We start from the raw sequence: 72,089 nt of genomic DNA, 5'->3' as shown, positions 1-72,089 counted from the left end.
CTCTGTGTCTATGAGTCTATTTCTGTTCTGTTTGTTCATTTATTTGGTTTTTTTTAAGATTCAGTTTTTGATAGATATGTACTTATTGCCCTTTTATTGTTCATATTATTAATTTTTTTCCTTTCTTCTTAAGGAAGACTCTTTAACATTTCATGTAATACTGGTTTGGTGGTGGATGATTATCTCATTTTGCCTTTTCTTGTTTGTGAAGCTTTTTATATGTCTTTTGGTTTTAATGATAGTTTTGATGGGTAGAATAATCTTGGTTGTAGGTTCTGGCTTTTCATCACTTTGAACATTTCTTGCCACTCCCTTATGATTTACAAGTTTCTGTTGAGAAATCGACTGACATGGCAGCTCTCTTGTAAAAAACTGCTTTTCTTTTGAGGCTTTTAAGATTCTCTCTTTATCTTTAAACTTTTGCATTTTAGTTATGACATTTCTTGGTGTGGGATTCTTTGGGTTTACCATGTTTGGGACTCTTTACACTTCTTCATCTTGTATGTCTATTTACTTCACTAGTTTAAAGAAGTTTTCTGTCATTATTTTTTCAGATATGTTTTAAATATCTTTCTTTTTCTCTTCTTTTTTTTGGCACCACTCAGATGTGCATATTGGTATGCTCAAACTTGTCTCAGAAGCTACTTATACTATTCTCATTTTTTTAAATTCACTTTTCTATTTTGTTGTTCCAATTGGGCTTTTTTTCTGTCTTTCTTTTATTCTAAATCACTAATCTGGTTCTTGGTTGTACTGTTGATTGCTTGTAAATTATTCTTCATTTTTGTTAGTATATCTTCTACTGCTGATTAGTTCTATTTTTATTTCCATGTATTTTTTTATGCTGTTGAAGTTTTTTCTAAATTCATCTATTCTTCTCCTAAGCTCATTGAGCATTCTTATAACTGTTTTAAATTTTCATCTAGTAAATTACTTGCCTCCATTTTGTTTAGTTCTTTGTGTAGAGTTTGGTTCTATTCTTTCATTTGGAACATGTTCTTTTGTCTCCTTATTTTGGCAGCTTCCTTGCTTTCTTTCTAAGCGTTAAGTAGAATTGTGACATCTAGTGGGCTTGGTAGATTGGCTTAACGTAATAGGTGTCCTGTAAGTTCCAGTGACATTGCCTTTTTTCTTTTTTTTCTTAAGCTGGAAATGGGGAGAGATAGTCAGAAAGACTCCCGCATGCGCCCGACCGGGATCCACCCGGCACGCCCACCAGGGGGCGATGCTCTGCCCCTCCGGGGCGTCGCTCTGCCGAGACCAGACCCACTCTAGCGCCTGGGGCAGAGGCCAAGGAGCCATCCCCAGTGCCCGGGCCATCTTTGCTCCAATGGAGCCTTGGCTGCGGGAGGGGAAGAGAGAGACAGAGAGGAAGGAGGGGGGGTGGAGAAGCAAATGGGTGCTTCTCCTATGTGCCCTGGCCGGAATCGAACCCGGGTCCCCTGCACGCCAGGCTGACACTCTACCGCTGAGCCAACTGGCCAGGGCCAACATTGCCTCTTCAATCACCTAAGCTGGGCACTTCAGATAAACCCCACCCTCGCAGGCTATGTACACCTTCTTGTTTTAGTTAAGCTTTGATTTTTATTGATACATAAGTGGGAGAGATTTATCCTCAGTCAATCTGTTGTAAGGACTGGCTGTGGCCACAACTGAGTATTTTCTGTACATAGACCCATTCCACTGAACAGAACATACTTTAGCAAGGTTCTGGTGTGCACTGAGTTTACTGTTTAAGCATGTCACTATGGGGGGGTTGTGTAATGTTCCAACATGGACTGAAGCACATCAGGTGTGCATTCTCTGCTACATATGCTGCGTTTGGAGGTGCCCAAGAGAGGCCATGCTGTGAACAGAAGCTGGCTCCAACTAGTGCTGGACTTGGGTCTCCTTAGTAAAAAGTATGGGACACATCAAAGCCAGATGCTTCTTATTTGAAATATTTTTGAAAAAATTTGAAACCTGAGTTTAGACAGGTCATTTATTTGAAAAAGCCACTGGAAACAGCTTGGATGGGCTCACCAGCTGGGTGGGACAAGGTCTAAAGGAATCACCAGGGCTGCCTTAACAGCAATAGCCAGGTTGATGGAGATTCAGATATGGTGCCCATCTATTGCCACTTTGGGAGATGCACTCAGAAAAGGAACAATGATCTCTGCTATCACTTTTGTCTGTTAGAAAGCTGTCCCTCCAGATCTTACTATACCATACACTTAAGTTCTTCCCATATGTCTCTGGAGACTTTTAAGCTGCTTCCCTAGTGCTGAAACTTAGAAGGAATAAGTCCAAGTAAGCCCATGCATGGGCCCTTTAAGAGGAACTGCCTGGGACTCTAACAGACTTCTGTCTCATTCAGCTATACTCAGCCAGGAAAAAAAAGAGAGTAGCCTACAAAAGAAAGCTCATTAGATGAACATCAGACTTCTCAGCAGAAATTCTGTAAGCCAGAAGAGACTGAAACCAAATATTCAAACTACTGAAAGAGGAATATTACCAGGCAAAAGCAGTATATCAAGTAATGGCATCCTTTAGATATGAAGGAAAAATAAAGACATTTCCAGATATATAGAAGCTGAAGGAATTTATCCCCCAGAGTACTGATTGTAGGAAATATTCAAGTTTCTTTTTTTTTTTTTTTTGTATTTTTCTGAAGCTGGAAACGGGGAAAGACAGTCAGACAGACTCCCGCATGCGCCCAACCGGGATCCACCCGGCACGCCCACCGGGGGCGACGCTCTGCCCACCAGGAGGCGATGCTCTGCCCCTCCCGGGCATCACTCTGTCGTGACCAAAGCCACTGTAGCACCTGGGGCAGAGGCCAAGGAGCCATCCCCAGCGCCCGGGCCATCTTTGCTCCAATGGAGCCTCAGCCGCGGGAAGGGAAGGGAGAGACAGAAAGGAAGGAAAGGGGAAGGGGTGGAGAAGCAGATGGGCGCCTCTCCTGTGTGCCCTGGCCGGGAATCAAACCCGGGACTTCTGCATGCCAGGCCGATGCTCTACCACCGAGCCAACCGGCCAGGGCTCAAGTTTCTTTTTCTAACTGAAACAAAGAGAAAAAGGTTGAAGAACTACAAGTAAGGTTACCAAAAAACTTCATCCTAAATAGAAATAAAATGTGACAACAAAAACATAAAAGGAGAGAAGGTGAAATCTGAGTTTGTGAAGGAGGATGGAGATTGGATGCATTCAAAAGAAAAAGAACGACTATGTATGTGAAACTTGCTTTTACATAAACCTAAAGGTAGCCATACACAAAAACCCAAAACTGGGACACATAAAAAAGGACACAGAGGGAAAAGTCATGGAATACCACCAAACAAAAACAGCAGAAAGAAACACAAAACAAAAGAATCAATGGAGTCACAAAGCTACCAGAAAACAAAAAATAAAATGTTTAAAGAAAATCCTCATACATAAATAATTGCCCTTAAAGTAAATGGACTGAACACCTTTTGTCATAAGAAACATGTAGGAGATTGGTATAAAAATTAAAAAATAAAAATAAAAAACAAACTTATATCCCCTTCAGGAGATACATGTTAACTGCAAAGACAAATTAAAGACTCAAAGTGAAAGGGTAAAAAATAATTTTCCAAGCAAATGACATCAACAGAAAAGAAGTTGTGGCCATACTTTCTTTCTGATAAAATAGAATTCAAGATAACAAAGTAAAAAAAAAAAGACAAAGATAGACATTTTATAAAGAAAAGAAATATTACATCAAGAAGACTTAACACTTCTCAGTATGTATGCACCAAATCTGGGAACACCAAAATGTATAAATCAACTAAATGGAGAAACTGACTAATACAATGGGATCTAAATAGCCCATTGACAATATAGATTGATAGTCCAAAAAGAAATCAATAAAGAAACATTGTTCTTAAATGACACATTAAACCAAATGGATAACTGAGCTTTTCATCTCCTTCTCCAGACCATTCAGGTCATAATCTCCCACCAGAGCAAGAGATTATAGAGCCAGCACTCATTGTTATTGTTATCATATTAATTGTTAACTATTGGATCTTTTATATCCACCTATGTAAAAGAAGTATTTGTCTGTTTGTTTTAGTTTTTATACAATCCAAGAGATTTCCCTGCTTTGCTTTCTCTCACCTCCTTAACCTTCACCAGTGAATTTCATGTAACCCACTTATGCCTCCTCTTTTGATTGTAATGTATAAAATAAGGTGCAAAACTGCCATTCTCTGGAGCATTTGCTCAATCCATTGAGATTTTGCTCCCTGGCAATTGTCGTCAGTTTGGCTCAAATAAACTCATAAAAATTCGTACAGATTTGGACTTTTCTTACATTGACCGTCTTAAGTATTTACTATTTGGCCATTTCCAGAAATAGTTTCCCAATTCCTAACTTAAAAAGGCATTCCTTTGCGTCAATAACCTTACCTAAGATGCAAGACAGTTAGAGGGTTGTGGGGGTATATAGTTTGTTTGACAAGATCCACATCTTGTTACAAATGATTTCAATCAGCAGCTCTGAGAGAATGGGAATTCCAATTTGGGGGCTAGCAGCTATGATCTGAGAAGTACCTAGGAATTCTGGGGAATTTAGAAAAGGGCTGAGAGAATGGAGGACTGAAGAAGAAAAATTTGACTAGTGAATTAGCAAAATGAAGATCTAAAGTATGAATGAAGTGATGTAAGAGAAGATTCACTTAAGCACTAAAAGTATGTTGAGAGGTAGCTGCACTTAAATTTCCTTTATGCAGTTTGAACCACTCCTGCTGTCTGACATTTATATTTTCCACATAATGCTTCCTGCCTGAAGCAATTTACAAGAAAATACACATTTTAATTATTTGAAACTGGTAAAAGATCAAACATTGAAGAGGCAAACATTTATTAACTTTTTTGAATTGCCCTTCATACCCAACCTTACAACCTTCTCCTCTGTAGTGCTTCAGGCACACAGAGGTCCACGTTTCCCATGCTCTGTTCACTGTTCCCAGGATAGGATACAGCTCTTGCAAATTCGGACCCAAAGCTGTGAAATTCCAAGCATGATCTGTAACTCTCCTGTTATCCCACAGCTGTGTGCTGCTGTTTCCCTTCTTATGGGAAGCTCTCTTGTCTTCTCCTAGGTATTTGATGTCTTCTTCGCACACAGGCACGCCTATGTCATTCACTTTTCAGTTTGTCCAGACAACTGAAAAATAGGGAAGCATATTTTGTAGATAAGCTATAAAACTGAAATCGGACAGTAGTCTTTTCTAATGAGAGTCTCCCTTTACTTGCGGAGTGCTTCTGCTCAGACTGCTGTTTTCTTGCTACCATGTTATAGCTGACATTGAAGTAGTGTAAATAAAAAGAACTACAGACAATGAGTACTGAGCTGGGTTCTTTCCCCAGCTCGCCTACTAAATTGGTCTGTACCCTAATTTACCCTTTCTTCCATCCACCTAAGCCTGTTTATTCTTCTACCAAAAAAAAAGCATTAAATTGCATGATTTCTAAGGCTACTTTCAACTCCACAAATTTATGAAATTTACTAAATCTTTGAGGGTTTTTTTTCCCCATCTCTCTCCTCTGGGTGAGTTTGGTTTGAAGGGCTTCCTACCTGGGTCCAAATTTTCCAGCAACATATAAAGCCCAAGTCATACATTCACTGAGCTCCTCTCCTATCACCCAGTTTGAGCCACAGTCTGCAAATTTGGCTCCAGAGCTGTGAAATTCCAATCTACATGCATAACCTTGCAGTTCTCCCACAGCTGTGTGCTACTTTCTTTTCCAGGCCCTTCCTTTCCACTTCAGGGTTTACACTTTTTGGAAACTGAATACCTACCATATACTTCTAAATCAGCGCCTTCTTCCTTCAACTGTATGGCAAGCATTCCTTTAAACCAAAGTATATGATTTTTGGGTCTTGCCTATTGAATGACTAAAGAAAATATTGATGATACATGCAAATTAATTCTAATATAAGTTTTATTTAAGATTCTATGAAAAAGGCTAAGCTCTTGAACTATGTGTAATAGTGTCAACTAGAACATATTTAGTTTTTGGAATTGAAAATATAAATGAGATTTTTCTGGACATTTTTTATCATCTGTCAGAGAAAACAACACCTGCTCTACTCTCACTCCTTAGTTATGTGTGTTCGCCTTAGCTAATGATGTGAATACAAATTTTAATATATTCAGTATTGTACTCTGTGTGTAGTAAGTACTTTCAACATGACTGTAAATGGTGATAAAATGGATTGTCGCTATTGTTAATAATATTTTTAAAAAATTGTCTTGACACATATCATATATGTAGGATAGCACAGATATGCTGGCCACCTCAAATTATTATTAATTGTGATGATGGAGAGAGGAATCTTTTTAACTGGAGAACCTCAGCCCACTTATTAATACAAACGAAGGATTTATCTTTTATCTCAACACATACTCATAATGAATGATGAGAGGAAAACCATAGTTCTCAGAAAAACAAATTTTAGATTTCAAACTCTCCAATGTTGATCTTTTTTCTTTTTTCTTGAAGTTATTGGAGTAACATTGACTAACAAATTATACAGGTTTCAGATGCACAATTCTATAACACATCATTTTAATAATGTTTTGTGTCTTTCCTACCCCAAGTCAAGTCTCTGTCATTCATCACCATTTATTCCTCCTATACCTTCTTTTACCCCCAAAACTCCCTCCCCCATGCAATCACCATACTATTTTCAGTGTCCATGACTTTTTCTTTCTTTTTCAATCCATCCACCCTTCCTTACCCACCCACCCACCCTTCATTTAAAGCCTTCATTCCAGCACAAATGAAGCAGAAGACCTTGCATACAATAGATGTTAAATAGAAAAAAAAAAAAACATTGTGCATGTGTCTGTATTGAAATGACAGTCTCATTCAAAGGGAAAGATGATCTTAGTGATTAGCATCTTAGGGGATAGTGTGGACCTGAAGTTAGAATGGGTGGGGTGGCAAGAGTAGCTTAATGGGAATAAAAATCTGAAACTTGGAGGAAAAATAAAACAAATTTTTGCATGCTTTTCTGGAGCAGTGACCAAATCAAAGATAAAAATGAAGCCCTGTAAAATCAAGCCTGTAGTAATTGTGAAAGTAATATGCCTCAAATGTCATGCATATTTCACCCAGGTGAAAGTACAGTTATTGTAAGTGCAAATTTTCTGAGAAGTTAAATTTTTTCTTTTGGAAAGGAGGTGGATCTCAGAGGAAGTACAGTGACATTTTTTTTTTCTAAAAACTCCTTCCTGTTTCATCATGGTGCATTGAAGGAAATAAAACTCTTGACAGAGTGACTGTAATCAGTAGGATAATTTTTTTGGATATCTTAAACTCAATTTTCAAGAATTTATAGAAAGTCCATTATCATGGACTTTACTTGGTTTTTCTTGGAGTTACTGCACTTGAAATCCTGAAATTTCAAGGTTTTAAAATTGATATGAAACCCACTTACTGGGTTTTATATTTTGGCCTGAAATCATATTCTTTCTGGGAGAGCTCAGTTGGTTGATTGCTTAGTTCTCTAATTGCAGACTTGAGCTTCTGGAAAACAGTTTGAAGTATTGCAGCTTCTCAAATTGCAATCAGGTCTCTCTGACTGCTCAATCTATTGCTAATTTTAAAATTAAAGTGGGAAAGTAACATGCACAATTCTTACTAAACTAATTTAAGGCCTATTGATAACTAAATGGCTGAACAAAACAATATGATAAAAATTGTTAAAAAGCATGAAGACTCATTTTGTGGGGTTACAGGCCCTAAATAACAGAGCACGTGTATATCCAAGTAACCAGCATGCCAACCTGCATATTTTAAGCTTTAATGTATATAGCGGGATTTGCTTTGCCTTCCTTGTTCACTTCCACTCTATAAAAAGTGAGGGCAAAGTCTTACTTTGAATAGGGCAGGGCAACCCAAGCAGGATAGACTGGATAGATTTGGGTTATCTCTTCATAATGTCATACCTCTCTGATAAATTCCCAAACCTTTATTTCTCTTCATTAATAGCTAAATATTGATTGTTAAGTGTCTGATCTCACCTATTCATTTTGATTGTACTAGTTACTTTTGTAGGGGATTTTTGTTTTAAACCCAAGGAAGTGATGTTACATCCTGTTTTTGCCAGTGGTTTATGAATAGCAACCAAAGTTTATTGCTCAGCCAAGTAATGATTCTGTAACCTGAAACCAGCAAGATGATTGATTCAAAATTTTTTCCATATAGCACTAGTGATTTAATTATAAGAAAGGCATAATACTTGTCATCCTGCATCCATGAGATATGAAATAATGCAAAATAAAATATTTCAGAGATTGGCTGTCATCCTAACAATGCTGTGCTGGCAAGAATTGTTAATAATTACATTCAGAATAATGTCAAGATACAAAAAAGTAAAAAAAGTCTTTGTTTCAAAACGTTTATAAAGTTTTATTAATATGTTAGAAATAGTTTTGGATTAGATGAGTCTTTATTGATAACTGAACTCTATAATAACTTTATTACAATGTATTAGTCCCTGTGTTCAACACATTGTAAGTATTATATCATTAAATCTATGAGGTAGATATATTATCATCACCATTTTAAAAATAAGAAAACAGTATTAGAAATGTTAAGTTTATATAATCAATAGGGATAGTAGCAACTCCCTTTGTGTACTTTTTCTCTTAACCTTATGTTCCATTCCCAACACTGCATCAAGGTCCAGGTAGAATTCAGAAAGCACAAGACATGACTCTTGCTCTATAGGAGTATGAAGACTATTTGGTGAGGCATACTTGTAGCCAGAAACATTTCATAGACACTATAACACGTATTCAGATGCAAGGATCTAGCTATAAGTGCTATAGGCAACCAGATAGTCTAACAGTCCAAGGCACTTCTCAAAAATCATGTTAATAGAATTTATCTATTTTAACTGCAATGAAGAGTCACATACAAATAAAAGAGACAAAGAGGAAAGCCACTGACATTTAATGCCTATTTAGTAGTGTAAAAAAAACACACAATTTCAGTTGAATCCACAGTTACCTTTGATAAAGAGTAGTTTACAACGAAGGAAATATGAATTTAGAGAACTTAATTCCCCAGGATATCCCAGCAGAAAGTGCTAAAGCTAAAGTTTGGATGCAAGTGCATCTAATTTTCAAATTTGTGATGGTATTTTATACTGTAAGAACATGGATATGGAGACCTAATATTCCCATTTGTAAGAGTGGGGTGATACCAACCACCTAATAGTTATTACAACATTTAATTACAGAGTTAGCATATCATACCTACTCAAATGTTCTTCAGACTTTCAGATACGGTTTTTATATAAAGTAAATGAAATGAAGTATGAAAAGTCTCTGGTATACATTAGGCAATTGATAAGTTATTCTTACTTTTATTAAATATATCAAGAGAATGTACCATGACACATTGATTTTGAAACATTTAGGTATGGATGCTTTTTGAATATTGAAGATGAAAACTGAAACAAAATTTAGGAAGATTCTTGGTTATGTAGGTACAGAGATAAATATTTTTAAAAATCAGGTTTATGGCCCTGGCCGGTTGGCTCAGCGGTAGAGCATTGGCCTGGCGTGCGGCGGACACGGTTTCGATTCCCGGCCAGGGCACATAGGAGAAGCGCCCATTTGCTTCTCCACCCCCACTCCTTCCTCTCTGTCTCTCTCTTCCCCTCCCGCAGCCAATGCTCCATTGGAGCAAAGATGGCCCAGGCGCTGGGGATGGCTCCTTGGCCTCTGCCCCAGGCGCTACAGTGGCTCTGGTCGCGGCAGAGCGACGCCCCGGAGGGGCAGAACATCGCCCCCTGGTGGGCAGAGCGTCGCCCCTGGTGGGCGTGCCGGGTGGATCCCGATCGGGCGCATGCGGGAGTCTGTCTGACTGTCTCTCCCCGTTTCCAGCTTCAGAAAAAAAAAAAAAATCAGGTTTATTTTTGCAGATTAAACTTAATTTCCCAGGATATCCCAGCAGAAAAAAAAAAATGGACTAGTCAAGCCTTGATTTAACAAGAATAACTCTCCTTGCAAACTGGCACTATTGATAGTGTTTGTATCCATTTTGTTCCATTAGTTATTATGTACTTGCTGTCTTAGGCCTCAAGTGCTTTACAACAGACAATATATCAAGCTTAATATAGAAACCCCATATAAGAAGGGATTTGTATAACCCTGTTCATGATTTTTTTGGTAGCAGTGGGACTACTTCTTACCTCAACTATAGTGTGCTTAGGTCTCAGAGAACAAATGTAATTCTCTACAGATCCTCTCTGCTACCACTGTCTCATAATACATGGGGATGATACTCTGGAGTTAGACTTAAGTTTCAGAACAAATTACAAGCGTCTTCACTAAAATGTAAAATTATCAGCCGTAACATAAACTCAGTATTAAGTATAGTAAATCTCAGAGTTAAGAAAATATTTCTTCCTCAGTTTTCTCTCTATAATTCTGATTGCATCAAAGATAAATATGGATTTAGTCTTTAGTGTCTATATAATTCTTGATAGTGAGGGGATGGAAGGATTGAACAAAAAAGAATAAAAAAGAAAGAAAAGAACTCATGGACACAGACAACAGTGTGGCAATTGCCAGGGGGAGTGGGGATGAGAGAAGGTGGAGGAGGATATGGGGGATGAATGGTGATGGACAGAGAGTTGACTTGGGGTAGAGAACAGACAATACAGCATGAAAATGATGTGTTGTAGATTTGTGCACTGAAACTTGTATAATTTTGGTAACCTATATACCTTAAAAATTCAATTAAAGAGTCTCTTGATATTTCTTATTGTATCATAAAGCATGCCTAAAACTCAGAGTCTTAAGCAGGAACTGTGTCTGAAACCAAAAAAAAATAATAATAATAATTTCAATGTTCGGATTTTACTGCAGTCACTGGCTTCAGTGCAGGCTCATCGGCTAGAGTGTGGACTCATCAGCTTGAGCACATGGTCAACAGCTTGAGCATGGGATTATAGACATAACCCCATGGTCACTGGCTTGAGCCCAAGGTCGCTGGCTTGAGTAAGGGGTCACTGGCTTGGCTGGAGCACCTGCAGTCAAGGCACATATGAGAAAGAAATCAATGAACAACTAAGGTGCCACAACTAAGGATTGATACTTCTCATCTCTCTCCGTTCCTGTCTGTCTGTCCCTGTCTGTCTCTCTCTCTGTCTCTCTCCCCTGCCTCAAAAAAGAATAAAAAGATGATGATGATGATGAAGAAGAAGGAGGAAGAGGAGGAGAAGGAGGAGGAGGAGGAGGAGGAGGAGGAGGAGGAGAAAAAGAAGAAAACCCAGGCTAAACCTTTATGCCTTTGGACTTAACAACAGATTCTAACATATGACATCAAAAGTACATAAAAAAAGAAAGTAGATAAATTGAATTTCATTAAAATTAAAATTTCTTGTGCAAAAAAGAACACTGTCAAAGAACACCTACAAAATGGAACAAAGTTCACAAATAATATCTAATAGGGAACTTGCTTGTAGATTACATAAAGAACTTGTACATTTCAGTCATAAACAAATAGTAAATTTTAATTAAAATGGTCAAATAATATGAATATATATTTCTCCAAAGAAGATTTATAAATATCTAATAAAGACACAGAATAACACACAACACCATTAGGCCTGCACAAACTCATTAGGCATAGGGAAAATGGAAACCAAAAGCATAATAAGAAGCTACTTGATAAGCACTAAGATGACTACATTTAAAAAATAACAAGTGTTGAGAAAGCTCTGGAGAATTTGAAACTCTTGTAGATTGCTGGTGGGGAAGTAAAGTGAATAGCTACTGTGGAAATTAGTTTAGCTGTTCCTCAAAAAAAGTTTAACATAGCATTTTATATGACCCAAAATTCCACTCTTGTTATATAACCCCCTAAAATTGAAAATTGGTGTTTAAACAAAAATTTATGTGTGAGTTTTTAATAGCAGCATATTTATAATAGCTCCAAAATGGAAACAACCCAAATGTCATTAATTGATAATAAATGATCTGGGGTGGTATATCCACACAATGGAATATTATTTGACCATTAAAAAGAATAAAATGCTACAACATAGATGATTATAGCAAACTTTATGGAAAATGAAGGCAACTAGACCCAAAAAGTCATGTACTATGTGATTTCATTGATACGACAAACCAGAAGAATTAAATCCATAGAAACAGAAAGTAGATTAAGTGGTTGAATACTGGGGAGTAGGAAGAATGGAAAGTGCCTGCTTAACAGGTATGTGTTTTTCTTTTAGGTGATAAAAATATTTTAGAACTATGGGTTGCCCAATACTGTGAATATACTAAATGCCTTCAAATTGTACATATTAAAATTGTAAATTTTATATTATGTAATATTTATATCAATTAAACCTTATCATTGGGCTCTACCCAAGGTTATTTAAACCAGAGCACCTGAGCTGGGGAGGCAAAACTTCAACTAAAAACAAAAATCACCAGGTAATTCTTTTTGTGTGTGTGTGTGTGTGTGTGTGTGTGTGTGTGTGTGTGTGTGTGTGTGTGTCAGAGACAGAGAGAGACAGACAGAGGGAAAAAGAGGGACAGACAGACAGGAAGGGAGAGATGAGAAGCATCAATTCTTCATTGCAGCTCTTTGTTGTAGCTCCTTAGTTTTTCAATGATTGCTTTCTCATATGTGCCTTGACCTGGGGGCTACAACAGAGTGAGTGAACCCTTGCACAAGCCAGCGACCTTGAGCTTCAAGCCAACGACCATGGGGTCAAGTTTATGATCCCACGCTCAAGCCAGCTACTCTGCGCTCAAGCCGGTGATCTCGGGGTTTCAAACCTGGATCCTCTGTGTCCCAGTCCTACACTCTATCCACTGCGCCACTGCCTGGTCAGGCTCACCAGATAATTCTAAAGTTATAGCCAGAGTTAATAACCACTTGACTAACAGAGAGCTGAAAAAAAAAACAACACATGGATCTTTAGATAACATCTATAGATTATTTTAAAGCTGACAAAAAATTAATCACCCAACCTCAAGATATTTTCACATGTGATATTACATCAAAACAAACATAGTGATAGGGAAATTAAAAACAGAATAACACTTTAAAATGTGTGTGCTTTTTTGCCTTGACCAGGCGGTGGCACAGTGGATAGAGCGTTGGACTGGGATGCGGAGGACCCAGATTTGAGACCCCGAGGTCGCCAGCTTGAGCGCGGGCTCATCTGGCTTAAGCAGAAAGTTCACCAGCTTGAACCCAAGGTCGCTGGCTCCAGCAAGGGGTTACTCGGTCTTCTGAAGGCCCATGGTCAAGGCACATATGAGAAAGCAATCAATGAACAACTAAGGTGTCACAACGAAAAACTGATGATTGATGCTTCTCATCTCTCTCCATTCCTGTCTGTCTGTCCCTATCTATCCCTCTCTCTGAATCTCTCTCTGTCCCTGAAAAAAAAAAAATGTGTGTGCTTTGGTAATGTTGAACTCATACTGTAATTCAAATACTACGAACATAAAATCTCCCTTAGTACTAGTTAATAAATCAACTTTTCTGGCAAATGCAGAGGAAGTTGCTATGTGCATTTTACATGACAGCTGGTTACAGAATGGGGAAAAATGCTATATTTTCCAAGAGACTATTTTGTCATATGTGCTGATATTAAAAATCCATTATTTCCACTTAGTTTTTCTGACAAAGATGGGTAGAGCAGGGTCCATATTCACTTTTTTTTCCCCCCTATGTACAAGTATTTATATTCATTCCTGTTTTGAAGACAGAAATGCACCAGATACATATGGAAACGGGGCTTTCATTGTCTGCTCACATCATGGCCAATGAGAAGCCCCTTTAACAGAATAATTTTTGGGGCCAAACATACAGGCTCTGAAGTCAGGAAAATTAATTTTATAATTTGGCTTTACCAACTCTTTTCTTATGAAAATGGGCAAGTTACTGTCTCTGATCCCCAGCTCCTTATCTTAAAACTTGTGTGGATAAGATAAAGTTAAACTTTTTAAATAACCTTAGAAACATGAGACAGACATTTCTAATCCTTCTCAAATATATCCTTCTTGTCATTTATACCTCAATTTTTTTTATCCCTATGACTCTGAAAGTACTGATCTATATTAAAATGGAAGTCCCTCCAAAGGAGGGTCACAGTTTAGCTGTGCAGAATTGCAAAACAAAAAGAAATGCTGTCAAAACATTACCTATTAGGATATTTTTTAGCGAAGGCCTGCCCTTCCCAGTGGTAGTGCTTCTTGTTTGGAAAATCTCAAAAAAATGGGAAGCAAGTGCCCTTACAAGGGTCACATAAACTGTCTTTCTCGTGGGTCACAGTAGCTCTTCTTTATGCAAGGGACACTTGATTGTGCATTTTAACTGTGTTAGCTTCAGATCTCTCAAATGATCACTTTTTACAGTGTGCCTCTGAGTTTTGAGAGCAAGGCAAATAAATTGTGGGACCTTGTGGATCTTCTTAAACAGTCTTCCCAGCACCGCCAACCTCTTTGACATTTGTCATAATAGAAAAAAATAATAATAATAAGCCTAGGTCAAAGGGTTCTTAACCTCATTTCTTCTTATTCAATTTATTCACTTTATCTGAAACCCAAGAAAACAGTGACTTATTCACTGATTAGTAAGGTATAATAAGTAGTTAGAATCAATTAATCCAGCAACAAGTCCACAAAAGATTGAGACAATGAGGATACACAAAAAGATAACAACTATACTATTAAAGAAGATGTGTTTTCTAGATTCAGTTCTTTGTCAGAAATGATTTTGTCCTTTATACTGGGGATAAAACCACATAGTACGCTAGAAAAATGGAATCCTCACCATACTTTCACTCTTCATTTTTCTTCTTACAAGAGTAATTCCCATTGATTCACTTAGTTATTTCTTCAAGGTACATTACTGAGCACCTAAAATGTTCCATGTATAGTGTTAAACACTGGACATAGAGTGGTGATCAAGAGAGACATGGTTCCTACCCTCAAGTAGCTTATAGATTAGTGGAGGATAAAGAAATAAAATAAATTTGTATCTAATATAATTATAAACTATGCAGAAGTTATATAGGAAGAGTGCAAGACACTGTGAAGAAGAACAAGTGAGAAACTGAAAAGATTAATTTGTCTGGGGTGGAGAAATGTATGTACGTGAGGTTGGATAAAGAGTCTGGGTTTTTATGCCATTTGCAGTGGATGCCAAAAAAGATATACTGAGGCAGGGAACTAAGAGGTGATAATAGAATGTAAGGAACATATGAAACCAGACTATAATCTAGTTATAAGCATTAACAGAGGTTGTTTCCTTGTATGGCCTTTCCTATTCCAGTTCTGGACTGATGTGGTCTTTAATGGCCTTCTCCTCCCTCCCCAGAGTTGCTCTTCTATTAACCCACTTTCAAAAACAGTCAAGGCATTAAATTGCATTGAGTTCCAGTTGGGACAAACCCACAGATGTACAATGAAAATCTAACTGAGAAGCACCACTGGCCAAGAATGGCTCAGAGAAAATGGAGTGACTACAGAATGCTAAGCTGAAGTAGTAGCAAGAATAGAAGCAGATTTATGGAACTATAAAAATTTGGATGAAGCTCACTATGTCTGACTTTATCAATGCTTTATTGAATCCATTGGAAATAAAATAAGGAATTGGGAATATAGATGAAAGAAAAGGTAAATGATCTTGTGACATATTATCATTTTTTGCACTTACTCCTTCATACCTTCAATTCCTTATTGAGAAAGGAAAGCATGAGTGATCTTTGTTAATAGCAACAACCACAGCATGGAGACAAAAAGGAGTAAAAATTCCAGAAATATTTTTATTGTTTTAATAAACAGATTGCAAACATATTTTAAAGCACTACAAAAGTCAGTTTACTGTAATATGATTGATTACCTAGTTAACTGAGAGACAGCCAGACACTGGACCCATTTGTATTAAAAAGAACTCAACTAATCTCCACTATATATGCCATATAGTCATTCTAGTGGCATATATGCATCAGATATGCATTTCAAATAATCATGTTGTATAATTTAGATATATACAATTATATTTACTTATTTATTAATAATGCTGAGAAAAATAATATCTTCTCAAGCCCTGATCTTTTCGTATTTATGATGGTAGTTAAAGACAGAAAGAATGAAGGCATAAATCTTGTGACATTTATTGATGTTAACTTTATAAAAAATATTTTTTCAATACTTAATTAGTCCCTATAAATTTTCTTTTCTTTTATTTTATTTTTATAAATTTTTATTAATGTTGATGGGATGACATCAATAACTCAGGGTACATATATTCAAAGAAAACATGTCTAGGTTATCTTGTCATTAAATTATGTTGCATACCCCTCACCCAGAGTCAGATTGTCCTCCATCACCCTCTGTCTAGTTTTCTCTGTGCCCCTCCCCCTCCCCCCTAACTCTCTCCCTCCCTCCCTCCTGCGTTCTCCCTCCCCCCACCCCTGGTAACCACCACTCTCTTGTCCATGTCTCTTAGTCTCGTTTTTATGTTCCACCAATGTATGGAATCATGTAGTTCTTCTTTTTTTCTGATTTACTTATTTCACTCCGTATAATGTTAACAAGATCCCACCATTTTGCTGTAAATGATCTGATGTCATCATTTCTTATGGTTGAGTAGTATTCCATAGTGTATATGTGCCACATCTTCTTTATCCAGTCTTCTATTGAAGGGTTTTTTGGTTGTTTCCATGTCTTGGCCACTGTGAACAGTGCTGCAATGAACATGGGGCTACATGTGTCTTTACGTATCAATGATTCTGAGGTTTTGGGGTATATACCCAGTAGAGGGATTGCTGGGTCATAAGGTAGTTCTATTTGCAGTTTTTTGAGGAACCACCATACTTTCCTCCATAATGGTTGTACTACTTTACATTCCCACCAACAGTGTATGAGGGTTCCTTTTTCTCCACAGCCTCTCCAACATTTGCTATTACCCGTCTTGTTGATAATAGCTAATCTAACAGGGGTGAGGTGGTATCTCATTGTAGTTTTGATTTGCAATAAATTTTCTTTTAAATCAGTCAACATATATTTATTGGGCACCTACAATTTGCATCGTGCTGATAGAATTAGATTAATTATATGATTACCGTATATCAATAAACTCTCTAGTTTATGTTCAAAATGTAGTTTCTCACAGAGAAACATGCAAGCCTTAATTAACCCAGCAACAGAAACTAACTACCAGAGTCTTAATATCCATATTAGAAATTAATTTTAATTAAGTTCAATTAATATCTTATAGAGTATAACATATTATACTGTCCTTAATGGGTACCCTCAGACTTGATTGTATAGAGGAGATGATATGGTTTTACAGTGAAGTAAGATTTAAGCAAAATATTAACTAATTTGTAAAGCTAGATAGACAAAAGAAGCAAAGACATACATGATAGAGAAACAGTGTGAGCAAAGGCAGAAGTGTGTATGTTTAATGATTTTTAGAAACTTTGAGATCTTATCCTATGTTTATGTAGCTTTGATTACCCCATATGTTTAATCAAATCAATTATCACATAACTGAAATGAAGTTATTTGAACCTTTAAATGCCCCACAACCAATATATCTATGTCCAAATAGTGAGTCTAGGTAATCTATTCCTTCCCTCAGTCCTCCTACCCCTTTACAACTGTTAAGTTTCTCTAGGTTTGTTTCCAATACATTCCTTCTCAAAGTTCTGGAGACCTTGCTTTTTAAAAAAAATTTATTTAAAAAGTTACATTTAAAGAGGTGACATTGATCAATAAAAGTACATAGATTTCAGGTAAACATTTCTACAGCATTTGAACCATTGATTACCCATCACCCAAAGTCGTCATTTTCCGACACCGTATATTTGTCCCTTTATTTCCTTCTACAGAATTCATTCATAAGAACACTGACTGTACCTACTTTTTCGGCATTGTTTTCCCATGGCTATTGTCAATCTCTGGTTATTTATTTATTCAGAGATCCTTAACCATAATTATAACTAACTTAACTGAAAGGCTGACATAACTGATAATAAGGGACAAGATAAATAGCTTCTGTTAGCCTTAGGGGACTCAGCCAACATTGCCTTAACCCTGGGAACTATTTCAAACCTTTAAGTTATCTATTCTAATAGGTTGTTCAAAATCTTTAATAGTAACCACTGTGTTGTTATGGGTTGAAGAGGACACTTTATCTCCCATCCTTGATTCTTTTCCAAATATTACTTCTCCTTGTGTCCTTATGTTTAAATAATCGTTATAGTTTTGAAATAAGTCTCATTAATATTTATTATTAGATTTTTACAAGAGTCTTATGAAGAAGAAAGGGTAAAAATTATTATCACCATACTGCTGATGAGCAAATAGCTTCAGAATGGTAAAATGTCTTGCACAAGGTCATGCAATTAAGAAAGGGTTAATTTCTTTTGTAGTACAATCCAAGACTACAACCCAAGACTATCCAATTATTATCAATCAGTTACAATTGTAGACTTAAAGTTGACATTCTTGAAACTCCAACACTCCAATATTTTGCGAGGACAGAGAGTAGAACGATGTAGTTGGACAATTGCCTGGCTCCAGAAATACTGGATCAATGTGACTACATGTAACCTCTCCACTTCACCTATAGACATAAAAGTAAATTGGAGCCATCCAGATAATTTTGGTAACTTCAAGAAAGTTGATAAACCAGTCTGTTATCTGTGCTTCTGCAAATATTTTGGGAAATTTTTATTATTCATGGTATCAATAGGCTAACTTCAAAAACAATTAACATATCTCAAATAAAACTTTCAATAATACATAGGCAATATCTACTAGAGTGAGCAGATATTTTATTAAGACATTTATAGGAAATATAAAATCTTCAAAACAAAAACAAGTAATGATTTTGGAATTATATATATATATATATGAACTTTATAAATATAAATGACTTTATATATCAATATATCTCTATATCTAGGTATAGATATAGATGATATAGGTATATGCTTGTGATATTTATATTCCAAAATTGTCTGATGTTATAAACAGCTTGTCACAAGTCAGCAAACTGGAATATCTGGCAACCTCCACTATTCAAACACTGCTGACAGAACCAAGAAGAAAGAAAAATAGTACTGCAAAGCAAAAATGCATGTCATGAAGTCCATAAAATAAAACCCATATACTTTGTTCCATAGGATATTTTCCCTTTTTCATGCATACCCTTTCCAAATAAAATAAAATAAGCAGGTTTTTATTCATTTTTGTTTACTTTAAACTCTGTTTTAACTAGCATGATTAGTGTATTTTTAAAGCCATAAAATATTAGAAAGTGCTAATTAAAATTATAAAGGCTATATTAGAGAATCTCATTGACAATGGCAACAAGTAAAAACAGCCTAAAATGGTGAAGAAATAAGCCTTCATAAAATAAAATATATAAAAACTAAAAATTCATAGAGCTAATTTAGTGTAGATACAAGCAATACTACAAATTTCAATAGCCCTGAGAGAAACAAATGTGTACAATACAATAACTGATGCTTATAATAGTTATCCTCAGTTATCCTGAAAAAATTACATTAAATGTTAATTTGAAGTTCTTCTTAAATAATAACAACAATTTTGATAACAAAAACAATCATTTGTTAAGTGCTTTGGGTTTTCAAAAGCATATTCTGCAAAGTATGTCTTATGTTTAAGATAATCTAGTCAGCTCCCTTCTGAAAAGTTAATAAATATGAAAACCAAAGAGAAAGAACTTGCTCAAAGTTGCGGAGTTAATCAATGGCAGACCTGAAACTAAGATCCTGACCCTCTGAAACTGGATGAATACTTCTTTCATACACCATGTCCTCTGGTTTAAAACAAATGGCATTAGTGGGTAGGAGAGAAAATAATTTAGAAACGTTTCCACCTAAAATGGTGTTTTTAATATTTAGGTACCTAAAGAGATTATTAGATCATTTATATAAGATACAATTGTGTAAAATACAGATCTTTCATTAATGAGTTTAGAGAACTTGAGTTTTCCCCTGTTAATTTTTCCTCCCCCTGTGGTAGATGTTATCTGATTTTGTTTTGATAGGCAATAACTATTACAAAAGAATTCACATACACACAAAACAACATTTTGTGAATTTCCAGTCATATAAAAATAAGATAATATTTGATAAACACATTAGACAATTTTATCATTGATGGAACAAAATAGAGTGCACTTACACAAATCTAAATGGTAGAGTCTGCTACAAACCTAGGCTATATGCTATAGCCTATTGCTCCTAGGCTAAAAACTTATATAGCATGTCACAACAAAACAGAGCAACACATGATTAAATCAAACACAAGATGAAGTAATGCAATCAAGAGACAAGGTAAACATGAAATGTGTAAGCTTGCTGCCAGTGTAGCACAACATATTATTTTACAACATACACTTTTTTTATAAGTAGAAAGAGTACACTCTAAAATAATAATAAAAATAGTATAGTGAATACATAAACCAGTAACAGTCATTTATTATCATTATTAAGTATTACATACCACAGATAATTATATGTTACTTACTTTTTTATGACTGGCAGAACATAAGTTTCTTTGCACTAGCATCACCACAAAAACTATGTTGTGTTATGATGGCTACAATTTTATTAGGCAATAATAATTTTTCAACCCCACTATAACCTTAAGGGACCGCCATAATACATGTGGTCAACCATTGACAGAAACATTGTTATTCAGTGCACAACTGTAATTTTATAAAACTAACCACCGCTTTTTTAAATATTATTTTAATACAACTGATATATGAAATTTTAAGCTTCAAATAGAAATAGTTTTCTATTGATAGTGATTTGTACTACAAAATGATTTAACTGCGGTGATTTTAAAAATAATAATTTTTCATTTTCCATTTTAATTCACCAATGTTTTATTTCCAAATATATTTACCTGTGAGAAATGAGGTCTACTGAAAATCGATATGCATATGTGTAAATCTTTGTTTTTTAAATCTGTCAAGGAAAATTTTGACTGAGGTTGTATGTGGATTTATTAATCTAAGTAGACCATGGTATAATTGATTTTAACAAACACATGAAATATTTTCTGAATGAGTGCCAATATATAAATGAATTATTTGTTTTCCCGAGAGGAGAAAGAAAAAGTCTCAGAGATATTTCAAATTAGAAGAATATCAATTCTCAAAACTTTTATTAATATTAATAAACCTTTCTTCTTTAGTGTATGTTATTCAAGTAGTGTGTTAGTTTCTAAACAAAACCAAGACCATAATGCTTTCATGTACATTTTTAAGCCTTTCAAAAATTCACCCTTACATCTATCTGTTTTCAATTTACATTTTTTTGTATGTAGGTTTTTGTTTTAGTTGGTGAGAAGGTAAAAAGACTGGACCCATTGCTGAAAAACAGTTTTGCATTTCTTTTTGTTGCTCATCACTTTCTGTAAAGAAAAATATTTTTTCATGCTCTCCATAGAACAATATGTTCCCATTTGAACAGAAAATATTGCATAGATACCTACTTGAAAGGAGTAATTTTGAGAATGAAGGAAAGGGGGCTATGTTTTATTTAGGCAACCAACAACACTGTTTTTAAGAAAATTCTTCAAAGTGACATAGTTAAATTGATAGAGTATACAGATCATTCTTGTTAATTATTTGTTTATGTTGTCTTGGAATCATCCAAAAACTCAAGAGAGATAGTTTGAAGATCCTCCTTCTTCTGGTGAATTTTCTTGCATCTCACACATGACTGAAAAACCAGGACACCGTGTTCTGAAAATCTGTCACGAAATTCTGAGGTCATAAAATAATATACAACAGGATCAAGACAGCAATTCAGATTTGCAAGACACAGGGAAATTATATGGAAACACAGAGTACTCTTAATAAAGGAGCAATTTGAAAACACATCTTGCTTCACCATCATAAAAAGTGGAAAGTTCAGGTGGTAAGGGGTAAAACACACAATGAACACCACTGCACAAATCAGGACCATCCACAAAGCCCTTTTTCTCTCTTTTGTATTCTGAGGGGGAACTTGGAATTCTTGTAAAGATTTTCTTGTTTTCCATGTGCAATAAGTAATAATTATCACAGGTAATACAAACCCTCCAAGTTCAGCTACAGTTACCATGACAATGGAGGAAGCCATGTTAATATGTTGAAGCCCTAAATCAGCAAAGCAGGATTCAGTGTTGTTGGTTAAACCAGTACTTCTCAGAATTGGAAGTGGCAAACAAGCAGTGCCCACGATGACCCAGATGGCAGCACTGATGCCCACATCGTACCTACGCTTCCAGTCTCTGGCCCTGAAGGGCTTGAGGAGAAAGAAGCACCTTTGAAGGCTGATGCAGGTTAGGAAGCAAATGCTGGCATACATATTGAGATACTTTAGATAGAAACACAGCAGACAGAGGGTCCTCTGGAAAGGCCACTGGTGACTGATGTAGTAGTAAATCCGGAGAGGTAAGGACAGCACATGAGCAAGGTCAGCCACAGAGAGGTTGATCATGAAAATGATGGCTTTATTTTTCTTGCTGATGAAGCGGCACAGAATCCACAAGGCTGCACTGTTGGCCAGAAGACCAGGGATGAATATGAGAATGTAGGTGGTTGCATAGAGGGTGTACTGAAATGGCATTTGAAGATCAGTGCATTTTGCTCTTGTACTGTTTGTGCTGTTACTTCCCATCTTGAGGATTTATGTTCCTTTCTTAAGGAAAGCATCAGAGTGATGATTTCTGCACAAAATATAGTAAAAATAACGTCAAGGGCATGTCAGTCCATATTTGGGTATATATTGTCAATGGACCAAAATATATCTGTTTCCTACCAAAGTAGTATTTAAGTGTAACCTTTCATACATTCAAAAAGTCTTTTCTATGTAAACTAAAGATATCATGCCAATCCACAAGTGGATAACAGTATTTTGGAAAATATACTGAGGAATCCACAGGATCAGTATTTTGGCAATAACTTCAGGCAGGGTTTCCTTGATAGTCAGAGGGAGTAATCATAATTGTAGTGATAACAAGCAAGCAAGACTTCACTAAAGAATACCCCCAAACATACATTCCAACACTTGTGAGGGTTCTACATTTTAGGTTTTTAGCTGTCTCCATCTGTGTTGTACCTTTGAAATTTGCCATCAACTCCGGAAGAATGAAAAAATTAATTCATTTTTAACTACAATTCTGTCAGGGATTCGGTGAGTGCTGAGGTGAGTCTATAAAATTTTGGGAATGAAACATGGTATAAGAGCCTGGGAAATGGCTGTCAGATCTCCAGGTTTGGAAGGATAGGGGCTTGGAAAGATGGTACAATTCAGATGACCTTTGCCTTTTTCAAAATTTGACCAAGGACAAAATTAGTTCTGCTTATGAGTCCTGACACTCTAGAAGCTTCTGTCACTTTAAAGATCTATGTTTACTTACAGAATTATAGTAGCTTCAGATATTTGCATGTGTTGAGACTATTCTTGCATGCAATCATTTCAAGAAACTTCCAGAGTATGTGAAGAACTAATAGGTATCTGTTGGTAGATACAACAAAAGAGGCTATTTCTATTTCAGGTCTCAGGGAAAGCTCAGTGAAAAGTTATTAATATAGATGGTTACACTTTAAAATATTTTAAAGCATATGTGACATACTACATTATATTACTTTCAGTTGTACAACATAGTGGATTAGATATTTATGTACCCTGATAATACTAGTACCCATCTGACACCATACATATTATTATATTATTGACTATATTCCTTATGCTATATTTCACATCCCCATGCCTACTGTTATTATAACTGGTATTTTGTATTTCTTAATCTCTTTCACTTTTTGATCCATCCACTCCCCAGCTCTTCTCCTATCTAGTGGCCTTCAGTTTATTTTCTGTATCTATGAGTTTCTGTTTTGTTCCTTTATTTCATTCTTTAGATTCCATATATAAATGAAATCAAATGGTATTTGACTTTCTCTGACTTATTTCACTTAGCATAATACTCTCTAGGTCCATCTGTAATGTTGCAAATGGCAAAATTTCATTCTTTTTATGGTTGAGTAGTATTCTATTATATATAATATTTTAATGATTATAATATATATAATTTTATCTATTCATCAATCAGTGGACACCAAGGCTACTTTCTTTTTTTTCTATTTTCAATAATGATAAACTAAACATCAAGTGCATATATCTTTCTGAATTAGTGCTCTTGCTTTCTTTGAATACATACCTAGAAATAAAATTACTGGGTTATATGGTATTTTTATTTTCAATATTTCGATGAACCTTCATACTTTTTTCAATAGTGACTGTCCCAACTTACAATCTGATCAACAGTGCATGAGGGTTCCCATTTCTCCACATCTTCACCAATGCTTGTGATTTGTTGAATTTTTAATTAATAAGCATTCTGAAAGTTGTGAGGTGATAGTTCATTGTGGTTTTGATTTACATTTTTGTATGATTAGTAATACTGAGCATCTTTTAATATGTCTGTTGGCTATCTGCACATGTTCCTTAGAGAAATGTCTATTTTTAACTACTGTAATTGTTAGAAAGTTCTTTCCTTTACTGAGTCAAAATCTGTATCCTTGTCATTTCGACCTAGTCCTATCTACCAAAGCTAAATAAAATCCTGTTTTATATAAAAACTCTGCAAATATCTGAAGACATAAATCCTGTCTTCTCTCAAATCTTCCCTTGTTCAGGTTAGACATTAATTTCTAAAATAGCATTGTCCTAGCCCTGGCTGGTTGGCTCAGTGGTAGAGTGTCGGCCTGGTGTGCAAGAGTCCTGGGTTCGATTCTCGGCCAAGAAACAGAGGAGAAGTGCCCATCGGCTTCTCCACCCCTCCCCCTCTCCTTCCTCTCTGTCTCTCTCTTCCCCTCCCACAGCCAGGGCTCCATTGGAGCAAAGTTGGCCCGGACGCTGGGGGTGGCTCTATGGCCTCTGCCCTAGGTGCTAGAATGGCTCTGGTTGCTACAGAGCAATGCCCCAGATGGGCAGAGCATCGCCCCTTGGTGGGCATGCTGGGTGGTTTCCAGTCGGGCGCATGCGGGAGTCTGTCTGACTGCCTCCCCGTTTCCAACTTCAGAAAAATACAAAAAAATAAAAATAAAAAATAAAAGAAAATAGCATTGCCCTTGTTTGGATTTTTTTTTTTTTGGTAGGTGATCAGAACATTATTACTTTTGGCAAAAACCACTATACTACTGCTTATTTTAACCTTTAAAATGGCAATTTAAGTACCCGAATGTTTGATACTTTTAGGAAATAAAATTTATGTGTCCATTGTAGAAAAAATAAAGGATAAATGAAATTTTAATGTTTTCTTGTAATTTTTATTGCTTGCAAAAGCAGTTAGTTGGCTTTATTTTTTATGTAATTAGAGAGAAAATGAGACACAATCAACCTTAACTATTTAAAGGAGCATAGGGTCTAAGAAAGTGCCTATACAACCCCAAACACAACCAGTTAAAACATTTTAATATTCAGTTAACCCACACAATTCACACAATACCAAACAGCCTATTTGGTGCTTTTGCACTGATTTACATGGGACTTTCAAATAGACTGTATTTACTAGCTGACACTTTGTTTCAGTCAAACAATCAGCTCATTCAAGTAAACAACTACTTTGAGTGTTGTTGCAACTGAGTTGACTATTTTGCTGAATTGACCAGTTTGTCTAGCAAGCTGTAAATATTGAAAACACTATCTTTTTGTAGTTTGTTTATCCACTGAACTAACTAAAATAATTTATCTCATGTTCTGCTAGTTAGAGTAAAGAAAAAAAATGTGTACTTGGACCTGAATTATTTTTAAAATAAAGTTTAGGGAATAATTCATATACATAAAGTCTTCCCTGATTTTCTTTGATTTTGTTATAATAACAGTTAATAAGCACTGAATGACTACTTCGGGAAAGATGTAATATTAAGTACCTTATGCACACTGTCAATCACTCTCAGAAATCCTATGAAATAGTAAAATATTACCACTATTTTATAGATGAGGAAACAAGCCCTAAGAAAGGCAAGGCTCACTTCCTCCACGAAACTTTCCTGGACATCTCCAAACCACAGGTCAATCTTATGAATTTATAAGATCTATAGTTCTGATTATTTTCTTTGGAAAGTGTGTACTTAATATACCTAACATGACTTTCCATAGAGCCTATTCTGTTGCCATAAATAGTGCAATCTCATATACACCTAAAATGAATTATTACTTCTTATTTTCCTCCTTAGTAAAGTGTCTTGACACAGTTTGTGTCCACTAAGTGTTCATTGTGTGAATGACTGGATGCAGGATGACGGGATAAATCGGGGGCTGAGCACGGGGAGGTGAATCCCATTAAGAAGAAGTGAATGAGTGTCTGGGGAATTAGAATTTGGCTGTGATGTTTGATTTCACCACCAGGTGTCATAAGTATACCAACGTTCAAATATCTTGCTAATTCACACATAATTTGTTTTAAAATTCAATTAAGAGAGAAACCATATAAAGGAGAGAAGTAGAAACAACTACTTGTGCAACTGCAGAAAAGGAATCCTTTAATACATATTTTAAAGAATTTGGATTATTTTCAGCCTCCATGCTTTCTCATATAGTTCTCTAAGGTTGGTTTCTAAATTTATTATAAATTCCTAGAATATTAGAGCTGTAAAACTCCATCAAGATCTTCTGATCTTGCTACTTTTATAGATGAGAAAACAAAGACCAAAAAACAGGGAAATTACAATTTCCAAATTCACACAGAGAATTACTGGCAAAGGCTGAACCATGAATCTCTTGCTTCTAACTACAGAACAATTTTTATTTTCCCAAGAAATTTTAATATTAAAACCATATTTCTTTAATTACATAATAATAACACAAACTTTCAAAAATAAATGTATGCTAGATTTTAGAATACTAACCTTGACAATGAACTGTTATAAAAGAGATTAGTTCTTTCCAAATCTTTCAGGACAAATACAAGTGTTTTTAAAAACAAAATGAGTGTCCTTAGTCCCTAATGATAACTTTGTGGAAAAATCTGCTTAAAAGTCTTTTATTAGGTTGTTTTTATGCTTTCATTATTTTTTACACAAGTAGAGAGTTTTACGTTAAAAAATAGAGATAAAAAACCCAAAATACATAATTATATATTATCAATATTTCCATTGCTAACATACTGGTGTATAATATTCTACTCCTTTTAAGCCTATAGAACTATAAATGAATGCATATATATATATATATATATATTAACAAAAATTTACCATATTAACATACTTTTTACTATTTTTCCATAATCATAATTTGTATTCAATCATATTATAATTATAAATATAGTGTCTGTCAGCAAGTAGGTATCTATGTAATCATTTTGATGCAGCCTTAGAATTTCACCAGAATTATGTACTATAATTTATTTATCTAGTTGATATTGAGCTTTATTCTCATTTTTACACTATTAGAAACAATAGCTTGATAAACATTCTTATGCACCCATTTTTGTACATTTGAATAACTATTTCCTTTGAATAAACTATTTAAAGTGGAATTTCTAAGATTTTGATGTATAATGCCTCCAGAAATACATCTTATATGGAATTCCAAAACTGGTATTCTTCACAATGTCAGATTTATTGGTATTCCATATATGTCATATTCTTTTTAGCTAGAGGAAGAAGTATGGTATACAAAATTCTGACCCATTCTTTGAGGTCTACCTCAAAGTAACTTTATCTGCCTAGTAACAAATCAATTCAGAGAGAATTTATTATTTCCACTTTAATACAATGATTTTCCAACTTCAGCATGTTTTAGAATTATCTGGAGGGTTATCCACGCACAGATTTTCTGCTTCAGTAGGTCTAGGTAAGGGCCCAAGAATTTACACTTCTAAAAGTTCCATGTGGTCCAAGGACCACATGTTGAAAACCATTTCCCTAAAAAACTATTTATATCAGCAAGGATCATGTGTTACCTGAGAAAGCATATATTAACTCCTCACAGAAAAATGTGAATCATTTAATTAATGCTATAGACTGAACGTTTGAATGTTTATGTGCCCATCAAATTCATATCTTGAGACCTAATCCCCAATGTGATGGTATTTGGAGTTAGGGCCTTTTGAAGGTGATTAGGTCATAACTCCTTGCTCTTTTCACCTGTGAGGAGGCCACTGTCTATGAGCCAGGAAGCTGATTCTCACCAAACACTAAAACTGATGGTGTTTTAATTTTGGACTTTTCAACATCCAGAAGTGTGAGAAGTAAATGTTTTTTAAACAACTCAGTTTATGATATTTTTGTTATAGCAGTCCAAACAGAATAAGACAATAATATGTTCTTTTCCACCTTGAAAGAAGATACATATGAAATTTTGTAACGTAATTTTCTTTTCTTTTTTTTTCTATTTTTTTTCCCAAAGTTAGAAGTGAGGAGGCAGTCAGACAGACTCCCACATGCACCCGACCAAGATCCACCTGGCATGCCCACCAGGTGGTGATGCTAGGCCCATCTGAGGCCTTGCTTCATTGCAGCCAGAGCCATTCTAGCGCCCAGGTCAACTTTGCTCCAGTGGAACCTTGGCCGCAGGAGGGGAAGAGAAAGATAGAAAGAGGAGGGGGAAGGGTGGGAAGCAGATGGGCACTTCTCCTGTGTGCCCTGACTGGGAATTGTACCTGGGACTTCCACACGACAGACCAACACTCTACCGCTGAGCCAACCGGAGGGCCGTGACATAATTTTCTTAACTGTGTAGTACAAGTTGGCCAATTTACCTTCATTCCATTATTTTTCTTGTCTTGGTTATGCGGAAGAAAAATGGTAGTAAAACAAAACAAAAATGATGATAAAAACATTGCATTGTGTTTGAGTTTTAGAAAACAATAAGGATTTCTTTGTTTAAAAAATCTGCAGTTCTCTTAATGCTGTGATAAAAAGTGAATTTTTAAATACTTATTTTTACCACAATTCATCGTTTGGAAAAAAACCTAATAAAATTATCTGAAACATTTATATCCAACTAATTTAAATTAAAAAGCATTATTAATTTTCAGAATAAGCACTTATTTATGGCTTATAAAATCTGTTTTTAAAATCTAAAACTCCTAAAAGATAAAATATGTATATAGATCAGTAAATTACCACCTCAGAATTTCTATATTTTTCTGCTTTGTTGTCAAAAGCAAAAAACAACTAAGATCAACCAAAGGAAAAATGCATTTGTTTCAAGATCTTTCATTAGCTTTTTAAGTTGGATTCATTCAGTAGTATTGGTTAATAAAATCATACAGTTTTCAACTTCATCAAAGTTATTTTTTAGATATGAATAAGAAATAACAACTTTTCCAGACATATAGAAGTTGAGGAAATGTATCACCAGAAAACCCCCATTGCAGGAAATACTCAAAGGGGTTATTTTACCTGATACAAAGAACAAAACAACACAAAATTACTAGTAAAAGCTTCAACAAGCTTAAAATATAAACAAGGATAATCTGTGGCAACAAAAACAAAAGAATAAGAGATAAAGTTCTGAATTAACAAAGGAGTACGGAGGGAAAGCACATTCATAAAATAAAGGACTATTGTATATATTAAAATTTTTTCCACAATAACCTAATGGTAACCACATACCCATACAATAAAACCCTGATATACATAGCTTAAAAAAAGAAGAAACAAAAGAAAGAAGTATGGAACACCACCAAAATAAAATATCTGAAAAACACAAAGGAATAAACCAAAAGACACATAAAGCTACCATTAAAAAACATAAAATGGCTATAGGAAATTTTCAGGCATTAATAATTACCATAAATGTAAATGGACTGAACTTACCAATAGAGATATAAAGTAGCAGATTGGATCAAAAACCAAAACGCAACCATAAGCTGCCTTCAAAAGACATATTTAAGCTGCAAGGACAAAAGTAGATTCAAAGTAAAAGGTTGGAAAACAATTCTCCAAGCAAATAATACCCAAAGCAAATAGCCATATATATATATATATATATATATATATATATATATATATATATATATATATATATATATATATCTGACAATATTGATTTTAAGACAACAAAGGTAACAAGAGACAAAGATGGATATTTTATGATGATGACGGGACACTACATCAAGAAGATAAAACATTTCTTAATATACATTCACTGAATCAGGGAGCACCAAAATACATGAAAAAACTACTAACAGAACTAATATTACATTTACAGCTCTAGATAGATCATCCAAACAGAGAATCAATAAAGAAATATTGGTCTTAAATGACACACTAGAGCAAATGAGCATAATAGACATTTATAGAACCTTTCATCCCAGAATGTCAGATTATACATTCTTCCCAGTGCACAAGGTTTCAAGTCTAGAACTCAAGAAAACATCATCTACACTGCAGGGGTCTCAAACTCAACTCAGCATGTGGGCCACAGAACAAGATCACAGCCGTTGGGCGGGCCGCAATAGGTCTACAAAAGGCAACTGTTACGCAACACTTTTCTCACTGCAGTTGAAAACAAAAAAAAAAAAAATCAGTACAACAAGCACAATCGTACATACAGTTTACTCAGTGTCACAAAACGACCAGAAACTGTAGTTCGCATCACAACTGCTGTTAACTAAGCTAATATCTAGCTAGGATGCTAGAGAAATGAAAAATACAAGTAGGCCCCTAGGCTTACTTAATTTTATCCAAAATATTTTGAACTTCGTGGATTAGTCTGCGGGCCGCGAGTTTGAGACCCCTGAACAGCCTGCATCCTGTGCTCACCACTTAAAATCAAGTCTCTTTTCATTGCCATTTATGTCACCTTTGCCCACATTCACCTCCCCCACCCCACTTTCCTTATGGTTATTACCATATTTTTGTCTGTGTTTATGTGTCATATATACACTTTTTTTTTCTTTTTTCTTCCCCTTTTCTCACCCAGCCCCCCTCCAAGTCCCCTCCCCCTATAACTACCAGCCTGTTCTAGATATTTAAGATTTTATATATATATATAAAATTTTATTTATTTATTTTTAAGTAAGAGGAAGGAGATAGACTCCCACATGCATCCCAACTGGGATCCACCTGGCAACTCCTTTCTGAGGATGATGCTCAAATCAAACAAGCTATACTCAGTACCTGAGTCCAATGCTCAGAACAATTGTACTACTGGCTGCAAGAGGGGAAGAGAGAGAGGGGGGAAGAGAGAGGGGAGAAGAGAATCAAATGGTCAGTTCTCATGTGTGCTTGACCAGGAATCAAATCCAGGACATCCAAACACCAGAATAATGCTCTATCCACTGAGCAAAACAGCCAGGAGTCAGGTATCTAAGTTTACGTTTTACTTGTTTAAACATTTTCTTGATTACATTCTACATATAAATGAGATCATGATATTTGTTTTTCTTTTTTAAATTTTTTAAAGATTTTATTTATTCAGTTTAGAAAAGAGAGAGAGCGAGAAGTGGAGGAACAGGAAGCATCAATTCTTATATGTGTCTTGACCAGGCAAACCCAGGGCTTTGAACCAGTAACTTCAGCATTCCAGGTCTATGCTTTATCCACTGCACCAGCACAGATCAGGCTTGTCTTTCTTTTAATGGCTTATTTCACTTAACATAATAATTTCCAGGTCTATCCATGCTGTCACAAAAGGTTATAGTTTCTTCCTTTTTTACAGCTGAGTAGTACTGCATTGGGTAAATGTATCACAGCATTATTATGCACTCATCCACTAATGGGCACTTGAGATATTTCCAGATGTTGGCTATTGTAAATAAGGCTGTCAGGAAAATAGGGGTGCATATATATACAGGGGATCTTTGAGTTATGGCAGTCTCAACATATGATGTTTCAAGTTTACAATGCTCACTACCATAAAAATTTTAAAAATCGAGACGTGAGTGTTTCAGGTTACTCCATTAGTATATTTATGGATTACCTGGGTGAACTAGTTTGGTTGAACATGGCAGAATAATATGCAGTAACATGGCATAAGAGTGAGGAAGTTGACGTCCCCCAGTATGATGCTGACCTACACCATTTTGGACTGTTAAAAGCACAAGTGTCCTGACCTGTGGTGGCGCAGTGGATCAAGCGTTGACCTGGAATGCTGATGTCACCGGTTCAAAAGCTTGGGCTTGCCTGGTCAAGGCACATATGGGAGTTGATGCTTCCTGCTCCTCTCCCCTTTCTCTCTCTCTCTCTCTGTCTCTCTTCTCTAAAAAAATGAATAAATAAAAAATAAAAATAATTTAAAAATTACTATTTTAAAAAAAAGCGCAAGTGTTCTGTTTCTGTTAAGCTAGGTTATGTTTCGACTTACACTAAAATTTGGGTTACGTCACAGTCATAGGAATGAAACTGTGTTGTAAGCCAAGGACTCCCTGTCTATATAAATATATATATTTATATATATATATAACTTTTTAAATTATTTTTCAGGTTTCTCTAAATACATTCCAAGAAGTAAGATCACTGGATCAAAAGGCATTTTCATTTTTAATGTTTTGACATAAAACTATACTGTTTTCCTCAGTGGTTGCAAGAGTCTTCATTAGCACCAACAGTGTACTTTTCTTCACATCCTCAGCAGCATTTGTTTGTTGACTTATTAATGATAGTCCTGCTGATAGGGGTGAGGTAACATCTCATTGTGGTTTTAATTTGCATCTTTGATAATTAGAGGCATTGAGCATTTTTATGTCTATTTGTCATCGGTATGTTCTCTTTGGAGCACTGTTTATTCATATCCTTTGCCTATTTTTTAAATTGGGTTGTTTGTCTTCTTGATGTTGAGTTTTATAAGTTCTTTATAAATTTTGTCTATTAACTACTTATCAGATGTATAACTGGCAGATATGATCTCCCGTTCGGTGAGTTGCTTTTTAATATTTTGTTAGTTTCTTTCACTGTGCAAAAACTTTTAGTTTGATGTAGTCACATTTATTTTTTTTCCCTTTATTTCCCTTGCCAAAAGAGACATATTGGCAAAAATATTGCTACAAGAGATGCCTGATATTACTGCCTTTGATTTCTTCGAGAATTTTTATGGTTTTGTAACTTACATTTAAATCTTTTATCAATTTTGAGTTTATTTTTGTAAGTGGTGTAAATTGGTAATCTAGTTTCAGTTTTTGCAGGTACCTGTCCAATTTTCCTAACACTATTTATTGATGAGATGGTCTTTATTATATTGTATGTCTTTGCCTTCTTTATCAAATAATAATTGACTGTAAAATGTTGATTTTTATTGGGCTCTCTGGTCTATTCCATTGACGTTTATGTCTATTTTTTTGTTTGTTTCTTTGTTTTTGCCAGTACCATGCTGTTTTTATTACTGTGGCCTTGTAGGATTATTTTCTATCAAGTAGTGTCATACCTCCAAATTTGTTCTTTCTCAAGATTCCTGAAGCTGTTCAAGGTCTTTTGAGGTTCTGCATAAATTTTTGGAATATTTGTTTTAAATCTGTGAAATATGCAGTTGATATCTAATAGGAATTATATTGAATTTATAGATTGCTTTCAGTGGTACTGACTTTTTTAAAGATTGTATTTATTCATTTTAGAGAGAGGAGAAAGAGGGACGAGAGAGAGAGAGAAGGAGGTGAGGAGCAGAAAGCATCAACTCCCATTTGTACCTTGACCGGGCAAGCCCAGGGTTTCAAACCGGTGACCTCAGTGTTTCAGGTCAATGTTTTATCCTGGTCAGATAAGTAGTACTGACATTTTAATGATTTAAATTTTTCCAATCCATGAACACTGTATATGTTGCCACTTATTTGTATCTCCCTCAATTTCTTTCTTCAGTGTCTTATAATATTCTGATTACAGGTCTTTTACCTCCTTGGTTACATTTATTCTTAAGTATTGTATTTTTTATGCAATAGTAAATGAGATTATCTTCTTAATTTCTCTTTCTGATAGTTCTTTATTGGTGTATAAAAATCTCACCAATTTCTTAATATAGATATTAATTTTGCATTCTGCTACTTTACTGAATTCATTTGTCAGTTTTATTTATTTATTTTTTTGGTGGAGTCTTTAAGGTTTCTATGTACAGTATCATTTCATCTGTCACTAATGACAGTTTTAGTTCTTTTTATCCAATTTGAATGCCTTTTACTCCTTCTTCTTGTATGATTGCTGTGGCTAGAACTTTCAGTACTATGTTGAATAAGAGTGGTCAAAATGGACATCTTGATCTTGTTCCTATTCTTAAGGAAAACATTTTCAGTTTTTACACATTGACAAAATCTTACACTTTGTTGAGCTACATCTGATTTCATTTTCAAAAGGAAAAATAGTTGTTTTACCCCAGAAATTGGAGAAGCTTATACTCCTTTTCCCACATTTACCTATTTAAAATTATTTTTTATGTGATTATGATATGTTTTTAATTCATTTTTTTATCTTTTTCTTAAGAGACACACAGTGTAGTAGCTCAGGCTTTGAAGTCAGACAGACTAGAGTTTGAATCTAAGTTTCTCTGTTTATAAGTTGCATTTCTTAATATATCTGATCCATAGTTCCCTCCACTGTAAAATGTTTCTGTGTTCTTTCAAAGAAATAAGATAATATATACAATGTACCCATTGGGTGCACAGTAATATTGCAACAACTGCTTTATTATTCTAATGTGTTTTGTATATTTTCTCAAATTTGTGAAATAAAGTGAAATACAAATACAGTTTAATACTCAGTTCTAGTACTGTATACCCCAGGAAGCTGAATTTTTTTAGTTTTAGTTAACTTCAATTTTCTTGGCATTTCTGAAGTATCTAGCAAATTATCCTACATGACATCAATATTTAATAACAATTAAATCAATTGAACATGTAATATGTGACAACCACTTCACATATATTCTATCATATAATCCTCATGGCAATCTCATAAGAAAGGTATGTACTTTCATTATGCCTATTTGACCATTAATAAATAGTCAAAATTTTACTTATACATTATTACCTCCTACTAATGCATTATTTGTTATTGTGTCTGAAGCATGGATAATGAGTTGCAAGTCCTTTGGCAAACATCTTTTATTTCCACTGAAACACAGACTACATAGTAGTAGACAGAGAAACTTACTGGGGAAATCCCTCTTCAAGCATCCTTGGCTTGATCACTAGCATTTCCAGGATTTTCCTAGTTTTCCTTCATAATCATATACACTGCTCAAAAAATTAGAGGATCAAAGAATGTGCAGATACTTCAGTACTTTCAACCTTTTGTATAGTGCATTTTCAGCAATGAAATAAAAATTGGTTTTGTATCTTATTTACATACTCGAACAACTTTCTTTGACATGTCCCTTGCTTTTACGATGTTCTTGTTTAATATAAAAAAAATCAAATGCTTCTTTTTTATCGCTTCATATTCATTTTGAAATATCTCCTAATTTCTGTGAGCAATATAGTTAAACTATATTCTCTGGAGACTCTGATTTTAAAAATTGCTTTAAAAGTCCAGAGCTACATTTATATTATTTAAAGTGTTCTGCTTTTCATGAAATACTGCCTCTGTAAATGGATTTTAGATAGATTGTAATCCATGTAGGCTAGAGACCACATCCTCTTTCCTGCAACTGCAAGACAATGAATATTTCCCACCTCTGCCTGTCAATGCTTGCTAGAGACAGCTGCATGTTTCAGATAACAAAAAGCTTAGGAACAGAATAGTCTCACCACCATGGTTCCTCTTATGCTGTGTCTGAGTTTCATGTTTCTTCCTGGGGAATGAGCCAACAGAGGTGGTTGGTTTCAGAGCACTAATTCTTCAGAAGGTTAGCAACAACAGCTGTAGTAAGTTGCCAGCTTAAGTATGGCATCACTCATTGACCCAAGTTATGAAAGATTCTACTCACAAAAAAAAAAATTTTAAACCTCTTGAATCTTCACATTCATGATCTCATTTGGGAAGGCACAAACACATATTGTTGAAGCAACTTGCTTGGGAATAAATAACCCCATTATTATTTGACTTTGAAATAAAGCTAAATTATCAGACTTTCACTCTCATATTCTTTCTACTTCACTTAGCTGCCTCCCTGATAGAAAAGTGCTATGTGACCCTCCCACAAACAGGTTCACTGATGGTAGAGGAAGAAATTGAACTGATGACTTGTGGTACAAGAAGAAGAGGGATAGATATTGATAGGAATTTTCAAATAAAATGGATTTAGGTAATGGAAACATAACATAAGCAACCATTCAAATGCCATAGAAATGTTTACTTGTAATTTATTTACTTTTATTGATCAATGCCACCCCATTAAATATAATTTTCTAAATAAAATTATAAATAAAAAATTAAAATAGCATTCTCAATCCTTCTCCACTTATAGCAGTCATTCTTTGGAGTAAACACTGGATTTAGGGCCCTTTGCCTAGTTATCTACTGTCATGTGCCTTCAAGTGCAAATCCTTATTTTAACCATAGACCAAAAGTTTCCCTTGAAATATAATGAGTATTAATTAATTAATGAATACTATAACAAGAGACAAAGAAGCTCATTATATAATCAAAAGGATTTAACAATTGTAAACATATAAGCATACAACATTAGAGCACTTAACTATTTTAACCAAATACTAACATGTCTAAATAGAGAAATGGAAACCAATGCGATAATAATAAGAGAATACAATATTTCACTTTAACAATGAGTGCCTCAAACAGACAGAAAACCAATGAGGAAATGTTGGTCTTGAACTGTTAGCATGGGTAAATAGTATTACTAAAGAAGGGGAGCAAATGGAATCAGAAATTAAACTTAATAAACTAGGGAGCTGAGTTGGACATTAAGCCTGATGATTTACTAAGAAGCTTTAACCACAGCATCAGCTGCCTATGACTTAAACTCCAAAGTGGGCTCCCTGGGTGACAAGTAGCCATTATCCAAGATTACTGAGGGAGAGACAAAACAATAAAGGGAAAACTGAGCACATGAGCAGTAGAAACCAGGATGGCACAGGGCAGGTGTTTCTACTTTGATATATGTGTAGTAGGAACTAAGATGGCCACCTAAAGAGGAGGAGCTTAGCTTGGGAAAGGATCAAATTGGATAAAGTAAACAGAATCCTGAAAAATCTAGAGAAAAGATTGTTTAGATGGAGGACCCAGCACAATCAGCTAAGAAACAGGAGAGAGATTGGTTAATTATAAGAAAGCTTACCCTTTCCTAAGCTGGACATACAATAATCAAAATTTACAAAAGCCTATTTTGGTAACACACATCAACTGTTGGTTCTCTTGTGTTTTTCTCTCTCTTGCAGTGCAGTGGGCTTGCAGCTGGGTGTAGGGTCAAGGGTGAGCAGGCTCCAAGTGTGGGCCTGGCTGCCACAGCACAGAACTAACAAACCACAGCCAAGGACAGAGACTAAACTAGCCAGATGTGGAAAGACACTTGAGCTGGACTAAACTTTGGCATGGACTAAACGGAACTATGAAATTTTGAATGCCCTAGTGATGCTGGGCTCATGGCACTGAATCTCTGGACCCCAGTCTTTTTTATGTGTTTGGTGAAAATAAAGCTATACGATTGTAATTCCACACTGAGATGGAGCTTGAGCCACCTAGTCATAGATGAGACACTGTACACCTGGTGATAGTTTTTTATTTCTACTCCAATAAATCTTACCACTACAGCTCATCATCCCATGTGTGAGTCCCCAAAATGCTTTTCTTGCAACTCCATAGAAGAACGCCATTTCCACTGACAATGAAACTATATCTTACAGCAAATGAATCTAAAATGTATAGGGAGAGAACATTTCAGCTTGACAGCAGCAAAATAGAATATTCATTAGTGCATATGGAACATTCTCCAGGATAGATGATATGTTAGGTCACAAAACAAGCCTTAGCAAATACAAAATGATTGAAATCATGCCAAGTATATATATATATATATTCTATGTTATATATATATTAATTCTATGTTATATATTATATATATTGATTATATCAAAACATATAGAATGCAACATAAGCAGAAAAGTGAATAATTATTATAGTGATAAACTCTTACACTAAGAAAGAAAAAGGATCTTAAACAACCTAACATTCCTCAAGAATCTAAAAATAAGAAGTTAAACCCAAACTTAATAAAAGAAAGGAAATAACAAAGGTCAGAGAAAAATAAATTAAATACAAATTACAAAAACAATAAAATAGATCAAAGAAGTTAAGTGCTGTTTATTTTTTTTAGAACACAAAATTGACATTTATCTAGAATAAGGGAAAAGGAGATGAGTCTCAGGTAAATATAATAAAATAATAGAGGAAACATTACAACTAATATCACAGAAATAAACATAAAAGAAAATAATGCATAATCATATGCCAAAAAATTATAAAACTAAGAAGAAACAAATGTATTTCTTGATACAACCAATCAAAACAGAAGTGTGAAGGAATAAAAAGTCTGAACAGATCAATAATAAGTAAAGAGAATCAGTAATCAAAAATTTGCCAACACAGAAAAGCCCAAGATCAGATGGTTTTACTGGTGAATTCTACCAAACATTTAGAAACAAATTAATGAAAATTATTCTAAAACTCTTCCAAGAAATTAAAGAAAAGAAAATACTCACAAATTCATTGTATGAAACCAGAATTTTCCAATACCAAAGCAGGTAAGGATATCAAAAGAAAAGAAAACTATAGACCAACATTCCAGATGAATATACATTCAAAATTTCTGAACAATATAGTAGGAAACTAACTTCAATAGCACATTAAAAGATCATACACTCTATTGAAGAGAATTTTATCCCTGAGATGAAAGGAAGATTTAAGATATGAAAATTAATAAATGTGATGTATCACATTACTACAGTAAAAGGTAAAAATAATATGATTATCTTAATTGATACAGAAACAGCATTGGAAAAAAGTCAACATCCATTAATAAAAACAATTTTTTCTCAACAAGTTAGTAAAGTAAGAATATATCTCAACATAAGGAATATACCTGCCCATACCTTATTTCCCCATGTATAAGATGCACTTTTTAAGAAAAATGTGGGGTCTAAAAACTGGATGCATCTTATACAGTAGTTGTAGATTTTTTACTTCTATTTCCCGCTTTTTTGCACTTGTTTTTGTGCTCATTGTTGAAGACAGTGATTCATCATCAGACACAGATGAAGACAAGCTAGTGGATAGGATTTTTGACAGTGATGTGGAGTTGTATGAATTTTATGATGAATAAAACTTAGTTTGATAACTTTATGTAATACATTTTTTTTTCAAATTTCAGGCTCCAAAATTAAGGTGTGTCTTATACATGGGAGCATCTCATACATGAGTAAATATGGTACATGACAAATCCACAGCTAAAATCATAGTCAGTGGTGAAAGATTCACAGTTTTCTTCTAAAATCAGGAACAAAGGAAGAGGGCCCACTCTCACAATTTCTATTCATTTTAGTAAGGAGGTTCTAGACAGAGCAATAAGGCAAGAAAAAGAAATAAAAGGCAAGCAAACAAGAATATAAAGTGGGAAATTTTCTCTGGTTGCAGAACACATAACCTTATATATAGAATATTATAAAGAGTTCTCCAAAACAGTATTAGAATTAACAAATTTAGTAAAGTTTACAACACAAATCAGCATACAAAACATTGTGTTTCTATGTACTAACAAAAAACTACTTGAAACAGAAATAAAGAAGACAATCCTTTTTACAATAGCACCAAAAAATATTGAAAACTTAGGGATAAACAATGAAGGAAGTGAAAGATCTATGTAATCAAACTATAAGACTTTGATAAAAGAAAGTGAAGAAAACACAAAATGGATATATCACATGTTCATAAATGATAAGAATTAATATAATTAAGTTTACTAAAATATCTATAATTACCAAGGTGATCTATATACCAAAGCAACCTCTATCAGAATTCCAAAAGTATGCCCTGGCTGCATAGCTCAGTTGGTTAGAGCGTAATCCCAACATGCTAAACTTGTGGGTTCAATCCCCAGTCAAGACACTACAAGAATGAACTGGTGAATGCACAAATAAGTAGAACAACTTGTTTCTATCTCTTTCTCTCTCTCTCTCTCAAATCAATCAATCAATAAATTCTTTTAATTTCAAAATCATTTATAACTGAAATTAAAAAAAATTTTTTTGAAAAGTCATGCAGAACACTGAACAGCCAAAACAATCGTAAGAAAGAACAAAGCTAGAAGCATTATACTTTTTGATTTAAAACTATATTATAATTCAATATTACTCAAATAACATGTTACTAGCATAAAGACTGATATATATACCAATGAATAAAATCAAGAGCCAGGTAAAAATTCTACATACTTACATTCACCTAATAATCGAGAAGGGACCAAGAATACCAATTAAATAAAAGAATCTTTTCAACAAATGGTGCTAAGAAAATTGGGTATTTATTTCATGCATAAAAACTAAAGTTGGTCTTTATTTCTGTCACATAAATTAAGTCAAAATAGATTAAATACTTAAATGTAAGACCTGAAATCATAAAACTTCTAAACAAACTTGAAATAAACTGTTTGACACTGGTCTTGACAATAATTTTATGGATATGAAACAAAACACAAGTAACTAGGGCAAAAATGAACAAGTAGAATTACATCAAACTAAAAACTTTTTGCAAAGCAAAATAAATAATCAACAAAATCAAAAGACCTGTACTCTCTGGTTACTGTGCCTAATCTCCACAGTGTAGGGTGAGAGGGACTCCAGAAAGTGGATCAATGAATTGAACACCTGAAACCTTTTTAATTATATGAACCAGTGTCACCCTAATAAATTCAATTTATAAATCAAAAGGCAACTTTCAGAATGAGAGGAAATATTTGCAAGCCATACATATGATAAAGGATTAATATCAACAATAAATAATAAATTCATACACTTAAATAACAAAAAAATAAACAATTAAATCAGGGGTAGTCAACCTGGTCCCTACCGCCCACTAGTGGGCGTTCCAGCTTTCATAGTGGGTGGTAGCAGAGCAACCAAAGTATAAATAAAAAGATAGATTTAACTATAGTAAGTTGTTTTATAAAGATTTATTCTACCAAACTTAGCGAAAATCCAACATAAAGTACTTGGTAAGTAATTATTATTATATACTTTAACTTGCTGTAACTCTGCTTTATAAATTTTATAAAGTAAAATTACTTCCCTACTTTATAAATCACCATTACTGTGGAACCGGTTGGCGGTTAGAAAATTTTACTACTAACAGAGATACAAAAGTGGGCGGTATGTATAAAAAGGTTAATTACCCCTGAATTAAATTTAAAAATTGGCAAAATGAGTTCAGTAAATATTTTTCAAAGAGGACATACAATGGCCAATATGTATATGAAACATTTTTAACATCACTAGTTAGCAGGGAAATGTAAATCAGAACTGCAATGAGCTGTTATCTCACAACTGTTCGAATGACTATTATCAAAAGCCAAGAGATAATAAATGTTCATAAAAATATACAGAGCAAAGAATCCTTGTGCACTGTTGATGCAAATGTAAATCAGTACAACCACTGTGAAAAATTAAAAATTAAAAACAGAAATACCATGAAATAATTAGGCAGACAAAGAAAAACATAATAATATATCAATGACAGGGTACGTTCTGAGAAATGCATCATTATGATATTTGGTTGTTGGATGAACATTATAAAGTATATTTACCAAAACCAAAATGGTATAGCCTATTACTATAACTGTATATGCTATACTTAATACACCAGAATCACCACAAACACATGAGTAATACATTATGCTACCAAGTTATGATGGCTTTCACATCACTAAGCAACAAGAAATAATCAGCTCCATTATCATCTTATGGGACACCATCATATACATGGTTCCTTGTTGACCAAAATATTTTTATGCAGCACATGACAGTATTGTCTGATTTCACATACCGGTATATGTTAAATCTAAAAAAATAAACAAAAAACAGGCTCATAGATACCAAACATTAATTTTTGTCTTCCAAAGGTGTTGTGGTGTGGGAAGAATGGGTAAAGGCAGTCAAAAGATATTATTTCCAGTTATAAAATAAATAAATCATTGGAATATAATTTACAGCATGGTGACTATAGTGAATAATGATTTATGGTATATTTGTAAGTTTCTTAGAGAGTGAATCTTAAAATTTTCATCACAAGAAAATAAATGCACTATGTATAATAAAGAATGTTGACTAGACTTATAGTGTTGATCATTTGGAAATATACACAAATACTGAATCATTATTTGAACACAGAGAACTAGTATATGATTCCACAAACCTTATGGGTATATAGCTAAAGAAAATAAAATCTCTGTCTCAAAGAGATATCTGCACATCCATGTTTATTGAAGCGTTATTTACATTATCAATACATGGAAACAATTGTCCATTGGATAAAGTGCAATATATATATATTTATACACACACACATACATACACTATATATATGTACATATGATATATATACACCCACACAACACATGTACTGATTATATATGCTATATATACATATAGAAATATATATGCAATATACATATATATACATACACATATATATAATGAAATATTATTTGATGACAAAAATAGAAGGAAAATGCTCCATTTGTGATAACATGGATGGATCTTTAGGACATTATGCTATATGAAATAAGTCAGACAGAGAAAACAAACACTGTATGTTTTCATTTATATGTGGAATCTAAAAAAAACAAATACAAAAAAATAGAGTAAAATGGTTTTCAAAGATTGTGTAGTAGTTGGAACTTCCAGCTGCAGATCAGTAAGATCTGGAGATATATGTACAACATGATGCCCATAATCAACAGTTCTATACTATATACTCGACATTTGTTATGAGAGAAAATCCTAAATACTATCACAACAACAATATATTTATGTTAGTTAATGGAGATTATAACTAACTATTTTGGCAACCATTTTGCAATATATCATATATATGTATAAAATCATTAACTTCTACACCTTAAATTTATGTATGTTATGTAGCAATAATATATCTGTTTTTAATTTTTGTTAAATTTATCATGGTGGCATTAGTTAATAAAACTATAAAGGTTTCAGGTTTGCAATTTATAATACATCATCTGTATATTGTATTGTGTGTTCACCAATCTAAATCAAGTTTTTTTCAATCACCATTTATCCAACTCTTTATCTTCTATTATCCTGACCCTCTTTCTCTCTTGTAAAATTCCCATATAGCTGTCTGTGTCTATGAGGTTATTTTTCTTTGTTTGATCCCTTTACTTTTTTCATGCAACCATCCAACCCCTATCTCTCTAACAGCTGTCAGTCTGTTCTCCATATCTGTGAATCTGTTTCTATCTTGTTTGTTAGATTACACATATAAGTGAAATCGTATGGTAATTGTCTTTTTCTGACTGGTTTATTTCACTTACCATAATGTTCCCCAAGTCCATCCATGCTGTTGCAAAAGGTGAAATTTAGAATTCCTTCTTTCTTACAACTGAGAAGTATTCCATTGTGTAAATGTACCACAACATTTTTTTATCCATTCATCTACTGATGGACACTTGGGCTGCTTCCAAATATGAGTTATTGTAAGTAACATTTCAGTGAACACAAGGGCACATATTTTCTTTAGAATTAATATTTTGGGTTTCTTTGGATACATTTCCAGAAGTGCAATTGTTGGGTCATAGGGGTCACAATAATATCTAAAACCTGGAAAATTAAAAATAACTTAAAATACCACAAAATGAAAAAAAGTGACTTAAAGCAATAAAGCACAGTAAGAATTCCCACTGCTATACAAGTGATGTTTTCTAAGTTTTAAATGTATTGGTTTTATTAACTATTGTATCAAAATAACTAAGCATTTAGTGTTGTGGTTTTATATTGAGATTTTATGTTTCTGTTTAAAAGAAAAAAAAGCGGTCATATGCATATATTTTGGAAAATAACTTTTTAAATTTATCTACAATTGACTCTTGAACAATGTGGGCTTGAACTGTGTGGATTCACTTATACTCAAGTTTTCAACAGTCCATGTATAAGTTGTCTTGTGCAGTTCAAGCTTGCATTCTACGAGGGTCAACTGTATTTTTGATTTGTAGTTGGGAATATACATATACAGAAAGCCAACTTAATTTATACAAAGATTTTTTGACTGGACGGATGTCAACTTCCTTAACCATAATAGCCAAATGCTGTTGCAAATATATCATCACATCTATTTTATCCATTCATATATTAATGAACACCTAGGTTACTTCCTTATCTTGGTTATTACAAATAATGTTGTACTTATAATTAAGATTTATATTATATTATATTATATTATATTATATTATATTATATTATATTATATTATATTATATTATATTATATTATATTATTAGCTTCAGGTGTACTACTTAGTAATTACACATTATACAGTGTGTTCGTAAAGTCATGGTGCACTTTTGACCGGTCACAGGAAAGCAACAAAAGATAATAGAAATGTGAAATCTGCACCAAATAAAAGGAAAACTCTCCCAGTTTCATACCTATTCAGTGCAGTTCGATGTGGGCTCATGCACAGATTTTTTAGGGCTCCTTAGGTAGCTATCCCGTATAGCCTCTACAGACTCGTCACTGACTGATGGCCTACCAGAACGGGGTTTCTCCACCAAACTGCCGGTTTCCTTCAACTGCTTATCCCACTGAGTAAAGTTATTCCTATGTGGTGGTGCTTCGTTATAAACGCGCTGACATTCACATTGTATTTTGGTCATGGATTTGAATTTAGCGAGCCACAGAACACACTGAACTTTCCTCTGTACCATCCACATCTCGACTGGCATGGCCGTGGGCTGCTCTGTTGTATACACAGTGTTATGTCATCATCTGCGCATGTGCACATGCTGCCACATCATCCTACAGAAACTGGGAGGGTTTTTCTTTTATTTGGTGCAGATTTCACATTTCTATCTTCTTTTGTTGCTTTCCAGTGACCAGTCAAAAGTGCACCATAACTTTACGGACACATTGTATAACTTTCTATGTGATCATCCCAATAAATGTCATAGCCATTTGACACCATACATAGTTATTAGAATATTATTGACTATATGTCTCATGTTGTACTTTATCCTCCATGACTATTCTGTAACTACTAATTTTTGCTTCTTAAAAAATTTAATCAAACAATTTTTCCTCATCTATTATGTAATTTTAGTCAGCATTCAATGAACATGGGGATGCATACTTCTTTGTGAATTGGAGTTTTCATTTTGTTCAAGTAAATATATAGAAGTAATATTGCTGGGTCATATGTTAGTTTTCTTCTTAACTTTTTGAAGATTCTCCATACCATTTTATATAATAGCTTCACAGATTTGCAACCTAACCAATAGTGTACAAAGGTTCCCTTTTCTCCAGATGTTTACCAACAATGTTGACTTTTTGACAATAGCCATTCTGACAGGTATGAGGTGATATTTCATTTCAGTTTTAATTTGCATTTCTCTGATAATTAATGATGTACATCTGTTCATATATCTCTGTATGTCTTCTTTGGGGAAATATCTCTTCAAGTCATTTGCTTACTTTTTAAACTTATTATTCCTTTATAATTTATATGCAATATTAAATTAGTTTCAAGTACAAATAAATTAGACATTTATTTACCTTTTGAGGTAATCACCCCAAAAAGCCTAGTACTCATCTTGCACTACCATATTTATTATAATATTATTGACCATATTCTTGATGTTGTGTTTGCCACCCTGTGACATATTTTATAATTGTTAATTTGTACTTTTTAATCTCGTTCACCTCTTTCATACATTCTTCCAAGCCCCTTGCATCTGACAATCATCAGTTTGTTTTCTGTACCTGAGTCTGTTTCTGTTTTGTAAATTTTGTTTTTTATATTCTATATATGAGCAAAATCATACGTTACTTGTCTTTTTCTGGTTTGTTTTATTTAGCATGTTTTCATGTACTGATTTAACTATTTTATGTACTTTTGGGGGGACATTTTGCAATTTGGTTATTTGTCTTTCTATTGTGAATTATGAGAGGAATTTTTAAATTACATTCTGACCCTGGCCAGATAGCTTGGTTGGTTAGAGCATTTTCCTGCCATGAAAAGATTGCTGGTTTGATCTCTGGTCAGGGCACATACAGAAACAGATCAAAGCTTCTGTCTCTTTCTTTCTCTCTCTCTCTGCTTTCCTCCCTCTAAAATCAATAAATAAATTTTTTAAAATATTCTGGATACAAGACTTTCATTGGACAATCAATTTCCTAATATTTTTTTTCTCAAATTATGAATGTCTTTTATTTTTAATAGTGTCCTTTGGAATCAAAAGTTTCAGTTTTTTATTCTCAATAAAGTTCAGTTTATCTATTTTTGTCAATTGTTTTGTTGAATGTACTTTTGGTGTTGTATCTAAGAAACCATTGCTTAATCCAAAGATACAAAGCTTACTCCAATGACTTCTAACAAAAGTTTTATAGCTTTAGCTCTTACATTTATGTCCATAATTTTTTTAGTTAAGTTTTATATTTTCTGTGGTAAGGGGCTGTATATTTCAAGATTCAACAGAAAAAGCAAAACTATAAAAGATCATACAGATAGATAATAGATAGATGATAGATAGATGATTAGATGATAGATAAATAGATGATATAGATATATAGATGAAAGATAGATAGATAGATAATAGAGATTTATTACAAAGACGGTTTAAACAATTATAGAGTCTGGCTAGGCAAGTCCAAAATCCATAAAGCACCCTGTCAGGAAGAATAGGCTGTAACTCTGACATGAGCTGAAGCTGCTGTCCACATGTGGAATTATTACTTCAGGAAAAACTCAACTCTGCCCTGAGGGCTTTTCAACTATTGAACCAATACTTTCCAGAATATGTAAAATGATTTACCTTATTTAAAGTAAATTGATTATGAATTTTAATAATATATACAAAATATCTACACAACAGCACTTACACTAGTGTTTGAGTAACTGGAGACTGTACCCTAGTCAAGCTGACGCACGAAAAAAAGAACATCACATTCCACCCCTTGTCATCTTTGCACTTATATACATCTTCTTAAAACATATTTAAACTCTAAATAAAGACAATAATAAAATCATACTTCCATATAACATGATTCAACTCTCTAGTGTACAACTAAAAGCATGCTAATTCATTCTACATAAGAGAGTGAATTATACTTGGGTGGTATACACTTTTAAACTTTAATATCCTATAATTTATATCCTATAATAGACAGTTGATTTTTATTAATATCTATTATGTTGGATGATAAAAGGATATAGAGGGAGAACATAGATAGATAGATAGATAGATAGATAGATAGATAGATATCTCAGTGTGTTCTCCATTTTTTCATGGTTCTTTTGTGGTAGAGAACTCACAACTTTATTTTTGAATGTTTTAGTTCTTAAACAATCTTACTCAAATTTGGGTATTGTAGTATTTCATTGACTTTACTCACAGGACATGTTAGAACTAAGAAACTCCCTTAGAGATCTTCTCTGATAAAAGCACATTGTTCTTTACCTTCATATACTCATCCTTAGCTCCAGTGTTGTGTAATAGCAACTTAATTACCCTTTAGTAATTAAGATCAATCATTCTAGTCATATATTAATTATTTTATTTTCTTGTTAATTCACAGATATGAGGAACTCAAAGTGGTATAGTGGCATTCTCATCTTTTAGTTCAGTAGTATTATTGTTGTGTTGTCTACTGCAAGCATTCCTTCCTTTGGAAGTTAGACCTCTAGACCAGCAGAGCCTAAAGTTATAAGAATAGGAGTTTAAAATTTTGTTATTGTATCACTGTAAGTGCTGAGAGGGGTCACACCCATTTCTACCCATTGATTACTGGACATTTAAATCCTGGCTATGTAAGAAAGAACCAGGACATTGATATAGAGTACCTACAGTTTCTTAGACAACATAGCCCCAGTCTCGGAAGGTCCTGTCACCTAGGTGATACAGTAACCCAGTCTTTGAAAGGCCCTTCTATTTCAAAAGGTCATCAAACTGTGGCTTTATAATGATGAGAGCATGGTAAGAACAGTGAATTATATGAGCATGTGTCCATTGATACACTTAATTTTGTTGTGAGTTATTTGCCCAAAAACAATACTGTGTAGAATAACATGACAGTAGATAAGGTATTCTGTAAGTCCAGAGATGATAATTTTGACAGTAGCATTACACTCAGGGAGAAAAATCCATATGAAGTGTAAATACCCACTTCAGTAGGGAGAGTTGCCCCACCCATGAAATAGCACCAAAAATAATTAAAGAAAAACAAAATCAACATATTAAACTTTGCTAAAAATTAAAAATTTTCTTTTTGAAAAATGTTGTTAATAGAATAAGAAGACAGCCTGACCAAGCAGTGGCGCAGTGGATAGAGAGTCGGACTGGGATGCAGAGGACCCAGGTTCAAAACCCCAAGTTCGCTTGCTTGAGTGAAGGCTCATATGGTTTGAGCAAGGCTCACCAGCTTGAGCCCAAGGTCACTGCCTTGAGCAAGGAGTCACTCGTTCTGCTGTAGCCCTCCCTGCCCCTGTCAAGGCACATATGAGAATGCAATCAATGAATAACTAAGGAGCAGCAACAAAGAATTGATGCTTCTCAACTCTCCCTTCCTGCCTGTTTGTCCTTCTGTCTCTCTATGTCTCTGTCTAAATAAATAAATAAATAAATAAATAAATAAATAAATAAATAAATAAATACTGAATCTTTCATGATTTCTGTTAAGTATGGTTACTGGTACAAGTATTCTAAAAAATACTGACAGGTTTTTTTTATAAAATAAATATTCACTTACTGTATAACCTAGACATTCCATTCTGTTATCTAGATAAATACTGAAAAGAAATAAAAATATATCTGTCCACACAAAATCTTTTACATTAATTTTTATAGCAACTTTATTTTAATATGCCAAAGACAGAAACACCCAAATGCCTATAATGGGTAAATTAGTAAAAAAAAACAAACTGTGGTAACAACAAATGGTGGTGAAGATATAGAGAAAAGGGAACTCTTGGGCATTGCTGTGTGAATGCAGATTGGTGCAGCCACTGTGGAAATCTGTGTGGAGTTACCTCAAAAAATTAAAATTGAATTGCCTGTCTGACCTGTGGTGGTGCAGTGGATAAAGTGTCAACTTGGAAACACTGAGGCTGCCGGTTCAAAACCCTGGGCTTGCCTGGTCAAGGCACATATGGGAGTTGATGCTTTCTCTCCTCCCCCTTCTCTCTCTCTCTCTCTCTCTCTCTCTCTCTCTCTCCTCTCTATAATGAATAAATAAAATCTTTAAAAAAATAAAATTGAATTGCCTTATGACCCAACAATTCCAATTCTAGGAATATATACAAGGAAACCTGAAACACTAATTCAAAATATATGCACTCCTATGTTCATTGCAGCATTATTTACAACAGCCAAAATTTGAAAGCAAAATGCCCATCAGTAGATGAGTGGATAAAAAAGCTGTGGGCATTTACATAATGGAATATGACTCAGCGATTAAAGAAAAGGAAATCTTTCCTTTTATGATGGCATAGGTGAATCTAGAAAGTAGTGCTAAGTGAAATAAGCCAGTCAGAGAAAGAGAAGTAGCATATGATTTCACTTAAATGTGAAATCTAATAAACAAAATAAACTAACATTCAAAATAAAACCAGATTCAAAGATGTTGGAGAACAGACTGACAGCTGTCAGAGGGGATGGAGGTTGTGGGACTGGCTGAAAAGGATAAAGGAAAAGAAAAAACTCATAGACATGGGTATTACAAAAGGGAAAGGGGAGATGGGATAAGATTAAGGGTTGGCTAAATGGTGATGGGAGAAGACTTGACTTGGGGTGATGAACACACATAGCCAATGTGAAAAAGTTACATTTATATAATACCCTAAAAATGACAGAATTATAGGGATAGGGAACAACATATCAGTAGTTGCCCAAATGTTAGGGATGGGAGTAATTATGCGGTAAAAGTATAGCACAATTATTATTTTTTTGTGTGTGTATGATAGGTCATGGAACAATTCTGAGTCTTGATTCTGGAAGTGGTTACACAAATATATACATGTTATAAAATTTCATAGAATTGTACACACACACACACACAAAATACTGTATGTAAAAATAGGCAGAATCTAAATAAGGTCAGTACTTTAGTTAATACTGTTCTACCAATGTCAGTTCCAGTGTTTTTGATAATATGCTATAGTTTTGTAAGGTCTTAACATTAGTGAAAGCTGAATGAAGGGTACATAGGTATGCTCAATACTGTTTTTATAACTTCTTGTGAGTATAAAAATATTTCAAAACAAAAAGTTTAAAAAAGACTTTCTCCTGAAATGTGTACAGTCAGCTGGCTTCATGAGGAAACCAATCAAAAATAATTTATCTCATGGTTTTCATATACAACACACTTTGTAGAAAATCATTTCCCATGCTATTTATTCTCATGAATGTTGATCCACAGTTAAGAAATCGTTTTTTGCTTGGTTTTGTTTGACATACAAATTGCTCTCTGGCTTTGGCAAATACAATACAGATCTTTCAGAAGTCTCTCTGGGGAAAAAATGTGCTTATTTTGCAGTCATTGAACTGAATCTCCTATCAGAGCCAGCTCTCAGAAAAGACATTCAAAAATTTTATGGTAAATTCAAACCAACTCTGGAGCACACAGAGATGCAACAACATTGCTCTAGTCTAAGCCAGAAAAGAAAAGTTAACTCCATGATTGGTACTACTTACTCTGGGCTGTTTATAATTATTTTCATAGATTGTTGCCTAGGTATGGATGGAACATGTACAATATAGACTTCTGATTATTAAGTAGGCATGGTGTATGAAGTCAGCAAACTTCCCTTTCCATTACCTTGTATTGTCTTCACTTTTCCTCCCATTGTCTTTTTTTCAATAACCTAGTACCTTTTGAAGTGCTAGCCTTCCTTGTTTGAAAATACCTAGCAGCTCGCTGGAAAATCAAGCTCATAAATACATTTGCTGAATTGTCTTTAGGTTAACCTTTACCACTCCTAAGAACATTAAAGTTCAAAAAATAGGAGTTTAGAGAGGCAGTAAGTAACTTCTGATAATAAATTATTAATAGTTTCATTTCTGATTAGAGACAGACACACAATTAAAGCTAAGAGACACACCAGGTTTGGGGTGCCTTCTTCCAGCCTTAAAATTAAACACTTAATCTGTGGCTAATTTGTAAATCTAATTCTAGTAGAATGTTATCACTTAATACTCTCAGATATTATATACAAGTATTATTTCCCAATCTTGAGCAATAATTTTAACCAAGTGGAAAACTGTCTCAAGCTCTAATGAATAATTCTTCATTCTTCTAGGACAGTCACATTAACAGCTGCAGAAAGCAAGACTTCAATAAAATCAGCCAACAGCAAACTCTCTTTCCCCCTATGACTGTACAACTCAGTAAATAGACCCTACCAAGAATCAACTTTGGGCTAAACTTTGCTATTAGGACTATACAGGTGATTAATTTTCTCCCTCTTCCCACCCAGCCTCAGAAGCTGGTTAAATAATGTCTCCTCCTCAGTTGACTTCTTAGGTAGGTGAGGAAAGGGGAGCAATTGGGGAAAAAAAAAACAAACTCATTCCAATGTTTCCAAGTCTGCCGAGGAGGTCTTTTCTTCATATTCCTGCCAAAATGCAATTTCTGGGGAAGATCAGTCCAAGGAACACTGCTGACTTCAGCTCTTCTGGAGTCTCCCAAAGCCCTGCAGCTGTCTTGCCTGCCCGGGTTTCATACACTGTACCAAAGCTCAGCCACTTTGGAACTGCTTCGACAGAGAAAAAGCCCCACCTATACTTGTGGTCAAAAAGATTAGGCGGAGCTGCTTTCAATACTCAACATTATGGTGCCACTTGGCAACCAAAACATGCAGTCAGTGCCATCCTGTGAGTCATGCTCATGTAGCCTACAGCTGTTAGTTACATTTTGTTTCTGGAAAATAAAACAAGCAGTACAATAAAGTCTTTATCTTGCTATTTCACTTAAAAATCTTCATTGAACCCTTTTTTACTAAAATGGAATTTAGTATCTCCAACTGTTTAATCTGGGAGAATTCAATATATACAAAATATACTGAAGGCATCAATATGAATAGATCTCACTTATATCCTAGATGACTTGCACTAATTTCTGTAGGATGTATATAATTTTTAGGTATTCTAAATAATCTTATATAATTAAGGATGAAAATCCAAGTGTGAAATTAGCAGACTTTTTAAAAAAGTTAACAACTATTTCATTATTTCAAGTAAAGAAAATGGAAGAAATTCTTTGTAACAAAGAGAGCACAACACTTGGATCCCCTTCTTAAAGTATTTCCCATGTTCTCAAATTTAAAATACATCCAAGGAAATGTGTATCATAAATTGAGAATCTGTCCCTCTGAGATTTGACAGCTGTGCTAGATTCTAGGGCTTGATAAAAATCTGTTTGTGCTATTTGAAGCTGTCATGTTCCACCCCAGAACACATGCATGGAAAATGTCTCAATCAAAGGAAACAGGTCAAGTATAATCTTTTGAAAAGATTTAAGCATTTAAATGTACTTACCATTTGAATGCTGCTTAAATTTTGTTGACAAAACCCTGGATTTAAATTTTTAGGGTTTTTTTTTTCCTTCCACAGCTCACATTAACAGAAACTTGTTTGATCAACCACTCTCCTAATTTTAACATCAGTTTGCTAGGGGCAATGTTTAATTTAAGTCTGGATTCCCTGTTTATGTCAATTGCATGTTAAATTGTAGAGAAAGGAGCTTTCTATCTAGGCAGCCACATTTCCTATAGAAAGCATGCAGCAGTTTCAGTGAACATTTTAATCATTTAAACTTATAAATAGATATTACCTTCATGTAGTCTCCATTCTTCATGAGAATTCATCCCTTAAAAAGTAGTATATTAGCAGATTCAGAATTACATTTTCCGTGAAGGCAGCAAACACTCACATTGTCGTTTTCAATTCATAGAGAATTTTAAGTTCCGTTTTTTTTTTAAAGAATGAAGAGAAAGCCAAGAATCTTACCCTTCCTACCCAGATATCCTGTAGAGAACTGTGGGCTTGTACAGCTACAAGAGGAAATAACGTAGTTTATTCAGTAAAACAGGAAAAAAACAAATCGTTTACTTCTAATGAGAGGTACAACTGTTCGTCAGCAGCATCACTCAGTTGTTTAGGAAAGCATTCCCCTTAGCGGATATTGTGGGCAAAAAAAATTGAAATTTTGGCTTTGATAAATTCAGAGTTTCCATGAGTGGTATACTTCAATCAGGAACAGAGTAACTGACTTTAATTTGTCATGTATTACCATAGTTTTCTCAGTTTATTCTGAAAATTTTTAAAATAAAAACCCAGCTTAACTGTTAGAATCTTACTTCTTTGTTTAAAAATGTAATAAAAATAATTTTAACATTCTTAAAATGATTTAAAATGTCTTTAAAATTTAAATACTTAAAATTCTAGTCATTTTTAAAAAGAGAACATTAAACACTGCTTTTTTATAATTATTTTCCATTGTGTACCCAAGTGTTTTGTTTCTTTCTTTCTTTTTTTTTTTTTTTTTTTTTTTTGTATTTTTCTGAAGCTAGAAACAGAGAGATACAGACAGGCAGACTCCTGCATGCGCCCGACCGGGATCCACCCGGCACGCCCACCAGGGGGCCACGCTCTGCCCCTCCGGGGCGTCGCTCTGCCGCGACCAGAGCCACTCTAGCGCCTGGGGCAGGGGCCAAGGAGCCATCCCCAGCACCCGGGCCATCTTTGCTCCAATGGAGCCTCGGCTGCGGCTGCGGGAGGGGAAGAGAGAGACAGAGAGGAAGGAGAGGGGGAGGGGTGGAGAAGCAGATGGGCGCTTCTCCTGTGTGCCCTGGCTGGGAATCGAACCCAGGACTTCTGCACGCCAGGCCAACGCTCTACCACTGAGCCAACCGTCCAGGGCGTGTTTTGTTTCTTACCATGAGTTCTTTTAGTTTCACAATCTTGCAAGAAATTCACTTCTTTAAAAAAATATTTAATGTATTTGGGTGACACTGGATAATAAAATGATATAGGTTTCAAGTGTACAATTCTATAATACATCATCTGTGTGTTATATTGTGTGTATATATCCATAGTAGGTGGCTAGGGAGACATGAGCAGAGCAAGGACTATAAGCTGGGCACAGGAAATCACCAGGGCAGAAAGCCCCAGGCGCCCAGTAATGGGCAAAATTGAAAAAACAAGGACATTGTCCCCCAGGGTATCCTTTCCTCCTTTAATATATTGCTGGTCATGCAGTTTAGACAACCTGAACATTCATATCACTGGTCATGTGGTTAGAACACTATCCTGACCTTTTGTCCTCTGGCATATCCTTAGTCATATGATAAACCCCCTTGGAGGAAGAACAAAGGGCCAAACAGTGGCTTCATGCAATTTCCATGTGGGCCTTTCATGAACATTCCTTAAAGGATTAACCTCTTGGTATAACATCTACGCCTCAGCCGTGTTTCCGCTCCAGGCCCCAAAAAACAAAACCAGACAAGTGACACCATGGCTGACATCAAAACTAGCATTGACTAATGACCACCTGTTCTGGCACTGACCAATCAGTTAAGACCACAACCCTGGAATGATACACTTGGAAAACAGGTAAGAACTATATTGAGATGCAACCCTGAGACATTTACATAAATACCCTCAAGACACAGGTCCCAGTGCGGCTCTTTCTACAAAGCACGCCCATCTCTTTCTCCGATGTCTTTTGCCAGACACATTTTCCTTGCCTCTGTATTTCTCCTATGGTCCAAGGGTCCTTCTTTGCTTCTGTAACTGGTTTCCTGAACCCATTTATTCTATAGCTTACTTCTTCTACTTCTGTGAATGTCTCAATAAACTTTCTTTTATAGTTTGAGTCTTAACTCTGAATTCTTTCTTATCCAGAAATGAAGTTACAAAGGGTGCTAAACCAAGATCCAATCTGACTCCGCCAATCTAACACATGGTGCTATTTAGCAGCCAACACTTCCTCCACCCATTACCCTCCCTTTACCGTCTTATAACTTCCTCCACTTCCTTTCTTTCTGTCAGTCACCATACTTTTGTCTGTGTTTGTGACATTTTTTTGCTTTGTCCTTTCAACTTTTTCATTCAGCCCACAACCCACCTTTCTTTTGACAGCTGTCAGTCAGTTCACTGTACCTATGAATCAGTTTCTATTTACTTGATTGTAAATTTAGTCCAGTAGTTTCCATATATAAGTAAAATTAAATGGAATGTCTCTTTCTTTGCCTGGCTTATTTCACTTAGCATAATACACTCCAGGTCTCTCCATGCTGTCGCAAAAAAAAAGATTTTCTTCTTTTTGATGACCACGTAGTATTCCACTATATAAATGTATCACAGCTGTTTCCAAATCTTGGCTATTATAAATAATGCTGCAATAAACATAAGGCTGTGTATATTTGTTCAAATCAGTATTTTCAGTTCTTTTGGATAATATAGTCACAGAAGTAGAATTGTTGGGATATAAGTAGTTCAATTTTTAATTTTTTGATGAAAACCCATACTGTTTTTCAAAGTAGTTGCACCAATCTGCATTCCCACTAATAGTGTACATGGGTTTCCTTTTCTCCACATCCTTGCCAGCACTTGTTATTTATTGATTTATTAATTTATTGATGATAGCCATTCTGACAGGCATAAGGTAATATGTCATTGTTCTTTTAATTTGCATTTTTCTGATAATTAGTGACATTGAGAATTTTTTTATATATTTATTGGACATTTGCATGTTTTCTTTGGAGAAGTGTCTATTCAGTTCCTTTGTCTATTTTTAAATTTTTTTATGTTAAACACTTATCTGGTGTATCATTGGTGAATATGTGGATTGTGTTTTAATTTTGATAATGATTTCTTTTGCTGTGCAAAAACTTCTATTTTGATATAGTCTCATTTGTTTGTTTGTTTGTTTTTGTTTCCCTTGCAAGGAGATATATCAGAAAATATTGCTTAAAGAAATGTCCAAGATTTTACTGCCTGTTTTCTCCTAGAATATTTATGGTTTTGAGACTTACATATAAGTCTTTAATCCATTTTGCATTTACTCTTTTGTATAGTGTAGGAAGGTGGTCTAGTTTCATTTTTTTATGCATTATCTGTCCAATTTTTCCAACACTATTTATTAAATAGACTGTCTTTATCATATTATATGATATTCTTGCCTCCTTTGTTAAAAATTAGCCCTTCCTGTGTTAATGCAGTAGATAAAGCATTGACCTAAAACACTGAGGTCTCAAGATTGAAGCCCAGGCTTGCCTGATCAAGGCACATATAGGACGCAACTACTATGATCTGATTCTTCCCACTTCTCTAACACCCTCCTCTCTCTAAAAATTAATAAGTAAAATCTAAAAAAAAATAATTAACTATAAAATAGTTGATTTACTTCTGACCTTTCTATTCTGTTTCATTGATATGTATGTCTGTTTCCATGCCAGGACCATGCTGTTTTGATTACTATGGCCCTGTACTACAGTTTGATATTAGGCAGTGTGATTCTTCTTCCTTTATTTTTCTTTCTCAAAATTGCTATGGCAATTCAGAGTCTTCTGTGGTTCTAAATAGTTTTTTTTGAAATATTTGTTTTAGTTTTGTGAAATATACCATTGGTATCTTGATGGGAATTGCATTGAATCTCTTTGGGTAGTATAGACATATTATTGAGCTTAATTCTTCTTATCCATGAGTGTAGTATATGCTTCAATTTATTTGTATCTTCTTCAATTTTTTTCTTCAATGTCTTATAATTATCCAAGTACAAGGCATTTTTTCATTTTTGGTTAAATTTATTCCTAAGTATTTTTTGATGCAATTGTAAATGGTATTGTTGTCTGAGTTTCTTTTTATGATAGTTCATTATTGATGTATAAAATTCAACTGATTTCTGGATATTTATTTTGTATCTAACTACTTTACTGAATTAATTTTCAGTTCTACTAGTTTCTTGGTGAAGTCTTTCAGATTCTCTATATACAGTATCATGTTATCTGTAAATAAATTTACTTCATGAGGGAATTCATTTGGACTATTCTGAAAGCTAACAGGAAGTTATTTCATAGCTTGCTAAATTTACAGAGGATACTGTACTTCATCAATAGATTCCATGGATGCAATGGCTGCTGTTCTTCCTAATGATACAAAATGTCATGTGTCTTTGTTATGGTGCTTTGAATGTTAAGTGTCAAAAATGTACTGCTCTTCTTGTTCTGCACACACCCACCATACTCTATCATCATTTTCTTCTTCCTTTTATTGTGTGTGTATGTATGTGTGCACATGAGTTAAATATGATTTTTAAGCTGACTATAGAAGATAGATATTTCTGAGATATATTGAAATGCTTAGACCACATTGCTATGCTTTGTCATCTTGTATGTTTTAAGTGTTAAAGGGTGGTAATAATAGAAACTTCTTTTGTAATAAAGAACAATCTTATCAAGTCACCAAATTGAAATAAATTTTTTAAGTGAGAGGAAAGGAGATAGTGAGACAGACTTCCACATGCACCCCTACCATGATCCACTCTGCAATCCGCATCTGGGGCCAGTGTTAGAATCAATCAAGCTATTGTTAACACCTGAAGCTGACATTCTGGGACCAACTGAGCCATCCTCAGTGCCTGGGTCCAGTGTTCGAACCAATCAAGCCACTGACTGCAGGAGGGGAGGAGAGAGAGAAGGTGGAGAAGGAGGAGGAGAGAAGCAGATGGTCGCTTTTCTTGTGTGTCCTGATCAAGAATCAAACTGGAGACTTGTATATGTCAGGCTGATGTTCTATCCACTGAGCAAACTGACCAGGGCCCAAATTGGAATAATTTAAAGTTACCAGGTATACCATATCTCATAATGTTTCTTTTAAAGATGACTAAAATTCTTTTTTGAGGCATTGTTTTAGTTTAAGCTTTGCCCTATCTGTTCACTTGTCTTTGAAAATGCTAATCTTATCACATAACATTCTTAAAATTATATCGGTACAATATCGTTTAGGTAATTTTGGGAAAGGGGGGAAGAGAATTTAAATTTCTAAAAATGGAGAAAGTTGTTCAGAAAGAAGGTGTAAAGATTCCAAATACAACTTTCAGGATTTCATGAATTTGAAATTGACTGATTCCATTAGACAGACTCACTAACAGTCTTTCAACAGACTTTTGTCTGAAAATGTTATTTAATGAATAAAGAGCAAAGTTTTAAAACTCAAAAGTGAGTGAGATATTTGGAGTATGTCTTAGTGATTTCTCCCCAAAATATTAGTTTTACTATTGATGTAGTTATAGTTTGAAGGTCGAATATTTTAAGTGACTCTCTGGAACCATCTTTGCTTTTGGGATTATTTTTTTACCTGTTTATATAAAAGAAAAATCAAATGATTGTGATATGTTTCTAAACCATGGCACCTCAATAAAACTTGGCATGGTAGAATAATTAATGTAAACAAAGCCAGGACCAATGTATATGGTTGTACAGTGCAAATGAGTGACTATCTAAGATATGTATAGCAGCTGAAATCTGAGCCAAACAGTACTCATAAAAACAGTCTTGATTTACCTGGAGAAGCAGTCAATGGCACAACTAAGTGGAACAACAAGTTAAATGAGTTGATGTTTCTCTCTGCCTCTATCTCTCTGTCTTTCTCTCTCTATCTCTCAAAGAAAAAGAAAAAGAAAGAAGAAGAAGAAGAAGAAGAAAAAGAAGAAGAAGAAGAAGAAGAAGAAGAAGAAGAAGAAGAAGAAGAAGAAGAAGAAGAAGAAGGGGGAGGAGGAGGAGGAGGAGGGAGAGGAGGAGGAGGAGAGCCTAACCTATGGTGGCGCAGTACATAAAGTGTCGACCTGGAAATGCTGAGATCGCTGGTTTGAAACCTTGGGCTTGCCTGGTCAAGGCACATATGGGAGTTGATGCTTCCAGCTCCTCCCCCTTCTCTCTCTCTCTCTCTCTCTCCTCTCTAAAATGAATAAATAAAAAAATTTTAAACATGAAGGAGGAGGAGCGTCGGCCTGGCGTGCGGGGGACCCGGGTTCGATTCCTGGCCAGGGCACATAGGAGAAGCGCCCATTTACTTCTCCACCCCTCCTCCTTCCTCTCTGTCTCTCTCTTCCCCTCCCGCAGCCAAGGCTCCATTGGAGCAAAGATGGCCCGGCCACTGGGGATGGCTCCTTGGCCTCTGCCCCAGGCGCTAGAGTGGCTCTGGTCGCGGCAGAGCGACGCCCCGAGGGGCAGAGCATCGCCCCCTGGTGGGCAGAGCATCGCCCCTGGTGGGCGTGCCGGGTGGATCCCGGTCGGGCACATGCAGGAATCTGTCTGACTGTCTCTCCCCATTTCCAGCTTCAGAAAAATACAAAAAAAAAAAAAAGAAGAAGGGAGGAGGAGGAGGAGGAGGAGAAGAGGAGGAGAAGGAGGAGGAGGGGAGAAAAGGAGGAGGAAGAAGTCAAATCCTGCTTCACAAGGAGGAAGATGTATAATTTTCTAATTAATAAAGGCAAGTCTTTTAACCATAGGACTATCTTAAACTGGCAGGGATACTTTTTCTTTTTAATATTTAAAGAAAACAGATGGACTGAAGATGGCTCTGATCAAACCCATTATTTATAATAATCTTTTAAGCTAATATACAAATAAATTGAAGAAGGAGTGTGTCTGACTGAAAGGAAATCAGTCAAGAGAAATGTAATTATCCAAGTATGAGTTGATAAAAGATTTGAAGTTGAGACATGTCCTGAACAGACCATGAGCAATTAATAATTAGAGTTGAGAATAAAGAGTCAATACAAATAAATGTGTTGTTATTGGAAAGAAAGAGACTAAATTGCTATCTCATAAAAAAAATGTAGTCAAGAGACCAGATACTTTAAAGAGTAGATGTGACTGACAGCTGTCAGAAGGGATGGAGGTTGAGGGACTGAGTGAAAAAGCTGAAGGTATTAAACAAAGAAAAAAAACTTACAGACACAGAAACAGTGTGGGGACTGCAGGGTGGAAAGGGGGTGAAGGATAGTGGAGGAGAGTAGAGAAAAGATAGATGGTTATAGAGGGACATTTGACTTGAATATGTAATACATATTACGGTGTATTACATATTTATTATTCGGTGTATAATATGTAATATGTATTACGGTGAATATGTAATACAATATACAGATGATGTATTGTAGAATTGTGCATCTGAAATTTGTATAATTTTATTGACTACTTCCATCCCAATAAATTTGATACAAAATTTTAAATAAATAAACAACACACACACACACACACAAAAGTAGATGTCATAAACTTTTAGTAGTGCTGCCTGACAATGAGATTGAATAGCCAACTTAGTTAACCTTTTCTCCGTCTTAATTCCTAAAACATTCAGAACTGAATTTAGTGTCTTAAATTTCCTGTTTCTTTGGCTTATCTGAATCCTTTTTTGTTCTTCTTTTAAAACAGGAGATCTTAATATGATTCAAGTGATGGATCTCAATAGATTCAAAAAACTTAAAATTATGATCAAAATGTTAATGTATTTATTAATTTAATATTTATTTGAGCTGTCATGTTTTAGAATCATTTTATTGTAAATTGTCTTCAGATTTATTTGGGGATAAATGTGTAAGAGACATTGTTGAATAGATGATAGATGATAGATAGATAGATAGATGATATAGATGATAGAGAGATAGATGATAGATAGATAAATAAAGATGATAGATAGATAGATGATAGATGATAGATAAATAGATAGATAGATAGATAGATAGATAGATAGATAGATAGATAGATGATAGATAGACAGACATGATTAAACAGACTCAGAGTCCTCAAGAGTCAAAGAAACTAAAATAGAAGTTAAACTAAACATAGACTCAGTACCCAGAAATTTAATATAAGCAGAAAAGAATGTGTGCCAGAAAGTTTTGAAAAGAGCAAAGAAGAATGCGAGGAGGAGAAAAGAAGCCATGTCTTCAGAGTGAGAGCAGAGAGAATGCGAAGTGCTGAAGAAGAAGCCATGTGGGCAGGGAAAGAGAAGGTGTGCAGATGGGGAACCAGAGCTGAGGGGCTTTGGGAACCCTACTGAGACTGGTGAGGCCTTTGATTCTAGGAGGAACCAAAGAAGATTCTCTTGGTTGTGGAACCAGAGAATGTGTCGGGGCTTTGGGAGTCCTGAGTGAAAGGGAAGTGTTTTCCCTGTGTGTTTGCTTGTCGGCTGGTGTGAGACTTTAATAAAGGAATGGCTCATCATTTTTTTTTTCTGAAGCTGGAAACGGGGAGAGACAGTCAGACAGACTCCCGCATGCGCCCGACCGGGATTCACCCGGCACGCCCACCAGGGGCGATGCTCTGCCCACCAGGGGGCGATGCTCTGCCCACCAGGGGGCGATGCTCTGCCCCTCGGGGCGTCGCTCTGCCGAGACCAGAGCCACTCTAGCGCCTGGGGCAGAGGCCAAGGAGCCATCCCCAGTGCCCGGGCCATCTTTGCTCCAATGGAGCCTTGGCTGCGGGAGGGGAAGAGAGAGACAGAGAGGAAGGAGGAGGGGTGGAGAAGCAAATGGGCGCTTCTCCTATGTGCCCTGGCCAGGAATCGAACCCGGGTCCCCCGCACGCCAGGCCGACGCTGGCTCACCATTTTTTTGTCTCCACTGTTTCTTTACCATCTGTCCAAATTCATTGAGAACCAGCATGTGAATGGCCATAATGACTACAACTACTGGCCCTACAAGATTAAAAATAATCAGTCTATTTTATAAAAATAATGTGATTTCCCTAACCTAGAGGACTTATTGACACAGCATGGACATCTTTTTAAGAGCAGCTGAGTCATACAGCAGTGATTTTAGTGTTCTTTAAATGTTTCCCATGAGCACCTAAAATGCTATATGTAAGTTGACAGTCCAGCTCTCCAACTAAAGACTTTGATTTCAACTAAAATAAAAACCACCTCACTTGGGGTAATATTTTAAGCTGTGATCTGTGATTTCCTTGAAGGTAAGAATCCTATCTAATTCATTCCTAAAAACTATTCCAGTGTCTTAAAATAAGCACTCTAAAAGAAGAATAAATGAACAAGTCAACCAAATATCACCATAAATAGAAGACAAGTTTTGAATGTGAAGAAAAAGTAGTATATAAACACCCTTAGAGTAGAAGTTGGGGATCAACTCAGAGGAAGAGAAACTTGAAACAAAATTAATCTTCTTTGCATTTTGAGAAGAGTTTAATTCTGGTTTGCTAAAATGTTGCAAAACTTCTTTAAGCTCCACTAGCCATCTGTAACACTAAAACTTTCCTCTGTGGCCTATTCAGAGTCCATGTATGATATGCCACTGACTTTGGGCTGCCCAAGAAAGCAATTATTTTATTTTGTTTACTCAGAAGTGGATACTCTGAAAGGACACTAATGGGTTACAGTAAAATATATTATAAAATACTAAATTCATCATTTTAATACCCACATTTGAATCTGGCTCTTGCTCCAGGAATCTAAAGAAGTCACTGAGTACAAACAGGAAGAAAGAAAGAAAGAAAGAAAGAAAGAAAGAAAGAAAGAAAGAAAGAAAGAAAGAAAGAAAGAAAGAAAGAAAGAAAGAAAGAAAGAAAGAAAGAAGGAAGGAAGGAAGGAAGGAAGGAAGGAAGGAAGGAAGGAAGGAAGGAAGGAAGGAAGGAAGGAAGGAAAGAAAGAAAGAAAAAAGAAAGAAAGAAAGAAAGAAAGAAAGAAAGAAAGAAAGAAAGAGAGAAAGAAAGAGAGAAAGGAGGAAAGAAAATACATTTCTGTAATTTAATATATTGCTTATAAGCATGTGACCATAATTTAGAAGGGCTCCAGAACAGAGTATATTCACAAGGAGGGGAAAGAATGATATAAATTTGTTCTTGTATATCTCTCAGAAAAATCTACTTAAAATTTCCTCCAGAGAGAAATTCAGAAGGGAAGTGATAATTTACAGTTCTTATAATAGTATATAACTTGATTTGATCTGTTTCCACACATTCACATTTATTATCTCAGCAGATGTCAGCACTTTTTTGTAAATATTTCTAAGTATTTTTTTTTAAATCTGTATGATTTTGATATTAAAATCAGTCTTAATTGGGATCTTGGTTTTGGCAGAAATGTTTCTAGATGAAAGCCAAACCTTAACTCCTAATAAGAATGCTGGTTTGTGCAGAGTTTGGAAACCACTGGAGCCACCTATAATTGATGAGCAAGTGAGTGTCCTACTGATCTTTAAGGACAAAGTGTTAAAATTAAAAAAATATTTGGCCTGACCAGGTGGTGGTGCAGTGGATAGAGCACTGGACTGTGATGCAGAGGACCCAGGTTTGAAACCCCGAGGTTGCCAGCTTGAGCACAGGCTCATCTGGTTTGAGCAAAAGCTCACCAGCTTGGACCCAAGGTCGCTGGCTCGAGCAAGGGATTACTCAGTCTGCTGAAGACCTATGGTCAAGGCACATATGAGAAAGCAATCAATAAACAACTAAGGTGCTGCAACATGCAATGAAAAACTAATGATTGATGCTTCTCATCTCTCCATTCCTGTCTGCCTGTCCCTGTCTATCCATCTCTCTGACTCTCTCTCTCTGTCTCAGTAAAATATATATATTTGGAGCTTTATTACATAAAGGCAGGAAAAATCTAAGTAAAGATTTCACAAGGCCCTTGTTGTTGTTAACAAATTAAATAAGACACAATATCAAGGGGACATAATATAAAATGCAAATAGAGAAATAACTATGTAAGAGAATTTAACATTAATTCAAGGTACTAGACATTTAAGATATGTATGTGCTACTTTTTGTATAGTTTGGTATAGGGAAATCAATACATCAAATGCAAAAATTTTAAAATAAAAAAACTATAGTGTTGACTTCTTTAAATTACACAATTATGTGTATTAGAAAATATTATAATAAAATTATAAAACAAGTCATTAACACTGGGAAAATAACTGTAGTTAATATTTAGATTATCCTATTATTGAAGAGCTCTTATATGTCAATAGAAAAGATTTAAATTTTAGCAGAAAACTAAAATAAACATAAGACATTTGCAAGAAATAAAGGAGAGAGGAAATAAAAGCTTATAAATATTTGAAAAAAATCTTTAGGTGACATCAGAGTAATGGTGGTGTGAGAGATATTCCTCATCTCTCTCCTTGAAATTTCAACAATTTGAAAAGCTATAACACAGTGAAACAACACCAGTTTCACTGACAGGTTTGTATACCAAATGGACTAAAAGTGGGAAGGTTGAGAATGGATGCTGAAGATAAGACACACTCATTGTCAATTCCAGAGAGGAGAGAGGACCTATCCGTCTGGGATTTTGTCCACTGAGACTTGGGAGAGGAGAGAAGCTTGGACAGTTTGGGTTTTCTCTGTAAGGACAACAGAGAGGGGAGAAGCCCAAACTGTCTGAGCTTTTCTCTGCTGGAGCTATGGACAGGGGAGAAGCTCATAATGGTTGGGTCTCCTTCTGTGGGAAGAAGTTGGGACATTGAAGGACAGAGGGGGAGATAGTAAAACAAAGTGGTGTGAGAACAAGGGGTCACAACTAGTTTTTCCACAGTCTACAGACAGAGAAAATCAAAGTGCAGCCCACCAGACCCCCAAATCCTGCCTACATCACCTCACGGGGTTTGGTGAATGAAAGAGACAGATTACACAGCTAATTCTCCAGAGCCACTCTCCCCATGAAGAACAGAGGTGCACCATGTCTGATGCCCTATTCTATTGAGAAGTTGGGAGGAATGCCTGGAGGCCTGAGATTGCCATTGCTAAAGCTATAAAGTTGTAAAGCCATCACAACACACCCCACCCACCATGACTACAACCCCACCTACACCACTGTGACAGAAACACCTCGCAGAAATTAGCCCAGGAATTTCACAAAGCTAAAACTTGTAATACAGTTTCATCTAATGGATGAAGACAGAACAACCTCTCAAAACTAAAATCCTTTTTTTCTTTCTTTTTTTTTTACTTATTTTCTTCTGAATTTCATTTTCTTTGATTTTAATACTTTTATTCTTAATTTTTAAGGGTATTTTGTTTGTTTTGGATTTTTTTTGGTTTTCCCTTTTTGTTTTTTTGTGGGGGGTTTTTCTTTGTTTTTTTTGGGGGGGGTTGGTTTTTCTTTTTGACCTGTCATTAGTTTAAAAATTTTTTAATTTTACATTGTATTTTTTAATTTTTTAGTTGTTTTTTGTTAGAGTTCATAACAATACCACTCTCAAATGCCATCAAGGAAGAAGAAATTGAACACTATTGCTACACAAGAAACACACAGTCTGACCTGTGGTGGTGCAGTGGATAAAGTGTCAACCTGGAAACCTGAGGTCACTGGTTCAAAATCCTGGGCTTGCCTGGTCAAGGTACATATGAAAGTTGATGTTTCTTGCTCCTCCCCCCTTGGTGTCTCCCTTCTCTCTCTCTCTCTCTCAAATGAATAAATAAAATCTTTTTTAAAAATTTAAAAAAAAGAAAGACACAGAGTTCAGAAAGAAAATAAATAATCTCAGGAAAGAAAGCTCAATCACATTGAAATTTGGAGTTAAATGATAGAGAATTCAAAATTAAAGTTCTGAAAATACTCAGTGAGAGGCAAGAAGACACTGATAGGAAATTCAATGAGCTCAAAAAACAAATTAATGAACAAAAGGAGTACTTCACCAAGGAGATTGAAACCTTAATAACAAAGAGGAAGGACTCAATACATGAATTGAAAATGGAGGTAACAAGTATAGCTAATATAGCAGGCCAGATGGAGGAAAGAATCAGTGACATTGAAGACAAGCAACTAGAAATGCTACAGAGAGAAGAGAGATACTCAAGAATTTTTTTTAAAATGTTAGAACTTTATAAGAACCATCTGAATCCATCAGAAAGAGCAAAATAAGAATAATGGGTTTATCAGAATAAGAAGAGAGGAAGAAGAGAATGGAGAGCCTATTCCAACAAATTATTGATAAGAACTTCTCAAGCTTATGTAAAGAATCAGATTCTCAAATCCAAGAAGCAAACAGAATGTCGAGTTACCACAACCAAAACAGACCTTCTCCAAGGCACATCATAATAAAATGATTAAAAAAAAAATAGCAAATAATGAATCCTCAAGGCAGCTAAGGAAAAGAACAGAACACAAAGGAAGGTCTATAAAGTTATCATCAGACTTCACAGCAGAAACTCTACAGGCCAGAGAGGAGTGGACCCAAACATTCAAAGTACTGAAAAAGAGGAATTACCAGCCAATAGTACTATATCCATCAAAGCTATCCTTCAAATAAGAAAGAGAAACAAAAACTTTTGCAGACATATCAGATCTGAGGGAACTTATCACCAGAAAACCCTCACTGTAGGAAATACTGAAAAGGGTATTCAACTAGATATAAAGAACAACAAATCAAAACTACAAGTAAAAGCTCCAACAAGGTCACGATAAAAACAAGGATAATCTGTGACAACAATAACATAAAAGAGGAGAGAATAAAGATCTGCAGTAACAAAGGTGGATGGAGTGCAGAGGCACTCATAACACAAAGGACTCTTATACATATGAAAATGTTTCTCTTAATAACAAGAATGACAACACAACATATCAAAATTTCTGGGATACAGAAAAAGCACTAACAAAAGGGCAGTTTGTATCGAGAAGCAAAGAGATTGCAAATAAGCAAGATAACAGCACATCTGAATTTATTAGAAAAAGAAGAACAAGGTAACCTAAAGTCAGTAGAAGAAAGGAAATAGTAAAAATTTAAACAGAATTAAATGAAATAGAGAATAATAAAACTATAGAAAAAATTAATACAACAAAGAGCTGGTTCTTTGAAAAGATCAATAAAATTAATAAACACCTGGATAGACACACTAAGGAAAAAGAGAAAGTACTTATTTAAACTAAATCTTAAATGAAGAAAGAGACATCATAGATATACAATGGAACATACTAGAATACTATGAATGATTATATGCCATAAAATTCAACTATCTAGAAGAAACGAACAGTTTTTTAGGACTCTACAACCTTCCTAGACTGAGTCATGAAGAAGTAGAAAACATTAATAGACCCATAGCACGGAGGAAATATATGATAGTTATAAAAAGCCTCTCTCAGTCCGATCGGGTAGTGGTGCAGTGGACAGACTGTTGGCCTGGGATGCAGAGGACACTTGTTTGAAACCCTGAGGTCACTGGCTTGAGCACAGGCTCACCGTTTGAGTGCAGGTTCACTGGCTTGAGCAAAGGATCATAGACATGACCTCATGGTTGCTTGCTTAAGCCCAAGGGTCACTAGCTTGAAGCCCAAGGTCACTGGCTTGAGCAAAGGGTCACTCATCTGCTGTAGCTCCCCTCTGAGTCAAGGCACATATGAGAAAGCAATCAATGAACAACTAAGGTCCCACAAAAAAGAATTGATGTTTCTCATCTCTCTCCTTTCCTGTCTGTCCCTATCTATCCCTCTCCCTTTCTCTCTGTCTCTCTCTGTCTCTGTCTCTCTTGCAAAAAAAAGAAAAAAAAAAACATACCCCAAAATAAAAGTCTAAGACCAGATGGCTACACGAGTGAATTCTACCAAATATTCAAAGAAAATTTGGTACCTAGCCTTCTTAAAGTCTTACATAAAGTTGAAGAAGGAACCATACTCCTTAACATATTTTATGAAGCCAACATAACCCTTATACCAAAACCTGGGAAGGATAACACAAAGAAAAAAAAAACTATAGACCAGTATCTCTAATGAATACAGATGCAAAAATCCTTAATAAAATGCTAGTAAATCGAATACAACAACACATTAAAAATAATAATACATCACAATCAAGTGGGATTCATCCCAGGGGCACAGGAATGGTTCAACATATCGAAACCGATCAACATAATACATCACATTAACAAAACAAAAATCATATAATCTTATCATTAGATGCAGAAAAGGGATTTGATAAGATACAAAATCTATGTATGTTTGAAACACTCAATTAAATCAGTATAGAAGGAAAGTACATCAACATAATAAAGGCCATATATGACAAACCATCAACTAATATCATACTAAATGGTGAAAAAATGAAGGCTTTTCTTATAAAATCAAAAACAAGACAAGGCTGCCCACTCTCCACTCTTATTCAAAGTAGTTCTGAAAGTTTTAGCCAGAACAATCAGGCAAGAGAAAGAAATAAAGGCATCCATATCTGGAAAGAAGTAAAGGTATCACTTTTTACAGATGACATGATCCTATATATAAAAAACCCCAAAGACTCCACCAAAAAACTATTAGAAACAATAAACCAATAAAGTTTCAGGATACAAAATCAATATACAAATATTTATTACTTTCCTATATGCCAATGACAAAACTTCAGAAAATGAACTAAAAAAATTATTTTATAATTGCAACAACAACCACAACAACAAAATACCTAGGAATAAACTTACCTAAGGATGTGAAGGACCTATATACTGAAAAATATATAGCATTATTGAAAGAAATTGAAAAAGAAACAATGAAAAAAATTTTATGTTCATTGATTGGAAGAATCAACATAGTTAAAATGTCCATTTACCCAAAGCAATATAAAATTTAATGCAATCTCCATCAAAATCCCAATGTCATTTTAAAAGAAATAAAACAAAACAAAAACCACCAGGTTTGTACGGAACCATAAAAAAATCCAAATAGCCAAAGTAATCTTAAGGAAAATTAATAAAGCCAGAGGTATCAAACTACCTGACTTCAAATTATACTACAGAGCCACGATAATCAAAATAGAATGGTATTGGCAGAAAAACAGAGATATACAGACCAGTGGAACATAAACAAGAGCCCAGAAATAAATCCACATATATATAGACAAATAATCTTTGACAAAAAAAGCCAAAAATACACTTTAAAAAAAAAAAACCTCTTCAATACATGGTAGTAGGAAAATTGGAAAGCCACATACAAAAGAATGAAACTTGACTACAGTTTGTCTCCCTGGACAAATTTAATTCAAAATGGATCAAAGACCTAACTATAAGATATGAAATAATAAATTACATAGAAGAAAACATAGATACCAAATTCATGGACCTTGGCCATAGAGAACAATTCATGAATTTGATACCAAAGGCAAGGGAAGTAGAGGCAACAATAAATGAATGAGACTATATCAAATTAAAAAGTTTCTGCACAGCAAAAGAAACTGATAACAAAACATAAAAGCAGCCAACTAAATGGGAGATGATATTTACAAACAACAGCTCCAATAAAGGGTTAAGGCCCTGGCTGGTTGGCACAGCGGTAGAGCGTCGGCCTAGCGTGCGGGGGACCCGGGTTCGATTCCCGGCTAGGGCACATAGGAGAAGTGCCCATTTGCTTCTCCACCCCCCTCCTTCCTCTCTGTCTCTCTCTTCCCCTCCCGCAGCCAAGGCTCCATTGGAGCAAAGATGGCCCGGGCGCTGGGGATGGCTCCTTGGCCTCTGCCCCAGGCACTAGAGTGGCTCTGGTCACGGCAGAGCGACACCCCGGAAGGGCAGAGCATCGCCCCCTGGTGGGCAGAGCGTCGCCCCCTGGTGGGCGTGCCGGGTGGATCCCGGTCGGGTGCATGCGGGAGTCTGTCTGACTGTCTCTCCCTGTTTCCAGCTTCAGAAAAATACAAAAAAATAATAATAATAAAAAAATAAATAAAGGGTTAATATCTAAACTATATAAAGAACTCACAAAGCTCAGCAACAAACAAGCAAACAATCCAATTAAAAAGTGGGGAGAGGAAGTGAATAGCCACTTCTCCCAAGAACACATACAAATTTCCAACAGATATATGAAAAGATGTTCACCTTCACTAGCTATGAGAGAAATGCAAATCAAAACTACAATGAGATACCACCTCACACCTGTTATATTGGCTCTGATCAACAAGACAGGTAATAACAAGTGTTAGAGAGGCTGTGGAGATAAAGGAACCTTCATTCACTGCTGGTGGGAATGTAAACTAGTACAATTGTTATGGAAGAAAATATGGTGATTCTTCAAAAAATTAAGAATAGAACTACCATATAACCCAGCAATCCCTCTACTGGTAATATACCCCCAAAACTCAAAAACATTGGTCCATAAAGACACATGCATCCCCAAATTCATCACAGCATTATTCACAGTGACCAAGATATGGAAATAACCGAAGTGTCCTTAGAGTATTGTTTAAGAAAAAGCAAGTACATATATATAACCGAATACTATATTGTAATAAGAAATGATGACATATTGCCATTTACGACAACATAAATGGACCTTGAGAACATTATACTCAGTGAAATAAATAATTCAGAAAAATCTGAGAACTATATGATTTCACACATAGGTGGAATATAGAACTGAGGCTCATGGACATATATATTGTTTTAAAAAGGAATGGTAATGAGATGTAGGTGTGTTCTGGCAAGGGTGAAGAAAATGGGGACAGAAAGTGACTTTACTCGAGGCAATGAACACACAATGCAGTGTGCAGATGACGTTTTATTGAGTTGTACACTTGAAACCTACATGGTTTTGTGTACTAATGTCACCCAATTAAAATATTTTATCAAGTTTATATATCAATACTATATTTTCTTTGTAATAAAAATTTTTAATGTAAAAAAGAGTAAAAATTATATTTTTGACAGAGACAGAGAGAGAGAGGGACAGATAGGTACAGACAGACAGAAAGGGAGAGAGATGAGAAGCATCAATTCTTTGTTGCCACATCTTAGTTGTTCATTGATTGCTTTCTCATATGTGCCTTGACTTGGGGCTACAGCAGACTGAGTGACCAATTGCTCGAGCCAGTGACCTTGGGCTTAAAACCAGTGATCTTTGGGCTCAAGGTAGCCACCATGGTGTCATGTCTATGATCCCATGCTCAAGCCAGCGACCCCGCGCTCAAGCTAGTGAACCCATGCTCAAGCTGGTGAGCCCACGTTCAAGCTGGCGACCTTGGGGTTTCAAACCTGGGTCCTCTGTGTCCCAGTCCCATGCTCTATCCACTGCATCACCGCCTGGTCAAGCCAAAATTATTGTTATTCAGAAGTGCTTCTATGGTTTATATATGTGTTTTTCATCACAGGGAGAAATTGGCCATCTTCTTTTGGTCTTTGTTTGGAAGTAATCTGTATCCATGTCATCTGTAGATATTTGTAAAAAAATCCATGTGTAGCCACATTATGTATCAGGGACTAGTGAGTCATTATTGTGGCTTGCAGATGACATAGAAATAGGCTCAGTAAGGCAGAATTCTTTTCCCTCAAATACTTTATTGTGTCTTGAATAGCAAAAGGAAATATTTTTTAAAGCAGTGAAATGAGGACTTTTTTTTAACAGAGAGTCAGAGAGAGGGATAGAGAGGAACAGACAGACAGGAACGAAGAGAGATAAGAAGCATCAATCATTAGTTTTTCATTGTGACACCTTAGTTGTTCATTGATTGCTTTCTCATATGTGCCTTGACCTGGGCCTTCAGCAGACCGAGCAACCCCTTGCTCAAGCCAGCAACCTTGGGCTCAAGCTGATGAGCTTTTGCTCAAACCAGATGAGCCTGTGCTCAAGCTGGCGACCTTGGGGTCTCGAACCTGGGTCCTCTGCATATCAGTCCGATGCTCTATCCACTGCGCCACCTCCTGGTCAGGCCAAATGAGGACTTTTATCTCTTGGTTGCCCACTAATTATATTATGATAGTCTTTATAGTTACCCTTCCAGAAGACACAGTTCTTAGTTTTAAAAATTTGTCAGATGTCACAAAACTAAAATGTTGGCTCAGGTTTTAATGCCTTGCCTTTATTTTGTCTATGTCTATATACATAACTATCTTGCCATAAGCATGAGCAGATGCTGATGAGAGAGACTGTTAGTAAGTCTTTCTTCTATCCCAAACCTAGGTGAGACTGACCATGTGTTTTGCGAGTTGAAATCTACTTTTTTCCATGGAACAAGCAT

General features: G+C 35.1%; 1 protein-coding gene across 2 annotated transcripts; it reads right to left on the bottom strand.

Moving 5' to 3' along the window:
- Positions 1-20,956: 20,956 nt before the first annotated feature.
- On the bottom strand, positions 20,957-53,095 carry LOC136385530 (putative P2Y purinoceptor 10). 2 transcript variants are annotated; one of them, XM_066356546.1, is made up of 3 exons: positions 52,977-53,095; positions 23,454-23,551; positions 20,957-22,760 (listed from the first exon to the last, which is right to left on the bottom strand). In XM_066356546.1, the coding sequence occupies exon 3, from the start codon at positions 22,709-22,711 to the stop codon at positions 21,680-21,682; it is 1,032 nt and encodes a 343-aa protein (XP_066212643.1). In that variant the 5' UTR covers positions 22,712-22,760; positions 23,454-23,551; positions 52,977-53,095; the 3' UTR covers positions 20,957-21,679. The 2 variants fall into 2 exon arrangements, 1 of the variants encoding a protein (XP_066212643.1); XR_010747838.1 differs by lacking the exons at positions 20,957-22,760; positions 23,454-23,551 and adding an exon at positions 29,867-29,939.
- Between the last annotated feature and the right edge of the window lie 18,994 nt (positions 53,096-72,089).

Source organism: Saccopteryx leptura, chromosome X (assembly GCF_036850995.1).
Source record: "Saccopteryx leptura isolate mSacLep1 chromosome X, mSacLep1_pri_phased_curated, whole genome shotgun sequence".
Taxonomy (NCBI): Eukaryota; Metazoa; Chordata; class Mammalia; order Chiroptera; family Emballonuridae; genus Saccopteryx; species Saccopteryx leptura.
This window is presented reverse-complemented; position numbering and strand designations above follow the sequence as displayed.

Bases quoted from the DNA above. Each gene is read 5' to 3' on its own strand.
- LOC136385530 (XM_066356546.1), bottom strand. From the start codon at position 22,711: ATGGGAAGTAACAGCACAAACAGTACAAGAGCAAAATGCACTGATCTT.